This window comes from Triticum urartu, chromosome 4, assembly GCF_003073215.2.
Source record: "Triticum urartu cultivar G1812 chromosome 4, Tu2.1, whole genome shotgun sequence".
In the NCBI taxonomy this organism is placed as follows: Eukaryota; Viridiplantae; Streptophyta; class Magnoliopsida; order Poales; family Poaceae; genus Triticum; species Triticum urartu.
The window spans coordinates 201,514,576-201,586,664 of NC_053025.1; positions in this window are offsets into that span (position 1 = coordinate 201,514,576).

The following is a 72,089-nucleotide window of genomic DNA, read 5'->3' on the forward strand; positions in this document are numbered from 1 at the left end:
CCATGCAAACTAAACAAGCAGTCACTCTGAACTCTGGTATTGCAAAAATATCGGACAGAGACAATGATCGAGCCGAGAACGATGGCCACACCATGTTGGGTGATGAGGAGGCACTAGTGGTGGTATCAGCCAGGACAGGGAGGAGCGGCATGGATCCGTCTGGGCAGCGACGCGTCGGGTGGTGAGTGGCGGGGGTCGGCGGAGGTAGTGCAGACCCAAGGGGATGGCTGCGGGGTGGCCGTGGGGACCCTCTGGGGATGGCGGCTGCTCGATCCATGGCATAGAATGGCGATTGCGCGAGGCCGACTGCAAGTCGTGGCCTCCTCCATCTGAAGTTCGATGTCTCCTCCATTTGCAGCATAGCACCCAATCCACGCGTGGGCTGGTGGCCATCGGAGTCTCAGAGAGTGGAGGGTGGTGACGGATCTTCGTCTGATTAGGCAACCTCGAGATTCTCTAGGAGGTGGTGCAGCACATCGTCGGTTGGGGGCGGGGCTCCGGCGGTGTCGCTGGCTTGGGGCGGGATGGTGGCAGCATCGCCAGCTAGGTGCGGTGCTAGAGGCCATCGGTGACGGGGCGTGGGAAGTTTCCCGCGGCGAAGCTCAAGAGCAGAGGGCCTGGCAGCATGGTGGAAGGACGGGGAGGCCGGCTCCATGGTGGAAGAAGGAGGGGATGGCTAGCGCCATGGTGGAAGAAGGTAGCCGTGGACAATGCGGCGGTGGAAGAAGGTGGAGGTGGTCGGCGCAGTAATCGAGGCCGGAAGGGCTGCGGCAGGAGGCGCGTCGGGGGGCCGCAGGAAGCACACCAGGGCCGTGGGGCTAGCGGCGGGAGGCGCGCCAGAGCCGTGGGGCTAGCGGCAAGAGGCGCACCGGAGCCAGGGGGCGGCGACGGGAGGTTAGGGTGTGTTTGGTTGAAGAACCAAGTGGAATGTAATGTAATGGTTCCATTCCATAAGAATGGAATGGTTCCATCTCTGTGTTTGGTATGAACAGTTAGGTGGAATGGAACGGTTACATCTTCATGTTTAGTTGGTGGAATGGAATGATTTTTTTAAAGTAGTGTTTGCTTTTCCAGTAATATGTGCAACATTAAATTTATTTTGAAAGCATTTTGTTTAAGTACCAAAACAACATTTTTTTCATCACCTACAGTTTGTATTTTGCTTCACAATCATGCCAAATAAAATGACATCAATAATCTATACACAATCTATTTACAAACAAATCTAGAAAGAATTCTCAACAAATGGTGGGGTATGCACAAATTCCAAAGGCGTGAACAAGCACAAATTGCAAGAGGGAGCAGGAGCACGATGGAGCAGAGCCTGATTCACTTTGGCGTAGCCGCCGCATGCCAATTCGTCTGCAGTATAGGATGTGTGTACGCCGCTGCTGCAGGTGAGGCCACCACTCGGCCAGCCACGAGCCACGGCCACAGTGCATGGTCGCTGCGGCTCCTTCCACTGCCGCCGCCCGCCAGAGCTGGTCGCTGCTGCACTCCTCCTTAGCCGCTGCGGCCGCACAGACATGCCTGTGACAGGATGGCCGCTGCTCCACTCCTCCTTAGCCGCTGCCGCCGCACAGCAAGCAGCTTCTACCGCTCAGATGTGCCTGCGACCGGACGGCTGTTCCTCGTTCCTTTGCCTGAATGTATCCGCGGCAAGATGGCCTCTCCTCCTTCTATCGCTGGTAGAGCTAAAGATGTCGATGGCCGGCTGTGTGGGAGAAAGACGAGCAGGAGGCGGGACGACAGGGACAAGACGGACAGCTGACGGCGGAGAGGGAGAGAGGTGGGAGTCGGGGCCGGGGAGTGGCGGCGCTGAGATTTGAAGGGTGTGTGCGAGTTGGGGGAGGAGAAAGAGACGCCCGTTCCGCGTGGTCCGGCCAATTTGGAGGTATCGCTCGGTTCCGGATATACAAGGAATATTCGTTCGTCAGGAACGAGTGGGTTCCGTTCCATTTGTATACCAAACGCTGGAACAAGTCCTAGGGATGGGTCGGACCCATATCTTTCCACTTCGTTCCTGAAACTAAACACATCCTTAGTCGGGGAGGATTGTGGGAGGACGCGGGGGGAGTGGATAAGGTGGGCGTCGAGGGAATTTTTTTCTTTTACGGGAAGTTCAGGTGGCCTGGCTTTTTTAGATCCGGGAAGATCTCCGCGGCCCCTTATAGGCCCGATTCGTGATCTGAATAGTTATTCTCATCCTGGGATTAGAATAGTGTTACTCTCTCTATATATACATACATACATATATATATATATATATATTTCTTATGTGTCCAGTAGCTAGGCAAGATGAGTGATCGTGCGTGGATGTACACCGGTCAGACTAGTCAGAAATACATGACAATTGAATGGTTAACAAAAATCAAGGGGTTTCCAAGAGCCGCATTTGCAAATGGCCAGAGGACAACATGGTGCCCTGTGCCGGGTGCAACAATTGGCACAAGAGGACAGAGGATGAAATGGGGAAACACCTACAGAAGAGGGGTTTTACGCCATATTATATAGTGTGGACATTCCATGACTAGTCTGCCCAACATGCCAGAGTTGAGGTGCTTCGTTGTCGCACCGACGAGCATGGTACCGGGATGCAACACATGGTGCAAGACTTTGATGATGCTCGGGACTCGGGCGATGAGATGGACAAATCTGCAAAGGCCTTTAATGAAATGTTGGAGTGTTCAAAATGTCCTCTCCACAAGCACATTGAGCTTTGTCAGCTGGATGCCATCTCACAAATAATGCCTCTGAAGGCTCAATTCAACTTGGGAAGAGAATGCTACGACGCAATGATGATAGTATTTGGATGTTTTCTACCCAAAGGCCATGTACTACCTGCAAACCTGTACTAGCCAGAAAAAAAATCCTCTGTGCTCTTAAGATGCCCTATGAGAAGATACATGCATGTGAGAAAGGATGTGCCTTATTTAGGCTTCAGTATGCGGACTTGAACTATTGTCCCACTTGCAAGTCACCCAGGTATGTTGTGGTAGACAACGGTATGGTGAGAAGACGCAGACCAAAATCCCTATTAATGTTCTTCGGTATATGCCAATCGTACCAAGACTTCAACGTCTTTTCATGGTCGAAGAGACGGCCAGACAGATGTCATGGCACAAAACGGGCATAAGAACCCAACTAGATGCAGATGGGAAGCTGATGATGGTGCACACATCGGACGGTGAAGCATGGAAGCGCTTCGATGCATTACATGATGACAAAGAGGTAGATCTGAGGCATCGAGTCGGCATCAGCACGGATGGGTTCAGTGTGTTTGGTCTGACGGTATCCCAATACAGTTGTTGGCCCATATTTGTCTTTCCATTCAATCTCCCCCTGGACAGATTATGCAAAGAAAGAACATTTTCCTAACATTGATAATTCTAGGGCCCAACTAGCCAGGGAAGAATATGAATGTGTACATCCAGCCACTGAAGGACGAATTACAAGAAGCCTGGGATAATGGGTTCAAGACATACGACGCCTTTAGCAAACGAAACTTCATAATGCGTGTCTGGTACATGTACTCGATGCATGACTTCCCGACGTATGCGCTATTCGTTGGCTGGTGTGTGCATGGAAGGTTCCCGTGCCCCACATGCAAGGGAGATCTTGAGTTTCGTTGGCTTCAGGAAGGTCGCAAGTTTTCTTGCTTCGACATGCATAGACAGTTCCTAGATCCTCGCCATAAGTTCAGGAAAGACAAGAAGAACTTCAACAAAGGTAGAGTTGTCAAAAACTCTGCACCACCTGCAAAATCTTTGGTGCGACGCAACTGAGAGGATGCAGAAGACGCTACAAGCAAAATGTAAAAATAAACGTAGAATTGAAGCATCGATGGCTGAGGCATTCATTACTGAGGAGGCGGCAAACTTCATGACAACACACTACGAAGCCAAAAATCATCATTTGCATAGTCCAAAGCCTTGGTACAATGCTGACGACCCTAAAAGGGGTGGATCCAACCTCAGCCTATTCAAAGGGGATCTTGCACCCGTCGGTGCTTCTAATTCCTTAACGATGGATTTCGAAGAATGGCAGATTATTTTGTTGACCTATACTTTTCATCACATTTGTTGTGACAAGGGTAAGTTTTATCTAGTGTTTTACTTTACAAATGCAAACTTAGCTTATTTTCCTCCAAAATGGCATAATTACCTAAGTTAGATAAAAAATGAGCTTTACTTACGTAAGTTGGCTCAAAAATTGCATCATCATTAAGGTTACCACAAAACTGACCTATACTTACCTTATTTTTCTCCAAATTGACATAATACACTTAGTTGACCTATACTTTACCTAGGATAGCTATAAAATGACCTATACTTAGCATTTTTCCTCCTAAATGACTTAATATGCTTAGTTAGCTAAAAAATGGCACAACTACCTAGGATAGCTCAATAATGATCTATACTTAGCTTACCTAGTTCATTTAGGACATAATTAGCTTACTTAGGTCAAAAATGGCATAACTACCTAGGTTAGCTCAAAAAGACCTATACTTAGCTTCTTCAGTTCAGTTATGACATACTTAGCATACCCAGGTCAAAAATGGCATGATAATCTTTGTTACCTCCAAAACGACATAGACTTAGCTTATTTTCCACGAATATGACATAATAACCTTACTAAGCTCCAAAATGACCTATTTACCTAGCTTAGCTCTAAAATGACCTACACTTAGCATTTTTTACCTAGCTTAGCTAAAATATGGCATTTTTACCTACCTTAGTTAGAGGAAAAAGATAAAGAAGAGGAGAGGAGAAAAATAAAGAGAAGAATTTTCTTCTTCTTCTTCTAGCTAGTATTCTTCTTCTAGTCTTGTTCTTCCTCTTCTTCTTCTAACTTTGTTCTTTCCCAATTTGCAGATTTTCTTTCGATGAGGAAGCTTGGTTGATGGAGTCTACTCTTCTCCTTGTGCTTCCTTTTTGTTTTGATTTTTTAGGATGAAGAATGTGAAACTTGCTACCTATATATGCATGTATGGATGAAACCATTGTATGCTTGTTGTTGGATATGTTGGCTAGCTATATATGTTGCATATGGACTTTTGATTTGGTATGTATATGTGTTGGATGATCATACCCATATGGCAGGGATATGATTTGGTATATATATGTGTTGTTATGCTTGTTGAAAGTATTCTCAAATGTGTATATACATATCTGTGAAATTGAATGAATTTAAGAAAAAAAAACAGGGGCCGTACAGGCTCTTTGCGGTCTGCCAGCAGACGGCAAAGCTGCCACGTGGTAGCTACCTGTGCAACCTAGGGTGCACTAGGCGGGCCTATTTGGCATGTTTGCCGTCCGCTAGTAGATGGCAAAGACCTTGGCATCTTTGCCGTTTGCCAGGAGACGACATAGCTTGCCATGAGATAGCTACCGGGGGGGGGGGCATCTGGGCTGGCATATTTGTGCACTTTGCCGTTCGCAGGCAGACGTCAAAGATGTGAGCCGTCTAGGCTCTTTGCCATCTGCTGGCTGACAACAAATACCATTTCATCTTTGCCGTCTGCCAGTAGGCGGCAAAGTGCTATTTGCCGTAGCTTATTCCGCAGGACCTATTGTCGTCCGCTGGTTGACGGCAAAGGCCTTTGCCGTTTGCCAGGCATGCCTTTGCCGTCAGCCATGGCAGACGACAAAGTGCCTGATTCCTATAGTGTCTCTCAGAAAATAGATATGAGAAGTGTAAGCTTTGAACTGGTTGCTCTCCCAGAGTTGGTAGATGGGCGGGGGGGGGGGGGTATATATAACCATCACAAAAAATCAAACCGTTACACACCCTTATGCACACTTCGGTGGGACTGGGTGAAAACACTCGGTGAGACCAACCTGTGCAAAAGGTTTGAACTTTAGGCTTTTCAGTGAGACAGGATAAAACCTCTTGGTGGGACCGAGTCAAGCTGATCTAAGCACTTTCCACTTTAGTGTAGATCATTGAAACTGATGAGAAATTCCAAGTTGAATTCAGTTGACAACAGAAGGCTGGCAAGTGCTCTTCGGTGGGACTAAAGAGCCAACTCACTGAGACCGAGTTTCTAGGGTTTAGGCAATAGCTATGTCAAGTGTATCTCGATGGATCCGAATGAATGTGTTTCGGTGGGACCGAGATGAACTTTAGGGTTTTGGACATAGTGGATACGAGAGCATGACTAAGGTTTTTGGAGCAATGTCTCTAAGCATTAGAGCAGTTAGACCGTCATGAAAACGTCATCCCTTAATAGTATTGGCTTTCCTATGGACGCAATGTGACCTTGGATCACTTACCCAAAGATGTAGAGTCTTGAATCTTTGTCAACACATTTCCATACCCGCTTAAGTGGCCCACTTCTCATTCCAAAGGTTTGCCTAAGTTGAACTCTTCTTGAAATATACTTAGGGAAAACATTAGTCCAACACCATGTATGTTGACATGAATTACCAAAATAACCAAGGAGTGAATGTGCTTTCTGTTGGGAAACAAAGTAGAAAACAAAAAATGTGCCTACGCACACCCAAGATCAATATGAAGATGCATAATGAGTTGGGATCACAATCGTTACAACACTGAGTTGCACTCAAGATGAATGTGTCAGTGTAGATCGTACTTGGAGTCCCTCGGACTGTCGATGAATGATCCCGCGAACCGCCCACGAATAGTCCCTCGAACCAAAGACCGAAAGCATGACCTCTCCACTTGGTTGCAAGCATGCATCCTTCATGATCCGGGAGTGCTTTGACTTCCAAAGCTAATCATCGCCAGAGTATTAGAGGGAGGAGATTAGAAACACATGGGGGCTTCTAATTATGAGTACAAGAGGATTAGCCTAGCTCTAATTAGTCAACTAGGACCAGCTAGAACTAGAACTAGAAGAACTAGAGGAGACTCCAAAACTTATGTGTATAAAAGAGCATATATCCTCATGTATATATAGGATAGAGGGGAGAGGGGGAGTTGCCACCAAGGGGAAAAGTTTACCCCTTCATGTGCCGGCTAGGGGGAGGAGGAGTCTGACTCCAACCCCTCCCAATTCGGCCTTGTTGGTGGTAAAACCGGCAGACCTCGGGGTAGGGGGTCCCGAGCTGTGGATCTTGGATTGATAGTAATAGGGACGAAGGAGGCAGTATTTATCCAGGTTCGGGCCCTCTTTAAGAGGTAATAGCCTACGTCCTGCTCTGATTGTATTGATGCTGATGATGATGTATCAACTACAAGTTTGATCTACCTTGAGATCGTAAGGAGAAACCTAACTCTAGGGCTAGGTGAATGTAATTGTGATTCGGTCCCCTCTACGGGCTAAACCCTCTGGCTTATATACATGCTAGGTAGGGCATCTAGGGTTACATGGTTGGTATCCAGGGGTACACATAGAGGTGGCAAGAGATGTCTTGGAGTATACGCCAAGTCTTTGGTGTATGTAGTCTTGATCACGTCTAGGCGTGTAGCTTCCGGAGTCCACCCAAAGGAGAATGAGGGCTCATAGTCCCAGCCCGATGACTATGGGCCTACTAGGTTGGCACCCCCTAGTCCAGGACACCGCCAGTAGCCCCTGAATTGGTCTCTAATGCCGAGGCTGACATTCTTCCACTTTGGTTCCGGAGTCTTTGGCTCAACAGGCGAGTTCCTACATATTGTATCTTAGGCCGAGTTCGAAGTCTTCAGCCCAACTGATAGATTTACTCGGGGTCCGGTCCCACTACATGTGGCGTTCAATCCCGACCTTGATCACCGTGCCTTTTGGGAAACCGAGTTGCTTTATGGTGAGACGTCGAACCGTTGACCCCCTTTTATTTTATTTATAAGCACATAGTCCAAGATTACGAGAAAGCGCATCTCAATCCTCTCTTTGACAATCCATGTGAGCATTCCCCTTCTCTCCCAGGTCCAGCCCCGAGAATTCTAACAATGCCAAGCAATGCGGGTTCCTCGAAGCAGCCCCATGGCCCCATCAAAGGCGACTGGGATCTAGTCGTGAAGGAAATATGCCCTAGAGGCAATAATAAAGTTATTATTTATTTCCTTATTTCCATGATAAATGTTTATTATTCATGCTAGAATTGTATTAACCGGAAACTTAGTACATGTGTGTATACATAGACAAACATAGTGTCACTAGTATGCCTCTACTTGACTAGCTCGTTGAATCAAAGATGGTTAAGTTTCCTAGCCATAGACATGAGTTGTCATTTGATTAATGGGATCACATCATTAGAGAATGATGTGATTGACTTGACACATTCCGTTAGCTTAGCACTTGACCGTTTGCTATATTGCTATTGCTTTCTTCATGACTTATACATATTCCTATGACTATGAGATTATGCAACTCCCGGATACTGGAGGAACACTTTGTGTGCTACCAAACGTCACAACATAACTGGGTGATTATAAAGGTGCTCTACAGGTGTCTCTGATGGTACTTGTTGAGTTGGCATAGATCGAAATTAGGATTTGTCACTCCGATTGTCGGAGATGTATCTCTGGGCCCTCTCCGTAATGCACATCACTATAAGCCTTGCAAGCAATGTGACTAATGAGTTAGTTGTGGGATGATGCATTACGTAACGAGTAAAGAGACTTTCTAGTAACAAGATTTAACTAGATATTGAGATACCGACGATCGAATCTTGGGCAAGTAACATACCGATGACAAAGGGAACAACGTATGTTGTTGTGCGGTTTGACCGATAAAGATCTTAGTAGAATATGTAGGAACCAATATCAGCATCTAGGTTCCGCTATTGGTTATTGACCGGAGATGAGTCTCGGTCATGTCTACATAGTTCTCGAACCTGTAGGGTCCGCACGCTTAACGTTCTGTGACGATTTGTATTATCAGTTATGTGATTTGATGACTGAAGTTTGTTCGGAGTCCCGGATGAGATCGGGGACATGGCGAGGATTCTTGAATTGGTCGAGACATAAAGATCGATATATTGTAAGGCTATATTCGGACATCGGAAAGGTTCCGAGTGATTCGGGTATTTTTCGGAGTACCGGAGAGTTACGGGAATTCGTATTGGGCCTTAATGGGCCATACAGAAAATGAGAGAAAGGCCTCAAGGGTGGCCGCACCTCTTCCCCATGGACTGGTCCGAATTGCACTAGGGAAAAGGGGCGCCCCCTTCCTTCTCCTTCTCCCTTCCCTTTTTCCTATTCCATGTGGGAGGTGGAATCCTACTAGGACTAGGGAGTCCTAGTAGTACTCCACACTTTGGGTGCGCCCTATGAGGGCCGGCCTCCTCCTCCTTCCATCCTGTATATACGTGGCCAGGGGGCACCCCATAGACACACAAGTTGATCATTGATCTTTTAGCCATATGGGTGCCCCCTCCACCACAATCCAGCTCGGTCATATCATTGTAGTGCTTAGGCGAAGCCCTGCGTCGGTAGCTTTATCATCACCGTCATCACGCCGTCGTGCTAACAAAGCTCTCCCTTGACACTCTGCTGGATCGTGAGTTCATGGGACGTCACCGAGGCGAACGTGTGCAGATCGCGGAGGTGCTGTACTTTCGGTGCTAGGATCGGTCGATCGTGAAGACGTACGACTACATCAACCGTGTTGTCATAATGCTTCCGCTTACGGTCTACGAAGGGTACATGGATAACACTCTGCCCTCTCATTGCTGTGCATCACCATGATCTTGCGTGTGCGTAGGAAAATTTTGAAATTGCTACGTTCCCCAACAGTGGCATCCGAGCCAGGTTTATGCATAGATGTTATATGCACGAGTAGAACACAGGTGAGTTGTGGGCGATAATAGTCATACTGCTTACCAGCATGTCATACTTTGATTCGGCGGTATTGTTGGATGAAGCGGCCCGGACCGACATTACGCGTACGCCTACGCGAGACTGATTCTACCGACGTGCTTCGCACACAGGTGGCTGGCGGGTGTCAGTTTCTCCAACTTTAGTTGAATTTAGTGTGGCTACGCCCGGTCCTTGTTGAAGGTTAAAACAACACATACTTGACGAAAAATCTTTGTGGTTTTGATGCGTAGGTAAGAACGGTTCTTGCTCAGCCCGTAGCAGCCACGTAAAACTTGCAACAACAAAGTAGAGGACGTCTAACTTGTTTTTGCAGGGCATGCTGTGATGTGATATGGTCAAGACGTGATGAGATATAAGTTGTTGTATGAGATGATCATGTTTCGTTGAAGTTATCGGCAACTGGTAGAAGCCTTATGGTTGTCTCTTTATTGCATAAGATGCAAGCACCAAATAATTGCTTTACTTTATCGCTATGCGATTGCAATAGTTGCAATAGCAATAGTTAGCGAGACGACCATGTGATGACACGTTGATAGAGATCAAGATGATGGAGATCATGGTGTCATGCCGGTGACGATAGAGATCATGACAGTACTTTGGAGATGGAGATTAAAGGCGCAAGATGATCATGGCCATATCATGTCACATATTTTGATTGCACGTGATGTTTATCCTTTATGCATCCTATTTTGCTTAGTTCCGCGGTAGCATTATAAGATGACCTCTCACTAAATTTCAAGGTATAAGTGTTCTCCCTGAGTATGCACCGTTGCGACAGTTCTTCGTGCTGAGACACCACGTGATGATCGGGTGTGATAAGCTCTACATTCACATACAACGGGTGCAAGCCAGTTTTGCGCATGCGGAATACTCGGGTTAAACTTGACGAGCCTAGCATATGAAGATATGGCCTCGGAACACTGAGACCGAAAGGTCGAGCGTGAATCATATAGTAGATATGATCAACATAGTGATGTTCACCATTGAAAACTACTCCATCTCACGTGATGATCGTACATGGTTTAGTTGATATGGATCACGTGATCACTTAGATGATTAGAGGGATGCCTATCTAAGTGGGAGTTCTTAAGTAATATGATTTATTAAACTTTAAATTTTTCATGAACTTAGTCCTGGTAGTATTAGCATATCTATGTTGTAGATCAATGGCTCGCGTTTAGCTCACTTGTTTTATTTTTGATATGTTCCTAGAGAAAACTAAGTTGAAAGATGTTAGTAGCAATGATGCGGATTGGATCTGTGATCTGAGGATTATCCTCATTGCTGCACAGAATAATTATGTCCTTGGTGCACCGCTAGGTGACAGACCGATTGCAGGAGCAGATGCAGACGTTATGACCGTTTGGCAAGCTCGATATGATGACTACTTGATAGTTTAGTGCACCATGCTTTACAGCTTAGAATCGGGGCTTCAAAGATGTTTTGAACGCCACGGAGCATATGAGATGTTCCAAGAGTTGAAATTAGTATTTCAGACTCATGCCCATGCCGAAAGGTATGAGACCTTTGTCAAGCACTTTGCCTATAAGATGGAGGAGAATAGCTCAGCTAGTGAGCATGTGCTCAGAATGTCTGAGTACTACAATCACTTGAATCAAGTGGGAGTTAATCTTCCAGATAAGATAGTGATTGACAGAGTTCTCTAGTCACTATCACCAAGTTACTAGAACTTCATGATGAACTATAATATGCAAGGGATAACGGAAACGATTCCCAAGCTATTCGTGATGCTGAAATCGACGAAGGTAGAAATCAAGAAAAGCATCAAGTGTTGATGGTTGATGAGGGAGTCCTGGAATAAGGGGTCCTCAGGCATCCGACCTATTAGACATGGGCCGGACTGATGGGCTGTGAAGATAAAAAGGCCGAAGACTCTACCAGTGTCCGGATGGGACTCTCCTTGGCGTGGAATGCAAGCTTGGCGACCAAATATGAAGATTCCTTTATCTGTAACCGGCCTTATGTAACCCTAGATCCCTCTGGTGTCTATATAAACCGAAGGGCTAGGTCCGTAGACATATATCCTCATAATCATAGTCAGACAGGCTAGACTTTTAGGGTTTAGCCATTACGATCTTGTGGTAGATCAACTCTTGCAATACTCATATTCATCAAGATCAATCAAGCAGGAAGTAGGGTATTACCTCCATAGAGAGGGCCCGAACCTGGGTAAACATTGTGTCCCCCGTCTCCTGTTACCATCGACCTTAGACGCACAGTTCAGGACCCCCTACCCGAGATCCGCCGGTTTTGACACCGACATTGGTGCTTTCATTGAGAGTTCCACTGTGCCGCCATCAAAAGGTTTGATGGCTCCTCCAATCATCAACAACGACGCTGTCCAAGGGGAAGTCTTCCTCCCCAGACAGATCTTCGTGTTCGGTGGCTTCGCACTATGGGCCAACTTGCTTTGCCATCTGGAGCAGGTCGAAAGCTATGCCCCTGGCCACCAGGTCTGATTTGGAAGCTTGAACTACGTCACGGATATCCGTGGAGACTTTATGTTCAACGGATTCGAGACCACGACAGCCGCTCCTTGCCACCACGATGAACATGATGTAAATCTGTCATCGGTCCATACGCAGGAGATAGTACCTGTAGCTGCTCTGACCCTAGATCCGGAGTAGCTCACGCCATCCGAAGACAGGAAGCTTATACCCGCCGTGGAAGCCGCAGACTCAGCAACGTTGGAGCCGCTCACAGTCTTAACTTCAAGTGACATCTATGTCACCGGAACCATGGACTTGTCTCCGGCTACAGGTTCCGAACCTTGTGCCCCCGCGTACGTCGAGCTTGATCGGTCATCGATCATCGAATTCAGCTCCGGGGACATCTTCCGACACTCACCCTTGTGTGATGTGTTAAACTCGTTAAGAGCACTATCCTTAGCAGGGGGCTCACAGCCGAATTGTATCCGGTTCAAACCGGAGGCTGATGACAGAGAATTTCGCTTCCCACCCACCGCCTACTTCATAGCCATTGTTGAAGACTTAACTAACATGCTCGATTATGGCTCCTACGACATCGACGGTATGGACGACGATGCCGGAGAAGAAGAGGCCCAGAACCTGCCGTTTACCGGACGTTGGACGTCAACTTCCTTGTATGATGTATACATGGTGGATGCACCAAAAGAGAATAGCAGCGATGACAAAGAAGATCTAGTTGAGGATAAACCTCGCGTGATACAGTTAAAGCGCCGACGTCAGCGGCGCCGCTCTAAGTCACGCCGCAGCAAAGACATCAACACTGGCACAGGACAAGATAACACTCCGGAAGATGCTGAAGACAACGAAGACCCTGTTGATGTAACTGCCGAACAGGATGAACGAGAAGATTGGCAAGTTAGCCCTGGTAAACAGGCCACACACAAAGACTCGGAGGACAGTAATTATCTTCCGCTCTCTGAGGATGAGGCGAGCCTCGGCAAGGAAGATTTCATCATTCCCGAGGAACCTCTTGATCAGGAGCGCTTCAAGCGCCAGTTAATAGCCACTTCAAGGAGCCTGAAAAAGAAGCAGCAGCAGCTTCAAGCTGACCAGGATCTGCTCAACGATAAATGGACTGATGTCCTAGCAGCCGAAGAATATGGCCTCAAGCGCCCAGCCAAAAGCTACCCGAAGCGCAAATTGCTACCTTAGTTTGACGACGAGGCGCCGGAGCACATACCACCATCGCGCAATGCGGTTAACCGTCCACCACGTGGTCGGGATAAAACGACAACTTAAGCCGAGCACCAGCCCGCCCCGCCTCATCGCAAATACAAAGGTAAAACAACTCACGGTCATACATATGACCTTCGGCAGGACCTGAACAATAGAGAAGGACATACCAGATCGATCTAGGGATCGCGAGGATGTGCCTCGGCACGTGACGACGGCTATCTATTCAGACGTGATAAACCTAGTCATACGCGGGCCTAAAGCCGCAGACGCACTCCATCGGAGCTACGTCGCGATGCGGCCCGATATAGAGGCGCTGCACACCCTCTTTGCTTCACTGACAAAGTCATGGAACATGAATTCCCAGAAGGGTTCAAACCCATGCATATCGAATCATACGATGGAACCACATATCCCGCGGTATGGATCGAAGACTTCATTCTCCATATTCATATGGCCCGGGGCGATGACCTTCATGCCATTAAATACCTCCCCCTAAAACTCAAAGGACCATCCCGGCACTGGCTGAACAGCCTGCCCGAAAATTCCATCGGCAGCCGGGAGGACTTGGAAGAAGCCTTCCTTGATAACTTCCAAGGTACATATGTTCGACCTCTGGATGCTGATGACTTAAGCCATATAGGTCAATAGCCCAGAGAGTCAGCTAGGAATTTCTGGACTAGGTTCCTAACTAAAAAGAACCAGATCATCGACTGTCCGGATGCCGAAGCCCTAGCGGCCTTTAAACACAACATTCTCGACGAATGGCTCGCCCGCCACCTCGGCCAAGAAAAGCCGAAGTCCATGTCAGCCCTCACGGCACTCATGACCCGCTTTTGTGTGGGTGAGGATAGTTGGCTGGCCCGTAGCAAAAATAGTGCAAGCGACGTCGGCACCCCTGAAGCCAAAAATAGCAACAACAAATCCCGACGCAACAGATACAAGCGTCGAAAAAACAATGACAACACCGATGATACGGCGGTCAATGCCGGATTCAGTGGCTCTAAGTCCAGTCAGCGGAAGAAGCCGTTCAAAAAGAACAATTTGAGCTCATATAACTTGGACCACATACTCGATTGTCCGTGCCAAATTCATGGCACCCCTGACAAACCACCTAATCATAACAACAGAGGTTGTTGGGTTTTTAAATAGGCCGGCAAGTTAAATGCCGAAATCAAGGAAAAGGGATCGCAAAGCGAAGACGACGACGAGGAGCCACGGCCACCGAACATAGGGGGACAGAAGAAGTTTCCCCCTCAGGTCAAAACGGTGAACATGATATATGCTACCCACATCCCCAAGAGGGAGCGCAAGCGTGCGCTCAGAGACGTCTACACGATAGAGCAGTTGCCCCAGAATTTAATCCATGGTCGTCATGCCTGATTAATTTTGATCGGTGGGATCATCCGACCAGTATCTGTCACGGCGGTTCAGCCGCACTGCTCCTAGACCCAATAATTGATGGGTTCCACTTGACGCAAGTCCTGATGGACGGTGGCAGCAGCCTCAACTTGCTCTATCACGATACAATGCACAAAATGGGCATTAATCCATCACGGATCAAGCCCACCAAGACTATCTTTAAAGGAGTCATACCAAGTGTAGAGGCCCGCTGTACGAGCTCAATCACACTAGAGGTTGTCTTCGGATCTCCGGACAACTTCCGGAGCGAGGAGTTAATCTTCGATATCGTCCCCTTACGCAGCGGCTATCACGCACTGCTTGGATGAACCGCATTTGCTCAATTCAACGCGGTGCCACATTATGCTTATCTCAAGCTGAAGATGCCCGGACCACGCGACATCGTAACAGTTAATGGAAACACAAAATTCTCCCTCCGCACCGAGGAGCACACCGCTGCCTTAGCAGCAGAAGTACAGAGCAGCCTTTTCAAACAGAACCTTAATTCGGCGGCCGAGCTCCTGGACACTGTCAAGAGAGTCCGGACTATTCCGCAGCAAGGCAGCTCGGCTCGTCAAGAGCTCGACTAGCAATTCGGCCTCTGTCCCAGTCCCGACCAAGTGGCGGCAATTGTACCGCGTGTACATAACTACGCACTCAAAATACCATGGGCATGGATGGAGGCATAACTAGCTTGTGATCCACAATACGGCTCGACCGCCCCCCTAGACACACGCATACTTTCACTGTTTCCTTTTCCCTCCTTTTCAGGTCCGTTTTTCATAGGCCTTCCGTGACGGCTTGACCATCGGTTCTTTTTTGAAGGATAAATAAACCAAGACGACAAGAAGCATGGACGTACTGGGGAAATTTTAGGTAGTTTCTTTAACGATCCCTTTACCTATTTTCAGGACCCACACATAGCTCTCCCTTGGTTAAGGCATATCAAATAGCTTTCTGCTTATTGCACTACTTGTATAAATGCGCTCTAACGCCCAAATTTTACGGCTTTTAGCTTACTACTCTTTCTGCTTTTTTGATAACTTTATCAAATAGCATGTAACACCCTCGATGCGACTATATCTCCCACGTGTCGAGGCACGACTTAGAGGCATAATCGCATTGAAGGCATATGTCGCAAGTAAGGTAATATTCACAACATCCCATGTAATATAAATAATAAAGGGGAGATAACATAGTTGGCTTACACTCGCCACGTCAACCAAGGTACATAAATAACATTACATCAACCAAACACTCATGGCCCGACTACGGTGCCAAAATAAAAGATAACCCAACATGCGACACGGTCCCGATCACCCCCAATAGGGCACCACTACTGATCATCAGGAAAAGAAACATAGTATCGCTGAGAGTCCTCGTCGAACTCCCACTTGAGCTCGAGCGCGTCACCTGGAGCGGAATCATCAGGCCCTGCATCTGGTGTAATAGTAATCTGTGAGCCACAGGGACTCAGCAATCTCGCACCCTCGCGATCAAGACTATTTAAGCTTATAGGTAAGGCAAGTTAAAAATAAGTGGAGCTGCAGCAAGCGACTAGCATATATGGTGGCTATACAGTTCGCAAAAGAGAGCGAGAAGAGGAGGCAAAGCGCGAGCGAGAAACTAGAGAGCAACCTGCGCAAACATTACTCCAACACCGTGTCCACTTCCCGGACTCCGCCGAGAAGAGGCCATCACGGTAACACACTCAATTGATTCATTTTAATTAAGTTAAGGTTCAAGTTATCTACAACCGGACATTAACAAAATTCCCATCTACCCATAACTGCGGGCATGGCTTTCGAAAGTTCAAATCCCTGCAGGGGATTCCCAACTTAGCCCATGACAAGCTCTCACGGTCAACGAAGGAATAGACCTCCTCCCGAGACGTTCCGATCAGACTCGGTACCTCGGTTCTTCAAGACACTTCGACAGGTTAAAACAAGACCAGCAACACCGCCCGAATGTGCCGACAAATCCCGATGGGAGCTGCACATATCTCGTTCTCAGGGCACACTTAGATGAGACTAGCTACGAGTAAAACCAACCCTCAAGTTTCCCCAAGGTGGCCCCGCAGGCAGCTCAGTCGGACCAACACTCAGAGGAGCACTGGCCCGGGGGGGGGGGTTTAAAATAAGATGACCCTCGGGCTCCGGAAACCCAAGGGAAAAAGAGGCTAGGTGGCAAATGGTAAAACCAATGTTGGGCATTGCTGGAAAAGCTTTAATCAAGGCGAACTATCAAGGGGTTCCCATTATAACCCAACCGCGTAAGGAACGCAAAATCCGGGAACATAACACCGATATGACGGAAACTAGGGCGGCAAGAGTGGAACAAAACACTAGGCGAGAGGCCGAGCCTTCCACCCTTTACCAAGTATATAGATGCATTAAGATAACAAGATAATATAATGGTATCCCAACAAGTAAATAAATGTTCCAACAAGGAACGGCCTCCAATATTCACCTGCAACTAGTAACGCTATAAGAGGGGCCGAGCAAAGCGGTAACATAGCCAATCAACGGTTTGCTAGGACATGGTGCGTTAGAGGTTTGACATGGAAATTTGGGAGGCTTTAAATCAATTGGTAGGCATCGTAGCATAGGCATAGCAAAAGAGCGAGCAATCTAGCATAGCAAAGATAGTAGTGATTTCGAGGGTATGATCATCTTGCCTGCACAGTTGTCAGAGTTGACTGGATCCTTAAAAGCCAACTCAACGGGCTCCTCGTTAGCGGACTCGTCTCCTGGCTCTACCCAAACAAGACAAACAAGCAACAAGGACACAATTAACCACGTGCAAGGATCAAACAATATGATACAAGGATGGTATGCTATGCGGGATGCGATGCGGGATGCATATGCAAGATTTGACAAGGAATGCATGAACCTGGCCTCAACTTGGGAATCCAAGTGTGCCACTGGAAAGATGAGATGAAATCTCTTGAAAACGATATAAAGAACGCCGGAATCGGAGTTACGGTTTGGAAATGGCAAGCAAATCAAATATGACACCGGTCTGCGATTTACAGCAAGTAGCCATCTAAATGCAAAGAGATGAACACGCTACAACACTCAAACATGGTATCAAAATACATGGCAGGGATGAATTCAAGATGCTTAACAAAAGTCTATCACTGAGCTACGGCCAAATCATCCACTAACAGGTTCAAACAAGCATGGCAAAAATGCATATGGTAAACAGATCTCAGACTTAGTGAAATTAACACTTGTTTGGAATTTCAGATCAGGTAGCACACTTTGGAGCAACAAAACTATATGCTACAGGACCTGAACATGGCAAAGTAAAGCATGGCATGGAGCTACTCAAAGAGCTTAACAAAAGTCCCTTAGTGACCTTGAGCCAAAAGGGATCAGAAAATACAATTGCAAGCATGTGAACATGGCAAAAACATAATCAGTTCTCAGACTTAATGAAAACTGGCACATGCTGAAAACAGATATCAAGTAGGCATGTTTACGAGCTCGATGCACTCACTACGGAGCAAGTCATGACAAGCTAAGCATACACCCATCAATAATACACAAAATGAAAGCTAGACATGGCAAGAACAATAGCATAGCATGCACGGATCAACTACAACATCATCGGCAAAATCGCTAACAAGTAGACAATCTGCCCAGATTCACGAAGTAGCAAAAGTAGAGCTCGATTGACTCAAGATAGGGTGCTCCATAATTACAAACAAAGACATGGGTGGATATAGCACTACAATATTAACAAAACATCCTTAATGGTCATCCTCAAAAGAGGCACGGATCACTAGGAAACAACATGAACATATGGCCATATGAGATAAACAGGTCAAGGACTTAGTGGAATTGCTAAGTCCCTGAAATCAGCATTACCAAGTGCCTCACTTTGCAAGCTTGTACCAGTCACCACACACATCACAAGAATACATGGGTTGCACCTCTGGAAAGATGGCAAAACCCTTAGCAAAACATATATAGAGCTCATGGGCATATCATGCACACAATAATAATGGCAAAAATGACAAATATCTAAATGGAGCAGCAGATCTGACAATTATCTCAAGTAGCACTCTTCTAACAGCATTTCTGGCATCAAGATGAACTCCAATGAAAATGATGCAATGGAATGAAATGATGTACTCTCTGAGGCGAACATTTTGACATGCTATATTCCCAAAACGGAGTTACGGATGCAAAGATACGACATGATGAAGTTTGCAAAAAAAATAAGTTGGAGGAGGCAAAAGTTAGGTCAACCTCCCAGATCTAAATCGGGCACGCGGATCGAGGTCAGATCCGAGCTCGCCGGAGTTCGTGCCGGCGTCGACGGAGGGTGGCGGCCGGAGTGCGCCGCGGGGAGGAGGAAGAGGAGGCCGGAGTGCGCCGGCGACGAGGAGGCGGCGCGGGCACGGTCGCCGGAGCTCGGCCGGCGCGGCAGACCACGGCGGCGAGGTGGCGGGGGAGACGTCTTGGCGGCGGCTGCCGGAGATCTGGCGGGCGGCGGAGGTGCGCTGGCGGCCGACGAGGGAGAGGACGAAGGCGGCGCGGGCGGCGCCTCTGGCCCGTGCGCGGGCGCGGGCGGGCCGGCCACGGGCCGCGGCGGGCTTCGGCGGCGGAGGAGATCGGCGGCCACTCAGGCAGTGCCACGTGGCGGCGGCGGGAGACTTCCGGACATGTCCGTCGGCGGAACTTTGTCCGGCGCACGAGGAGAGGAAAAGATCTAGGGTTAGGGGGGAAGAGACCCGGGAATTTCGGGAGAGGATCTATATATAGGCATAGAGGGAGCTAGGAGATTTCAAATGAGGTGCGGTTTTCGGCCACGCGATCATGATCGAACGATCTAGAAGATGGAGAGGGTTTAGGTGGGTTTTTGGGCCAAAATGGAGGGGTGTTGGGCTGCAACACACACGAGGCCTCTTCGGTCCCTCGGTTAACCGTTGGAGTATCAAACGAAGTCCAAATGGTACGAAACTTGACAGGTGGTCTACCGGTAGTAAACCAAGTCCGCTTGGCAAGTCTCGGTCCAATCCGGAAATGTTTAATCCCCACACACGAAAGAAAGGTAGAAATGACCACCGGAGGAGAACGAAGCGCCGGAATGCAAAACGGATAACGGGGAAAATGCTCGAATGCATGAGATGAACACGTATGCAAATGCAATGCACATGATGACATGATATGAGATGCATGACAACGACAGCAACACACGGAGACAAAAACCCGAACCCGAGAAAATAAAATAACTTAACGCCAGAAACGGCAAGAGTTGGAGTACAAATTGGGAAAGTTACATCCGGGGTGTTACAACACTCCACCACTAGGAAAGGATCTCGTCCCGAGATCTAGGACTGAAAGAATTCCGGGTACTCAGAACAGAGGTGGTCCTCGCGTTCCCTGGTAGCTTCACGGTCGGAATGGTGTGACCATTTGACTTTGAGGAATTTGATTGACTTGTTGCGAGTCTTGCGTTCAGCTTCTTCAAGAATAGCAACTGGGTGCTCACGATATGAGAGATCTTCTTGGAGCTCAATGTCCTCGAAGTTGACGGTGCGGTCAGGAGTCTTGAAGCACTTTTGGAGCTGAGAGACATGGAACACATCATGAACATTTGCAAAGTTTGAAGGAAGCTCGAGTTGATAGGCGAATGCATGAGATGAACACGTATGCAAATGCAATGCACATGATGACATGATATGAGATGCATGACAACGACAACAACACATGGAGACAAAAACCCGAACCCGAGAAAATAAAATAACTTAACGCTAGAAACGTCAAGAGTTGGAGTACAAATTGGGAAAGTTACATCCGGGGTGTTACATAGCACCCGTACACTCTGGTACGTTTCAATTTGCCAGGGGCTCCATAGAGCCCCACAACACGGCAGCAAAGTCTGAACACTTTTTACAGTATAGTTCGGCACCCCAAATTTAGCACTATATGCATTGGCTCCGAATCATGTCTTTGGTCAATAGTTGGGTTGCCCGGATCCTGTGCTTACTAGCTTACACTCCCCTGTATCGGCTAGGGTAGTAAAGGGAGAACTACTGTGATTGTGCCCTGGTTTACCCAGATGAGCACCTCAGTAGAGAAAGCCAAAAACGGACTCTCATGATGCGGCGAGAGCCGGTCAGCTCTTCGGAGGTCTCAAATCCTTAGAGATTTTTTTCCGCATTACGCGTGGGATTGGTACTTACCCGATCAAGTGTTTTCAGCATCCTAGTTCGGATACTAGGGGCTGCGCCTATATTTCTATTGTCAAACTCCTATGGCTAAGTGAGGGTGCTAAAGCCGCATAGTCTGATTGCCTGGTTCGTCGTGCTAAACACCTCCTTCAAGGACCAAACAATTGGATCCAGAGTGTTTAGATTACACCCCGAACACCCCCATATTGCCTACGTGGGGGCAGAAGCCGACGACTGGCCAACTTTCAGATTTCACACAATACGGCCGCACAGGAGGAGAAATTCTTTAAATAACAAACATTATATAACATAATGACTTTGTTTCATCACACAAGGCAGAGACAACATGAAGGTATTCATTCGAAAATAATGTCTTGTGCACATTGCGTCACCACAATGCGGGACCCCTTGAGGACATCTTCAAAATACCGCTCCGGCATGCGGTAATCCTTGCCTTCACATGCCCCCTCGGTCACAAGCTTGACGGCATCCATCTTCACCCACCACACCTTGACGCGGGTGTAACGCCCTCGATGCGGCTATATCTCCCATGTGTTGAAGCACGACTTAGATGCATAACCGCATTGAAAGCAATGTCGCAAGTGAGGTAATCTTCACAACAACCCATGTAAATAAATAAAGGGAAAGGTACATAGTTGGCTTACACTCACCACGCCACACAAATACATAAGTAAGTCTTTACATTCCTCCAATACACTCAAGGTCCGACTATGAAACCAAAAATAAAGATCAACCCCCAAATGCGACAAAGTCCCCGATCGCCCCAACTGGGCACCACTACTGATCATCTGGGAAAGACACGTAGTAACGACGGGATTCTTCATTGAACTCCCACTTGAGCTCAGTCGCATCACCTGGAGCGGTCTCATCGATCCCTGCATCTGGTTTTGGAAGTAATCTGTGAGTCACGGGGACTCAACAATCTCACACCCTCGCGATCAAAACTATTTAAGCTTATAGGTAAGGTAAAGGTATGATGTGGAGCTGCAGAAAGCGACTAGCATATTTGGTGGCTAACATGTGCGCAAAAGAAAGCGAGAAGAGAGGGCAAAGGCACGGTCGAACAACTATGATCTAGAAGTGATCCTAGAACAACCTACTTCAAGCATTACTCCAACACCGTGTTCACTTCTTGAACTCCGCCGAGAAGAGACCATCACGGTTACCCACGCGGTTGGTGCATTTTAATTAAGTTAAGTTTCAGGTTATCTACAACCAGACATTAACAAATTCCCATCTTCCCAAAACCGCGGGCACGACTTTCAAAAGTTCAAATCCCTGCTGGGGAGCCCCAACTTAGCACATCACAAGCTCTCATGGTTAACGAAGGATATTCCTTCTCCCAAGACAATCCGATCAGACTCGGCATCCCGGTTACAAGACATCTCGACAATGGTAAAACAAGTCCAGCAATACCACCCGAATGTGCCGACAAATCCCGATAGGAGCTGCACATATCTCGTTCTCAGGGCACACCGGATTGTCCAAACTTCCGGTAGGCCAGCCCAGAGTTGCCCCTGGTGGATACCGGCGGCTGACAAGGTGGACCAACACTCAGAGGAGCACTAGCCCGGGGGTTTAAAATAAAGATGACCCTTGAGTCCGCGGAACCCAAGGGAAAAAGAGGCTAGGTGGCGAATGGTAAAACCAATGTTGATCATGGCTGGAGGAGTTTTATTCAAGGCGAACTATCAAGGGGTTCCCATTATAACCCAACCATGTAAGGAACGCAAAATCCGGGAACATAACACCGATATGACGGAAACTAGGGCGGCAAGAGTGGAACAAAACACCAGGCATAAGGCCGAGCCTTCCACCCTTTACCAAGTATATAGGTGCATTAAGATAAACAAGATAATATGGTGATATCCCAACAATAAACATGTTCCAACAAGGAACGATCTCGAATCTTCACCTGCAACTAGCAACGCTATAAGAGGGGCTGAGCAAAGCGGTAATATAGCCAAACAACGGTTTGCTAGGACATGGTGGGTTAGAGGTTTGAAATGGCAATCGGGGAGGCATGATAAGCAAGTGGTAGGTACCATAGCATAGGCATAGCAAAAGAGCGAGCATCTAGCAAGCAAAGATAGATGTGATTTCAAGGGTATGGTCATCTTGCCTGCAAAGTTTTCAGAGTCGACTTGATCCTCGTAAGCGTAACCGATAGACTCCTCGATCACGTACTCGTCTCCCGGCTCTACCCAAGCAAGAACAACAAGCAAAAGGGAACACAGTCAACCACATGCAATGCTCAAGCAACATGATGCAAACATGGTATGATATGCGGGATGCGATATGTGATGCATATGCATGATTTGGAAATGAATGATTGAACCTGGCCTCAACTTGGGAATCCAAGAGTGCCACTGGAAAGGGGAGTTTATTTCGGTCACAATCGATATAAAGATCACCGGAATTGGAAGCACGGTTTGGAAAAGGCAAGCAAAACAAATATGGCACTGGTCTGCGATAAACAACAAGTAGCCTTCTAAATGCATGAAGAAAAATAAGCTACTGCACTCAAACATGGCAACAAAATACATGGCAGGGATCCACTCATGATGCTTGACAAAAGATGAACACTGAGCTATGGCTAATTCACTCAATACTAAGCTCAAACAAGCATGGCAAAAGTGCAAAAGATAACATGTTTCAGACTTAGTGAAATTAACAGCAAGTCAGGAATTTATCATCAGGAAGCAATATTTAGAGCATGAAAACTACATGCTACAGGAACATATCATGGCAAAGAAAGGCATGGCATGAAGATACTCAAAGCATACAACAAAAGTCCCTTAGTGACCATTAGCCAAAAGGGATCAGAAAATACAATTGCAAGCATGTGAACATAGCAAAAACATAAACAGATTCAGACTTAGTGAAAAACTGGAGCATGGCAAAACAGATAACGAGTAGGCATGTTTACGAGCTCGATGCCCTCACTACGAGGCATTTCCTGACAAACTAAGCATACACCCAGCAAATAGACATGGCAAGAACAACAACATAGCATGCACGGATCAACAACAACAAGCTCGGCAAAATTGCTAAACATGTTAACAATCTGCCAGGAACATTTAATAGCAAAAGTAGAGCTCGATTGACTCAAGCTAGGTTGCTCCATAATTGAAAACAAAGACATGGATGGATAGAGCACAACAATATCTACAAAACATCCTTACTGATCATGCTCAAAAGAGGGACGGATCACTAGGAAACAACATGAACATATGGGATAAAAATAATGACAGAGCAAGGACTTAGTGAAATTCTAAGTCCCTGAAATCAACATCATTGAGTAAGCTACTTTGCATGCTTGTGCTAGTCACCACAAAGATCAAAAAATACATGGCATACACCCCTGTAAAGATAACATGGCATTCTTCAAGATCATAGCATGCACACATTAATCATGGCAAAAATGACAAAAGTGCATTTGCTGAAACAGATCTGAAACTATCATCACATAGCCCTCTTCCAACAGCATTTCGGGCATCAAGATGAGCTCAAATGAAAATGATTCAATGAGATGAAATGATGTACTCATCGAGACTAACATTTTGATATGCTACACGCAGGAATCGGAGCCATGATGAGGAAGTTATGATGCGTCAAAGTATGCAAAATATCTAGGGTTTGGGGGGAAAAGGTCAACCGAAACTTCTCAGATCCAGATCTGGCGCGGATTACGAGGTTTGTCGGCGCCGGAGCTACTGTTCACCGGCGACAGGGACGCGGTGGCCGGAGCTACTGTTCACCGGCGATGGGGACGCGGTGGCCGGAGCTGTTGCGGGGCATCGGAGTAGAGGGGCTGGCCGAAAGGTTTGCCAGAGTGGGGGAGAAGGAGCTCACCAGTGCGGGCGCGCAGCGTCAGGCGCGGGGCACCGCGGGCGAGGTTCCCCGGAGTCGGCGGCCGGAGTTGGCGCTGGTGGCGGAGCTGCACGGCGAAGGGGAGACGGCGGGTGGCGGAGGCGCGGCCTCGGGCGGCGCCTGCTCCCAGGCGACGGGGCACGGGCGATGGGCCTCGGGGGCCCGGAGCGGGCTTCCCGGGCCGGCGGCGGAAGGAGTTCGATGGCGCCACGTGGCGGAAGCCTATAGGGCGCGGGCGGTGGCGGCGGCTTGTCCGGCCGGATTCGGACACGTCCGACGCGGCAAGACGGAAATTTTAGGGTTAGGGGGAGAGGAGACCCGTGATTTTCATGGAGGGATCTACTTATAGAGGTAGAGGGATCTAGGAAGCTCCAAATGAGGTGCGGTTTGCGGCCACGTGATCGTGATCGAATGGCCTAGGTGATGGAGAAGGTTTGGGTGGGTTTTGGGCCACGTTGGAGGGGTGTTGGGCTGCAACACACACGAGGCCTTTTCGGTCCCTCGGTTAATCGTTGGAGTATCAAACGAAGTCCAAATGGCATGAAACTTGACAGGCGGTCTACCGGTAGTAAACCAAGGACGCATGACAAGTCTCGGTCCAATCCGAAAACGTTCAACACCAGCACACGAAAAGAGGTAGAAAGGGACACCGGAGGACATAAGAGCGCTGGAATGCAAAACGGACAACGGGGAAAAAGCTCAGATGCATGAGACGAACACGTATGCAAATGCAATGCACATGATGACATGCCATGATATGCATGAAAAAGACAAAAGCACACGAAGGCAAAAACCCAACAACGAGGAAATATCATAACTTAGAGCCGGAAACGGCAAGAGTTGGAATACAAATAAGGTAGGTTACATCCGGGGTGTTACAACACTCCACCATTACGAAAGGATCTCGTCCCAAGATCTAGGACTGGAAAAACTCCGGGTACTCAGAACAGAGGTGATCCTCGCGTTCCCAGGTGGCTTCACGGTTAGAATGATGTGACCACTTGACTTTGAGGAATTTGATAGACTTGTTGCGAGTCTTGCGCTCAGTTTCTTCAAGAATAGCAACTGGGTGCTCACGATAAGAAAGGTCTTCTTGGAGATCAATGTCTTCGAAGTTGACGGTGCGGTGTGGAGTCTTGAAGCACTTGCGGAGTTGAGAGACATGAAACACGTCGTGCACGTTTGCAAAGTTGGATGGAAGCTCAAGTTGATAGGTGAGATCGCCTCTCTTGCTGATGATCTTGAAAGGACCCACGTATCTAGGGGCAAGCTTCCCTTTGATACCGAAGCGACGAGTACCTTTCATTGGAGAGACACGGAGGTAGACATGGTCTCCGATCTCGAAAGCCAAGTCACGATGCTTACTATCATATTAACTCTTCTGGAGCGATTGCGCGACTTTGAGATTATCACGAATGACTTTGCACATTTCTTCTACCTCTATGATCAAGTCATTTCCAAGAAGTTGACGTTCACCAGCCTCTGACAAGTTAAGAGGAGTACGACACTTCCTGCCATAGAGTATCTCGAACGGGGCCTTGCCCGAACTCGCTTGGAAGATGTTGTTGTGGGAGAACTAGGCATATGGAAGACAATCTTCCCACTTCATACTGAAAGAGATGACACAAGTCCTGAGCATATCTTCAAGAATCTGATTTACTCGCTTGACTTGGCCACTAGTTTGAGGATGAAAAGCTGTGCTGAAACGGATGTTGGTGCCCATGGCCTTCTAAAAAGATTCCCAGAACTTAGAGGTGAAGATGCTGCCATGATCTGAAGATATCAACTGCGGAATGCCATGTAGAGAGACAATCCGGGAGGTATATAGCTCTGCCAATTGAGCTGATGTGATAGATTCTTTGATAGGAAGAAAAATGAGCCACTTTAGTGAGTTTGTCGATGACAATGAAGATAGCATCATTGCCACGCTTGGACTTTGGAATGGAAAGAGGTTGGAGGAGACCAGCTGGTCGTTGGTGTTCTACCTTCACTCTTCTGCAGACATCACATTCATTCACGAACTGAGCAATTTCGCGCTTCATTCGAGTCCACCAATACGACTGCTTGAGGTCATGGTACATCTTTGTACTTCCAAGGTGGATAGAGAGGAGTGAATTGTGAGCCTCGTTCATAATGACTTTACGAAGGTCACCTTTAGGCACAACAATGCGATCCTCGAAGAATAGAGTATCCTTGTCATCAAGGCGATAGCACTTGTAGTTAGGTTGACTCTTAGCAATCCCAATCTTCACCTTCTTCACCATAGCATCAAGAAGTTGAGCCTCACGAATCTGATCTTCCAAAGTAGGAGAGACTTGGAGGTTTGCCAGAAATCCTTGAGGAACAACTTGAAGGTTGAATTTGCGGAAAGCTTCACAAAGCTCGGGTTGGTAAGGTTTGAGAATCAGACTATTGCAGTAAGCCTTCCTGCTCAATCCATCAGCAATTACATTGGCCTCGCATGGAGTATATTCGATACTTGGATTATACTCTTGAATCATTTCGACCTAACGAGTCTGCCTGAGGTTGAGGTTAGGCTGAGTGAAGATGAATTCCCACCTATGAAACTCCCAAACCTTTCCGGTTATGCAATCAGGTGTTGGGGATATAGGGGAAGCATAATATCTCACCCAAAGCTAGCAAATCCTACATCGAGCTGTATCCATCCTTCAACACATAACCAAGAAACTTTCGGAAATCATTTACCTCAACCTTCGAAAAGCATCCGTTATACGAGTTATGGAAATACTCCCGAACTCCCGCCCCAGTACTGGGTGGCGTCGAGGTTATGTCACCAACAACTCCATAAAAAGAGATTTTTGATGTCGGCGAAACTCAGGTATTCCAGAACTGCAGCGAGAAAATTGTGACGACAATACCTCGGAGCTCAACTCCCCGGGACACTGCCACAACCCCTAAATGTCAGGAGGCACCAAGAACAATGTTCTCGTCACAAAACCATTGGAACGATTCCAAGTTACCCGCGTGATCCTAAAACAAAATTTAGTGAAATTTGAGAAGAGAAGAGTCAAAACTCTATGTCAGGATGCCTCACCAGAGCGATGAAGGGACTGAGGAGTAAAAAGAAGTCCTACTCTCCGATATATATAATCCTAAATGACTCAAAACATTTTTTTTTCTAGACTCAACAACGCTAGAAATTCGATCAAGCAGGGGGCTCCTAAGGTCGGGGAAGGCTCTGATTACCAACTTGTAACGCCCTCGATGCGGCTATATCTCCCACGTGTCGAAGCACGACTTAGAGGCATAACCGCATTGCAAGCAATGTTGCAAGTGAGGTAATCTTCACAACAACCCATGTAAATAAATAAAGGGAAAGGTACATAGTTGGCTTACACTCGCCATGTCACACAAATACATAAATAAGTCATTACATTCCTCCAATACACTCAAGGTCCGACTACGGAACCAAAAATAAAGATCAACCCCCAAATGCGACAAAGTCCCCGATCGCCCCAACTGGGCACCACTACTGATCATCTGGGAAGGACACGTAGTAACGACGGGATTCTTCATCAAACTCCCACTTGAGCTCAGTCGCATCACCTGGAGCGGTCTCATCGATCCCTGCATCTGGTTTTGGAAGTAATCTGTGAGTCATGGGGACTCAACAATCTCACACCCTCGCGATCAAGACTATTTAAGCTTATAGGTAAGGTAAAGGTATGATGTGGAGCTGCAGCAAGCGACTAGCATATTTGGTGGCTAACATGTGCGCAAAAGAAAGCGAGAAGAGAGGGCAAAGGCACGGTCGAACAACTATGATCTAGAAGTGATCCTAGAACAACCTACTTCAAGCATTACTCCAACACCGTGTTCACTTCCCGGACTCCGCCGAGAAGAGACCATCACGGTTACCCACGCGGTTGGTGCATTTTAATTAAGTTAAGTTTCAGGTTATCTACAACCGGACAATAACAAATTCCCATCTGCCCATAACCGCAGGCACGACTTTCGAAAGTTCAAATCCCTGCAGGGGAGTCCCAACTTAGCCCATCACAAGCTTTCATGGTCAACGAAGGATATTCCTTCTCCCAAGATAATCCGATCGGACTTGGCATCCCGGTTACAAGACATCTCGACAATGGTAAAACAAGTTCAGCAACACCACCCGAATGTGCCGACAAATCCCGATAGGAGCTGCACATATCTCGTTCTCAGGGCACACCGGATTGTCCAAACTTCCGGTAGGCCAGCTCAGAGTTGCCCCTAGTGGCCACCGGCGGCTGACAAGGTGGACCAACACTCAGAGGAGCACTGGCCCGGGGGTTTAAAATAAAGATGACCCTTGAGTCCGCGGAACCCAAGGGAAAAAGAGGCTAGGTGGCGAATGGTAAAACCAATGTTGGGCATGGCTGGAGGAGTTTTATTCAAGGCGAACTGTCAAGGGGTTCCCATTATAACCCAACCGTGTAAGGAACGCAAAATCCGGGAACATAACACCGATATGATGGAAACTAGGGCGGCAAGAGTGGAACAAAACACCAGGCATAAGGACGAGCCTTCCACCCTTTACCAAGTATATAGGTGCATTAAGATAAACAAGATAATATGGTGATATCCCAACAATAAACATGTTCCAACAAGGAACGATCTCCAATCTTCACCTGCAACTAGCAACGCTATAAGAGGGGCTGAGCAAAGCGGTAACATAGCCAAACAACGGTTTGCTAGGACATGGTGGGTTAGAGGTTTGACATGGCAATTGGGGAGGCATGATAAGCAATTGGTAGGTATCGTAGCATATGCATAGCAAAAGAGCGAGCATCTAGCAAGCAAAGATAGATGTGATTTCGAGGGTATGGTCATCTTGCCTGCAAAGTTCTGAGAGTCGACTTGATCCTCGTAAGCGTAACCAACGGGCTCCTCGATCACGTACTCGTCTCCCGGCTCTACCCAAGCAAGAACAACAAGCAAAAGGGAACACAATCAACCACGTGCAATGCTCATGCAATATGATGCAAACATGGTTTGATATGCGGGATGCGATATGTGATGCATATGCATGATTTGGAAAGGAATGATTGAACCTGGCCTCAACTTGGGAATCCAAGAGTTCCACTGGAAAGGGGAGTTTATTTCGGTCGAAATCGATATAAAGATCACCGGAATCGGAAGCACGGTTTGGAAAAAGCAAGCAAAACAAATATGGCACCGGTCTGCGATAAACAGCAAGTAGCCTTCTAAATGCATCAAGATAAATAAGCTACTGCACTCAAACATGGCAACAAAATACATGGCAGGGATCCACTCATGATTCTTGACAAAAGATGAACACTGAGCTACGGCTAATGCACTCAATAGTAAGATCAAACAAGCATGGCAAAAGTGCAAAAGATAACAGGTTTCAGACTTAGTGAAATTAACAGCAAGTCAGGAATTTATCATCAGGAAGCAATATTTAGAGCATGAAAACTACAAGCTACAGGACAAATCATGGCAAAGCAAGGCATGGCATGAAGATACTCAAAGCATACAACAAAAGTCCCTTAGTGACCATGAGCCAAAAGGGATCAGAAAATACAATTGCAAGCATGTGAACATAGCAAAAATATAAACAGATTCAGACTTAGTGAAAATCTGGAGCATGGCAAAACAGATAACGAGTAGGCATGTTTATGAGCTCGATGCCCTCACTACGAGGCATTTCCTGACAAACTAAGCATACACCCAGCAAATAGACATGGCATATAATCTAGATATGGCAAGAACAACAACATAGCATGCACAGATCAACAACAAGAAGCTCGACAAAATTGCTAAACATGTTAACAATCTGCCAAGAACATTTTATAGCAAAAGTAGAGCTCGATTAACTCAAGCTAGGGTGCTCCATAATTGCAAACAAAGACATGGATGGATAGAGCACAACAATATCTACAAAACATCCTTACTGATCATGCTCAAAAGAGGCACGGATCACTAGGAAACAACATGAACATATGGCATAAAAATAACGACAGAGCAACGACTTGGTGAAATTCTAAGTCCCTGAAATCAGCATCATTGAGTAAGCTACTTTGCATGCTTGTGCTAGTCACCACAAAGATCAAAAAAATACATAGCATACACCCATGTAAAGATAACATGGCATTCTTCAAAACACATGTAGGGCTCAGGATCATAGGATGCCCACATTAATCATGGCAAAAATGACAAAAGTGCATTTGCTGAAACAGATCTGAAACTATCATCATATAGCCCTCTTCCAACAACATTTCGGGCATCAACATGAGCTCAAATGAAAATGATGCAGTGAGATGAAATGATGTACTCATCGAGACGAACATTCTTATATGCTACACGCACGAATCGGAACCACGATGAGGAAGTTATGATGCGTCAAAGTATGCAAAATATCTAGGGTTTGGGGAAAAAAAGTCAACCGAAACTTCTCAGATCCAGATCTGGCGCGGATTACGAGGTTCGTCGGCACCGAAGTTACTGTTCACCGGCAATCGGGACGCGGTTGCCGGAGCTGTCGCGGGGCATCGGAGTAGAGGGACTGGCCGGAAGGTTCGCCGGAGTGGGGGAGGAGGAGGTCGCCGGTGCGGGCGCGCGGCGTCGGGCGCCGGGAACTGCGGGCGAGGTTCGCCGGCGTCGGCGGCCGGAGTTGGCGCCTGTGGCGGAGCTGGGCGGCGAAGGGGAGACGGCGGGTGGCGGAGGCGCGGCCTCGGGCGGCGCCTGCTCCCAGGTGGCGGGGCGCGGGCGATGGGCCTCGGGAGCCTGGAGCGGGCTTCCTGGGCCGGCGGCGGGAGGAGTTCAGTGGCGCCATGTGGCGGAAGCCAATAGGGCCCAGGCGGCGGCGGCGGCTTGTCCGGCCGGATTCGTACATGTCTGGCGCGACCCGAGGGAAATTTTAGGGGTAGGGGGAGAGGAGACCCGGGATTTTCGTGGAGGGATCTATTTATAGAGGTAGAGGGAGCTAGGAAGCTCCAAATGAGGTGAGGTTTGCGGCCGTGTGATCGTGATCGAACGGCCTAGGTGATGGAGAAGGTTTAGGTGGGTTTTGGGCCACTTTGGAGGGGTGTTGGGCTGCAACACACATGAGGCCTTTTCGGTCCCTCGGTTAACCGTTGGAGTATCAAACGAAGTCCAAATGGCACGAAACTTGACAGGCGGTCTACCGGTAGTAAACCAAGGCCGCATGACAAGTCTCGGTCCAATCCAAAAACTTTTAACACCTCCACACGAAAAGGGGTAGAAAGGGACACCGGAGGACATAGGAGCGCCGGAATGCAAAATGGACAACGGGGAAAAAGCTCGGATGCATGAGACGAACATGTATGCAAATGCAATGCACATGATGACATGACATGAGATGCATGAGAAAGACAAAATCACATGAAGGAAAAAACCCAACAACAAGGAAATATCATAACTTAGAGCCGGAAATGGCAAGAGTTGGAATACAAATAAGGTAGGTTACATCCGGGGTGTTACAGCGGGCGAAGGCCATGCGCGTGCCCTCGATGCAGGCCGACCTCTTGACGATGTCTAGCCGAGGGCAGGCACCTACCAGCCGCTTCACGAGTCCGAAGTAGCTGATGGGTATAACTTTGGCAGCCCACAACCGGATTATTAAATCCTTCATGGCCAGTTCGGCCACCCTATGCAGCTTGGCTAGCTGTCTTAGCTGCTCGGTGAAGGGCACTGGATGCTCTGGCGCAAGGTATTGCAACCAGAACAACTTCTCCGTTGAGCTCCCTTCTTCGGCTCGGAAGAACTCCACAACATCAGACACACTGCGCGGCAGATCTGCAAATGCCCCCGGAGAACTCCGAATCCGGGTTAGCAGGAAATACTTCTTCTTCACATACTTGCTTTGCATACTAAACACCTTACCCGACGCGATCTTCTTGGCCTCTCGGATCTCCTGGAGGGCACCCTGGGCTTCAACCCGGGCTGCATCCGTGCTTTGGCAAGCCTTGGCAAGTTCGGTCTCTCGAGTCGAAACATCGCACTCCAAGGTCTCACACTTCTTCACAGCATCCTAGAGCTCTTGCTGGACCTCGTTAAGCCTGGGCTTAAGCTTCTAACGAGTGGCCTGCTCCTTGACAGCTCTCCCCTCGGCTTCGGCCAGGGCCTTTTTAAGGGCCTCGACCTCGGTCGTTTCTCCTACACATATAATGACACTACGGTCAATATACATCATCTATTCTTTCCGAATATATAGCGAGTGATTACATACCTTGCTGGTCTTCTAGCTGCTTCCTCGCTTGGCCGAGGTCCTTGTCGGCCCGCTCCAGTCTCTGCATTAGTCCGGAGACTTCAGCAGTGTGTGAGGTCGCGGCCAGCAACGACGCCTACTTATTCACATAAGACACATTTAGTTTGTTTCCTGTGAAATTTAATTGATCCTCTGTCTGGCTTTTCTTTCCGAACACCGGACAGTGTCTCAGGGGCTACTGTCTATATTGGGATTTTCCCTTTTGCGCCGCTTACCTCAAAACCTCTTAGCAGGCCGCTGCAGGCTTCGGTCAGTCCATCCTTGATGGACCGAACCTTCTCAATCACCATACCCATAAGGATACGGTGTTCTTCCACAATGGAAGCGCCTCGTAGCGCTTCCAGTAGATTATCCGACGCCTCTGGTTGGACAGAGGTCACCAGTGGGAAGGGCACACCTCTGGTTGGACAGAGGTCACCGACAGGACCGACACACCTCCTTCACTTGAAGGAGGCTGTTTGTCGGATTTCGGAGCCGTATGGGTCTCCGGATCCATGCTCGGATGGGGGCCGAATTGAGCATGGCCCCCATCGCCAGTCTCCATGGGGGTCTGTTCCCCCATGTGTCTGGCGGCCGAGGTTTCACCCTCTGGCGCCACCATGACGGCCTCATGAAACTCTCCCTGGCCTGGGAAAGTCCTTTGGGACAGCACCTCGTCGTCTCCCTTGGCCTTGGGAGAGTAAGCGGCCAGCGGTGACTCGCTGGCCATCACCTTTGAATCCAACGAGCCTTTTGACGAGGATCGCTGGGAGCTGTCATGGGCCGGATTGCAATAACATGATTAACCATATTAATACCATAAAGTGGAGGGGTCGGATAAATGGACGCGTGCGGGTTCTTAGTACTCATAATGCGGCCAGGGGCTTATTCCGGGGGCATCGCTCCGGACTGCTGTCGGTGTCCCACGCGGAGTTATCTGCGAGAGGGCCTTTCCCCCTCATTGGCGCCTCCGCCTCCAGATTTGTGGAGGCCGCCCTCTTCTTCCTCCCCCCATCAGGGGGAGAGTTGCTCTCCTCCTCCTCCTCCTCCTCATCTTCAGCGGCAGAGGAGTGGGTCCTGTCTTCGGACGTCACGTCCGAAGCGCCCTTGCGGCGGGGTCCACTCTGGACCCCCTTGGCCTTCTTCTTGGCTTTCTTCTCCGACGCCTTATAGGGCGCCAGTACCAGCATCTTCACCAGGCACGAGATGATTGGTTCCTCGGGCAGGGGAGCCGGACACCGAATCCGCTCCGCTCTCTTCGTCCATAACTGAAATAATAAAGTTTAGATATCCTCCTTGAAACAAGCAAGTAGAGGATGCGTAAAAGGCTTACCTCGTTGGCGGAATGGGTAATGTCGTGCCCGCGGTCCGAGTCCATGGCTGGTGGAGTCTCGTTGCCTTTAAGGAGCAACTTCTTGGCATCTTCGTGAGTGGTTCCAAAGAGCCTTTCCAGAGTTTGGTGCTTCTTCGGATTGAATTCCCATAAAGGGCGGCTTCGGCTTTGGCATGGGAGATTCCGGCCAACTAGCATCACCTGGATTACATCGACGAGCTTAACGTTTTTATCCACCATGCTTTGAATGCATGTTTGCAGCGCTATCAGCTCGTCTGATGAAGACCAATTTTGACCTTTCTCAATCTAGGAGGTGAGCCGCATTGGAGCTCCGGAGTTGAATTCGGCGGCCACGGCCCAGGCGGCGCCACGGGGCTCTGTGATGCAGAACCACAGTTTCTGCCACTCCTTGACAATCTCCACAAAAGTACCCTTGGGCCATATGACATTGGGCAGCTTGCTCACCATGGCACCTCCGCACTCCACGTGCTGGCCATCCACTCCCTTTGGGTTCACATTGAAAATCTTGAGCCATAGTCCGAAGTGGGGTTGGATGCGGAAGAAGGCCTCACACACAACAATGAATGCCAAGATGTCGAGGAAAGAGTTTGGGGCTAGGTCATGGAAATCTAGCCTATAATAGAACATAAGCCCACGGACGAAAGGGTGGAGAGGAAACCCTAACCCATAGACGAAATGAGGGATGAACACCACCCTCTCGTTGGGATTCGTGTTGGGGACGATTTGCCCCTTTGCTGGAAGCCGGTGGGCGATTTCTTTCGCCAGATACCCGGCCTCCCGAAGCTTCATGATGTCCTTCTCCCTGAAGGAGGAGGCCATCCACTTTCCTTGACCTCTGGATCTGGACATGGCTGAGTGCTTCCTTGAGATGGAAAGAATGAGGACTTGGGTGCTGGAGCTTGAGAATGAAAGGACAGAGAAAGAGAGGAGGCGTGAGTGAAGAAAGGGAATCCTTATCTCCTTATAAAGGCAGTGAATATCGAACGCCTCCCCACTCACCCTAAAACCCTCCTATTCCCAAGGGATGTGCAAACGACACGATTGGATTACCCACGCCCGTATTGATGAGAATCCCGCAATAAGGGGACATGATCTCTGCTTTGACAAGATGTGCCAATGGAAACCGCATCTCGAAACATGGAACGACAGACAAAAACGGTTCGATATAATGACTGGACAGACGTGATGTCATCTTGCAAAAAGTTGTCAGCAGTTGGGACTTGTGAAATATTATACTCTGTACGGCTGTGTGTGTGGTACTTGTATTGCAGATCCGGACACGTTCATTATGTCCAAAGACTATCTTAGAGTATTCGGAAAAGGGAACCCGCCTTGCAATGTCGAAGACAATCTGCGCGCCGGACACCTCGGCATTGAAGCCTAGTTCAGGGGCTACTGAGGGAGTCCTTGACTAAGGGGTCCTCGGGCGTCCGACCTATTAGACATGGGCCGGACTAATGGGCTGTGAAGATACAAAGGCCGAAGACTCTACCCGTGTCCGGATGGGACTCTCCTGGGCGTGGAAGGCAAGCTTGGTGACCAAATATGAAGATTCCTTTCTCTGTAACGGACCTTATGTAACCCTAGATCCCTCCGGTGTCTATATAAACCGAAGGGCTAGCTCCGTGGACATATATCCTCATAATCATAGCAAGACAGGCTAGACTTTTAGGGTTTAGCCATTACGATCTCGTGGTAGATCAACTCTTTTAATACTCATATTCATCAAGATCAATCAAGCAGGAAGTAGGGTATTACCTCCATAGAGAGGGCCCGAACCTGGGTAAACATTGTGTCCCCCGTCTCCTGTTACCATTGACCTTAGACGCATAGTTCGGGACCCCCTACCTGAGATCCGTCGGTTTTGACACCGACAATTGACAAGACCACTAGTTTCAAGAAAAGGGCAAAGAGAAGAAGGGGAACTTCAAGAAGAATGGCAAGCAAGTTGCTGCTCAAGTGAAGAAGCCCAAGTCTGGACCTAAGCCTGAGACTAAGTGCTTCTACTGCAAAGGGACTGGTCACTAGAAGCAGAACTGCCCCAAGTATTTGGCGGATAAGAAGGATGACAAAGTGAACAAAGGTATATTTGATATACATGTTATTGATGTGTACTTTACTAGTCTTTATAGCAACCCCTCAGTATTTGATACTAGTTCAATTTCTAAGATTAGTAACTCGAAACGGGAGTTGCAGAGTGAACAGAGACTAGTTAAGGGTGAAGTTATGATGTGTGTTGGAAGTGGTTCCAAGATTGATATGATCATCATCGCACACTCCCTATACTTTCGGGATTAGTGTTGAACCTAAATAAATGTTATTTGGTGTTTGCGTTAAGCATGAATATGATTTGATCATGTTTATTGCAATACGGTTATTCATTTAAAGTCAGAGAATAATTGTTGTTCTGTTTACATGAATAAAGCCTTCAATGGTCATATACCCAAGGTGAATGGTTTATTGAATCTCGATCATAGTGATACACATATTCATAATATTGAAGCCAATAGATGCAAAGTAAATAATGATAGTGCAACTTATTTGTGGCACTGCCATTTAGGACATATTGGTGTAAAGCGCATGAAGAAAATCCATGCCGATGGGATTTTGAAATCACTTGATTATGTATGAGTTGATGCTTGCGAACCATGCCTCATGGGCAAGATGACTAAGACTCCGTTCTCCGGAACAGTGGAGCGAGCAACAGACTTGTTGGAAATAATACATATTGATGTATGTAGTCCGATGAGTGTTGAGGCTCGCGGCAGGTATCGTTATTTTCTGACCTTCATAGATGATTTGAGCAGATATGGGTATATCTACTTGATGAAACATAAATCTGAAACATTTAAAAAGTTCAAATAATTTCAGAGTGAAGTGGAAAATCATCATAACAAGAAAATAAAGTTTCTATGATTTGATGGTGGAGGTGAATATTTGCATTACGAGTTTGGTCTTCATTTGAAACAATGCAGAATAGTTTCGCAACTCATGCCACCTGGAACACCACAGCGTAATGGTGTGTCCGAACATCGTAACCGTACTTTATTAGATATGGTGCAATCTATGATGTCTCTTACCGATTTACCACTATCATTTTGGGGTTATGCATTAGAGATAGCTGCATCCATGTTAAAAAGGCACCATCTAAATCAATTGAGACGACACCATATGAACTGTGGTTTGGCAAGAAACCAAAGTTGTCGTTTCTTAAAGTTTGAGGTTGCGATGCTTATGTGAAAAAGTTCCATCCTGATAAACTCAAACCCAAAGCGGAGAAATGTGTCTTCATAGCCAAAGGAGACAGTTGGGGACACCTTCTATGACAGATCCGAGGGCAAGACTTTCGTTGCTAAGAATGGATCCTTTCTAGAGAAGGAGTTTCTCTCAAAAGAAGTGAGTGGGAGGAAAGTAGAACTTGATGAGGTAACTGTTCCTGCTCCCTTATTGGAAAGTAGTTCATCACAAAAATCTATTCCTATGACTCCTACACCAATTAGTGAGGAAGCTAATGATGATGATCATGTAACTTCAGATCAAGTTACTACTGAACCTCTTAGGTCAACCAGAGTGAGATCCGCACCAGATTGGTACAATAATCCTGTTTTGGAGGTCATGTTACTTGACCATGACGAACCTATGAACTACGAGGAAGTGATGATGAGCCTAGATTCCACGAAATTGCTTGATGCCATGAAATCTGAGATGGGATCCATGTATGAGAACAAAGTGTGGACTTTGGTTGACTTGCCCGATGATCGGCAAACCATAGAAAATAAATGGATCTTCAAGAGGAAGGCAGACGGTGATAGTAGTGTTACTATCTACAAAGCTAGACTTGTCGAATTTTTTTTGACAAAGTTCAAGGTGTTGACTACGATGAGATTTTCTTACAAGTAGCGATGCTTAAGTCTATCCGAATAATGTTAGCAAATTGCCACATTTTATGAAATCTGGCAAATGAATGTGAAAACTACATTCCTGAATGGATTTGTTAAATAAGAGTTATATATGATGCAACCAGAAGGTTTTGTCGATCCTAAAGGTGCTAACAAAATATGCAAGCTCCAGCGATCCATCTATGGACTGGTGCAAGCCTCTCGGAGTTGGAATATACGCTTTGATGAGTTGATTAAAGCATATAGTTTTATATAGACTTCCGGTGAAGCCTGTATTTACAAGAAACTGAGTGGGAGCACTACAACATTTTTGATAAGTGTATGTGAATGACATATTGTTGATCGGAAATAATGTAGAATTTTCTGGAAAGCATAAAGGAGTATTTGAAAGGAGTTTTTCAAAGAAAGACCTCGGTGAAGCTTCTTACATATTGAGCATTAAGATCTATTGAGATAGATCAAGACGCTTGATAAGTTTTTTTCATGAAGTACATACCTTGACAAGATTTTGAAGTAGTTCAAAATGGAACAATCAAAGAAAGAGTTCTTTCTTGTGTTACAAGGTGTGAAATTGAGTAAGACTCAAAGCCCGACCATGACAGAAGATAGAAAGGCAATGAAAGTCATTCCCTATGCCTCAGCCCTAGGTTCTATAAATTATGCATGTTGTGTATCAGATCTATTGTATACCCTACACTGAGTTTGGCAAGGGAGTACAATAGTGATCTAGGAGTAGATCACTGGACAGCGGTCAAAATTATCCTTAGTGGAATAAGGATATGTTTCTCGATTATGGAGGTGACAAAAGGTTCATCGTAAAGGGTTACGTCGATGCAAGTTTTGACACTGATCCAGATGACTCTAAGTCTCAATTCGGATACATATTGAAAGTGGGAGCAATTAGCTAGAGTAGCTCCATGCAGAGCATTGTTCACATAGAAATTTGCAAAATACATACAGATCTGAATATGTCAGACCCGTTGACTAAACTTCTCTCACAAGCAAAACATGATCACACCTTAGTACTCTTTGGGTGTTAATCATATGGCGATGTGAACTAAGATTACTGACTCTAGTAAACCCTTTGAGTGTTGGTCAAATGGCGATGTGAACTATGGGTGTTAATCACATGGTTATGTGAACTATTGGTGTTAAATCACATGGCGATGTTAACTAGATTACTAACTCTAGTGCAAGTGGGAGACTGAAGGAAATATGCCCTAGAGGCAATAATAAAGTTATTATTTATTTACTTATTTCATGATAAATGCTTATTATTCATTCTAGAATTGTATTAACCGGAAACTTAGTACATGTGTGGATACATAAACAAACAGAGTGTCACCAGTATGCCTCTACTTGACTAGCTCGTTGAATCAAAGATGGTTAAGTTTCCTAGCCATAGACATGAGTTGTCATTTGATTAACGGGATCACATCATTAGAGAATGATGTGATTGACTTGACCCATTCCGTTAGCTTAGTACTTGATCGTTTACTATATTGCTATTGCTTTCTTCATGACTTATACATGTTCCTATGACTATGAGATTATGCAACTCCCGGATATCGGAGGAACACTTTGTGTGCTACCAAACGTCACAACGTAATTGGGTGATTATAAAGGTCCTCTACAGGTGTCTCCGATGGTACTTGTTGAGTTGGCATAGATCGAGACTAGGAATTGTCACTCCGATTGTCGGAGAGGTATCTCTGGGCCCTCTCGGTAATGGACATCACTATAAGACTTGCAATCAATGTGACTAATTAGTTAGTTGCGGGATGATGCATTACGGAACAAGTAAAGAGACATGCTGGTAACGAGATTAAACTAGGTATTGAGATACCGACGATCGAATCTCGGGCAAGTAACATACCGATGACAAAGGGAACGACGTATGTTGTTATGCGGTTTGACCGATAAAGATCTTCGTATAATATGTAGGAACCAATATGACCATACATGTTCCGCTAGTGGTTATTGACCAGAAATGATTCTCGGTCATGTCTACATAGTTCCCGAACCCATAGGGTCCGCACGCTTAACGTTCTGTGACGATTTGTATTATGAGTTTTGTGATTTGATGACCGAAGTTTGTTCGGAGTCTCGTATGAGATCGGGGACATGACGAGGAGTCTCGAAATGGTTGAGACGTAAAGATCAATATATTGGAAGGCTATATTCGGACATCAGAAACGTTTCGAGTGATTCAGGTATTTTTCGGAGTACCGGGGAGTTACGGGAATTCGTATTGAGCCTTAATGGGCCATACGGGAAAGGAGAGAAATCCCTCAAGGGTGGCTGTGCCCCTTCCCCATGGAATGTTCCAAATTGGACTAGGGAAAGGGGGCGCTGCCTTCCTTCCTTCTCCTTCCTCCTTCCCTTTTCCCTATTCCATGTGGGAGGTGGAATCCTACTAGGACTAGGGAGTCCTAGTAGGAGTCCACACTTTGGGCGCGCCCTATGAGGGCCGGCCACTTCCTCCATCCAACCTTTATATATGTGGCCAAGGGGCACCCCATAGACACACAAGTTGATCATTGATCTTTTAGCCGTGTGAGGTGCCCCCCTGCACTACAATCCACCCCGGTTATATCTTCGTAGTGCTTAGGCGAAGCCCTGCGCCGGTAGCTTTATCATCACCGTCATCACGCTGTTGTGCTGACGAAGCTCTCCCTCGACACTCTGCTGGATCGTGAGTTCGTGGGACGTCACCGAGCCGAACGTGTGTAGATCGCGGAGGTGTCGTACTTTCGGTGCTAGGATCGGTCTATCGTGAAGATGTACGACTACATCAACCGCATTGTCATAATGCTTTCGCTTACGGTCTATGAAGGGTACGTGGACAACATTATCCCCTCTCGTTGCTGTGCATCACCATGATCTTGCGTGTGCATAGGAAAATTTTGAAATTACTACGTTCCCCAACAAGTCGGTCACACATATCCAACTAGAGCACCTAGCCACGTAGGGATATTTTCCAGATACAGATATAACCTCCACTCGCCTGACATTAACATCCATGAACGGGAAAGCATGTGCTGAGAGTTACCCTACCCCATGCGAGGCCGAATGGGTATGCTTCGTTTCTTTCATCCTCCATGGCCTCGGATTCCCCATTCATCCCTTTCTTTGGGGTTTGGTTGAATTCTATGGGCTACAACTCCACCACCTCACCCCAACTCAATCATATATATCGTTGGGTTTGTTCCCTTTACGAAATGCACCTGGATGCGAGGCACACTTCGGGCTATGGCAGAGGTACTTCTGCAAAATGCCATACTACCCAACCGGGAAGTTATACGAAGTGGCCGAGGCTGAGGTTTGCCGAATTGAGGGGACTGACTACCCACTAGATACCCCTAGAGAGGATACTAACTTCTGGCCATCTGAGTGGTTTTATATAGACGATGTTACTATATGACCTAGTTCGGCCCGGGCTCCTAGCATTCTCTTCAGAACCCCTGAAGAAGCGCTACAGCTGGAGACTGCGGAGTGCTGCAAGGGAGGACACTGCTAATGTAGTCAGCCTGTCTGCTGATTGCTTGTATCTGCGTTGGTATTTCCCCAAAGAGGATAGAATGATGCAGCACAACAATGGTAAGTATTTCCCTCAGTTATGAAACCACAGTTATCAATCCAGCAGGAGAACCAAGCAAAACTATGTAAATGGTACCTGCACACAAATAACAAATACTTGCAACCCAACACATAAGAGGGGTTGTCAATCCCTCCTTGGTATTGAGATAGATAAAATTGTAGTAGATTGGATAAATGGATCTTGCAAAACACACAAAAAAAATAAAGAAAAAGTGCAGCAAGGTATTTTTTCGAATAATAGATCTAAAAACAATACGATAATAACATTTTATTGATCTCCAAGGACATCGAGGAGAACATTTTATTGAGAATAAAAGAGAGAGAAGAAGTCATGTTGCTACTACCTACGGAAGAAGGAGACGAATGAAGGAGCACACATCCCTATTTAGGGTGAGAAGTTGGCTGTCCAAGGTTGATGGGTGAACCCCGATTGCGCTTTGAAGATCTAGGTGTACCCTTCCCAAGAAAAGTGCGGGTTCGCTCCTTGCTTGCCTGAACCTCGACTGCGAAAGTCACTGTCTACTCCTCTGTTCTGAGAGAGCATTTGGTGTTACCATTGACTATAATAACACCGATTGGCCTCGGCATCTTTAGCTTTAAATATGTGTAGTGTAGGATCTCATTGAAACGAGCAAATGCTGTTCACCCGAGCAGTGCATGGTAGCTGCTGCAGAAGGGGATGATATCGGAGATTAAGTCTTCGCTTCGCAAGTTTTTGGGTGATCCGAAGACTACCTCCAAAGTGATCATTCCTATGCAGCATCCTACGATGCCAGTTATGACACCCTTGAAAGTGGTGGTGTTGGGCTTGATCCTCGATGGATCAATGCCCATTTTCCTGATTGTATCCGCATAGATTAGGTTGAGGCTTGATGCGGCTTGAAAGTGCGTCGGTATTTCCCCAAAGAGGAAGGGATGATGCAGTAAATCTACTGTAGGTATTTCCCTTAGTTATGAAACCAACGTTATAAATCCAGTAGGAGAACAAGGCAACACTATGTAAACAGTACTTGCACACAAAGAACAAATACTTGCAACCCGACCCGTAAGAGGGGTTGTCAATCCCTCCATGGTAAAAAGATAAATTGTTTTGTATAAGATTGGACAAATAGATCTAGCAAGAACACAAAATAAAACAAGTAAAGAAAAAGCGCAGCAAGGTATTTTTGGGTTTTTGAAAATATAGATCTGAAAACAATATGATAAAAGATAGACCCGTGGGCCGTAGATTTCACTAGGGGCTTCCCTCAAGAAAATAGCATATGATGGGTAAACAAATTACTATTGGGAAATTGATAGAAGATCAAGTAATTATGACGATATCCAAGGCAATGATTAGGAATATAGGCATCACATCCAAGATTAGTAGACCGAAATGATTATGCATCTACTATTATTACTCCACACATCGACCACTATCTAGCATGCATCTAGTGTATTAAGTTCATGGAGAAACGGAGTAATGCACTAAGAACGATGACATGATGCAGACAAGATCTATTCATGTAGGAATAGACCCTATCTTTTTGTCCTTAATAACAACGATAAATACATGCCTCGCCACCCCTTCTGTCACTAGGTGAGGACACCACGAGATCGAACCCATCACAAAGCACCTCTCCCCATTGCAAGAAAAATCGATCTAGTTGGCCTAACTAAACCAAAAAATCAAAGAAGAAATATGTGGCTATAAATAATCATGCATCTAAGAGATCAAAGAAAGCTCAAATAATATTCATGGATATAGATCTGATCATAAACTCAAACTTCATCGGATCCTAACAAACAGATCGCAAAAAGTTATTACATCAAATAGATCTCTAAGAACAACAAGGAGAACATTGTATTGATAAAAAAGGACAGGAGAAGCCATCTAGCTACTGCCTATTGACCCGTAGGTCTATGGTACTACTCACGCATCATAAGAGGAGCTCCAATGAGGGTGATGAACCCCTCTGTGATCGTGTTCCTCTCTGGCGAAGTGCCAGAATATGGCTCTAGAAAGGATCTCGTCATTCTGGAACTTTTGGCAGCTGGAATTGTGTTTTGTCGACTCCCCTAGGGTTTCTAGAATATTTTGGTATTTATAGAGCTGAGAGGCGATGGAGGAGACCTGATACATCTCCAACGTATCAATAATTTTTGATTGTTCCATGCTATATTATATCCTGTTTTGGACATTATTGGGCTTTATTATACACTTTTATATTATTTTCGGGACTAACCTATTAACCGGAGGCCCAGCCCAGAATTGCTATTTTTTTTTGCCTATTTTAGGGTTTCGCAGAAAAAGAATATCAAACGAAATCCAAACGGAATGAAACCTTCGGGAACATGATTTTCGGAATGAACATGATCCAGAGGACTTGGACCCCGCGTCAAGCAATCAACCAGGAATGCACAAGGTAGGGGGGCGCGCCTACCCCCCCAGGCGCGCCCTCCACCCTCGTGGGGCCCACGTTGCTCCACCGACGTACTCCTTCCTCCTATATATACCTACATACCCCAAACTACCAGATACGGAGCCAAAACCCTAATTCCACCGCTGTAACTTTATGTATCCACGAGATCCCATCTTGGGGCCTTCTCCGGAGCTCCGCCGGAGGGGGTATCGATCATGGAGGGCTTCTATATCAACACCATAGCCCCTCCGATGAAGTGTGAGTAGTTTACTTTAGACCTACGGGTCCATAGTTATTAGCTAGATGGCTTCTTCTCTCTTTTTGGATCTCAATACAATGTTCACCCCCTCTCTTGTGGAGATCTATTCGATGTAATCTTCTTTTGCGGTGTGTTTGTTGAGACCAACGAATTGTGGGTTTATGATCAAGTTTATCTATGAACAATATTTGAATCTTCTCCGAATTATTTTATGTATGATTGGTTATCTTTGCAAGTCTCTTCGAATTATCAGCTTGGTTTGGCCTACTAGATTGATCTTTCTTGCAATGGGAGAAGTGCTTAGTTTTGGGTTCAATGTTGCGGTGTCCTTTCCCAGTGACAGTAAGGGCAGCAATGCACGTATTGTATTGTTTCCATCGAGGATAACAAGATGGGGTTTATATCATATTGCATGAGTTTATCCCTCTACATCATGTCATCTTGCTTAAAGCGTTACTCTATTCTCTTGAACTTAATACTCTAGATGCATGCTGGATAGCGGTCGATGTGTGGAGTAATAGTAGTAGATGCAGGCAGGAGTCGGTCTACTTGTTTAGGACGTGATGCCTATATACATGATCATACCTAGATATTCTCATAACTATGCTCAATTCTGTCAATTGCTCAACAGTAATTTGTTTACCCACTGTAATACTTATGCTCTCGAGAGAAGCCTCTAGTGAAACTTATGGCCCCCGGGTCTATTTTGCATCATATTAATCTACCAACACTTAGTTTTTTCCTTTGCCGTTTATTTTACTTGCATCTTTATTTCTCTTTATCATAAAAATACCAAAAATATTATCTTATCATATCTATCAGATCTCACTCTCGTAGGTGACCGTGAAGGGATTGACAACCCCTTTGTCGCGTTGGTTGCGAGGAGTTTATTTGTTTGTGTAGGTGTGAGGGACTCGTGTGTGGCCTCCTACTGGATTGATACCTTGGTTCTCAAAAACTGAGGGAAATACTTACACTGCTCTGCTGCATTAACCTTTCCTCTTCAAGGGAAAACCAACGCAGTGCTCAAAAGGTAGCAAGAAGGATTTCTGGTGTCGTTGCCGGGGAGTCTACGCAAAATTCAACATACCAAGTACCCATCACAAACCCTTATCTCCCGCATCACATTATTTTCCATTTGCCTCTCGTTTTCCTCCCCCTCCCCACTTCACCCTTGCCGTTTTATTCGCGCTCTCTCTCCATCCTCCCTCTCTTTCTCTATTTTCCTATTCTTTTGTTTGCCTTCTTCCCGTATGTATCCTTGTTTGTGTTTCCGTGTGCCTTCTATTTGCTTGCATCTTTGCTTGCTAAAAATCTATTGATATGGATCCACTTAAAGTGTTCTACTTAGATCATCTTCGATCCTTATGCGCTTGTGCTGATACCCCAACTAGCCTAGTTGATGGGAAATTTTTAGATGGGCATGCTCATTTTGTGCGTCACCGTTTGTCTGAAAAAGGGAGACTCTTATGGAATCAAATAAACAAATTGCTGTGTTATGCTTGGAATCTTTGTGAAATTTGTGATTTTACTTGTTGCTCTAAGAACCCTAAAAAACACCTCCCCTACCTATGTGAGTTTAATGATATTGAAATCTTATCTTCTTATGCAAGGGGTGTTTATAGTTACTACAATATCGAACAAATTGAAGAATTTGTTGCTTTTAAGGGTGCTTATGAAGTTGCTTCTTTGATTGAAAAATGTGATATTACTCTCTACGAATGTGAAATTTTTGACATACTTAAATATTGCTATGAAAACTATGCTCATAATGTCTATGTCAAACAATTTATTGAAAGAATGACCATTTCTTTGGAAGAAAATAATGATATGCATCAATCTATAGATAATTATGATTCCAATGATTTGATTGAAATATCCCTTGATGAACATGATGCTTGCTATTCTTGTGGCCATGATGCCAATATTTATGAAGATGAATTTGTTATAGTTCCTTATGTTAAACATGAGATTGTTGCTATTGCACCCATACTTAATAGTTCCTTCGATGAAAAACATGATTGCAATGATGTTATTATAAATTATATTAATGTCAATTGTGTTAATGATATGCAAAACCCTAAGCTTGGGGATGCTAGTTTTGTTATGACTACTATTTGTTGCAATGATCATGATTGGGGTGATTCTTCTTTTGATCTTGAAAATTTATTTAAGACCCATGATGAATATGAGATTTATAATAGTGTTTGCAATATTATTGAAAGTGGGTCTGGAAGAGTGTCAACTTTAGATTTCCATATTTGATAAAAGTGGGTTTGGAGAGGTCATGACTTTAATTAATATTAATCCCACTATTTTGGATGAGTGTCAACTTTGCATACATGTGGATCTTGTTAAGAATATGTTTTGTGATAGCTATAATGTTGAATTTGCTTATGATCCTACATGTAATTATTATGAGAGAGGAAAATATGGTTGTAAAATTTTCATGTTACTAGATTACCTCTTATTATGTTGAGATTGCTATTGTTTCTTTCCGCTTTTCTTGCATATGCTAGTTTTTGCTTTCCGTGATAATTTGTTTGCCTATAAGATGCCTATGCAAAGGAAGTACGTTAGACTTAGATGTGTTTGTCACGTGTTCTATGATGCTCTCTTTGTGCTTCAATTCTTGTCTTTCATGTGAGCATCGTTGAAATCTTATGCCTGGCTAGGGGCGTTAAACAATAGCGCTTGTTGGGAGGCAACCCAATTTTATTTTTATTCCTTGCTTTTTCCTCCTGTTTAGTAATAAATACTTTATCTATCCTATGTTTTGGTTGTGTTTTTGTGTTTAATTAGTGTTTGTGCCAAGTAGAACCGTTGGGAAGACTTGGGGACAGTCTTTTTAATCTTGCTATAAAAAACAGAAACTTTAGCGCTCACGAGAACTGCTGCCTTTTTTATTTAGAAAGTGCTATTTAGTTAATTCTTTTTGAATAAGATTAATAGATAAATTCCTCACGTCCAGCAATTTATTTTAGAATTTTTGTGGTTCCAGATCTTGCGTTAGCTGCAGATTCCTACTGACTGTTCTGTTTTTGACAGATTCTGTTTCTGTGTGTTGTTTGCTTATTTTGATGAATCTATGGCTAGTAAAATAGTTTATAAACCATAGAGAAGTTGGAATATAGTAGGTTTATGCTGCCTCTTGAGCACCGCGTTGGATTTCCTTGATGAGGAAACGATGATGCAGCAAAGTAGCGTAAGTATTTCCCTCAGTTTTTGAGAACCAAGGTATCAATCCAGTAGGAGGCTACGCGCGAGTCCCTCGTACCTGCACAAAGCAAATAACTCCTCGCAACCAACGCGATAAGGGGTTGTCAATCCCTTCACGGTCAATTAAGAGAGTGAGATCTGAGAGATATGATAAGATAGTATTTTTGGTAATTTTATGATAAAGATGCAAAGTAAAATAAAAGTAAAGTAAAAAGAAAAGGAAATAACTAAGTATTGGAAGTTTAATATGATGAAGATAGACTCGGGGGGCCATAGGTTTCAGTAGTGGCTTCTCTCAAGAGCATAAGTATTTTACGGTGGGTGAACAAATTACTATTGAGCAATTGACGGAATTGAGCATAGTTATGAGAATATCTAGGTATGATCATGTATATAGGTATCACGTCCGAGACAAGTAGACCGACTCCTCCCTGCATCTACTACTATTACTCCACTCATCGACCGCTATCCAGCATGCATCTAGAGTATTAAGTTCATGAAAAACAAAGTAACACCTTAAGCAAGATGACTTGATGTAGAGGGATAAACTCATGCAATATGATGAAAACCCCATCTTGTTATCCTCGATGGCAACAATACAATACGTGCCTTGCTGCCCCTACTGTCACTGGGAAAGGACACCGCAAGATTGAACCCAAAGCTAAGCACTTCTCCCATTGCAAGAAAGATCAATCTAGTAGGCAAACCAAACTGATAATTCAAAGAGACTTTAAAAGATAACCAATCAAACATAAAAGAATTCAGAGAAGATTCAAATATTGTTCGTAGATAATCTTGATCATAAACCTACAATTCATCGATCTCAACAAACACACCGCAAAAGAAGATTACATCGAATAGATCTCCACAAGAGAGGGGGAGAACATTGTATTGAGATCCAAAAAGAGAGAAGACGCCATCTAGTTAATAACTATAGACCCGAAGGTCTGAGGTAAACTACTCACACATCATCGGAGAGGCTATGGTGTTGATGTAGAAGCCCTACGTGATAGATGCCCCCTCCGGCGGAGCTCCGGAACAGGCCCCAAGATGGGATCGTGTGGATACAGAAAGTTACGGCAGTGGAATTAGGGTTTTGGCTCTATATCTGATCGTTTGGGGGTACGTAGGTATATATAGCAGGAAGAAGTACGCCGGTGGAGCGACAGGGGGCCCAAGAGGGGGGGGGGGGCGCCGGGGGGGGGGGGGGTTGGCGCGCCCCCTACCTCGTGGCCTCCTCCTTTAATTCTTGACGTAGGGTCAAAGTCTCCTGGATCATGTTCGGTTAAAAAATCACGTTCCCGAAGGTTTCATTCCGTTTGGACTCCGTTTGATATTCCTTTTCTTCGAAACCCTAAAATAGGCAAAAATAGCAATTCTGGGCTAGGCCTCTGGTTAATAGGTTAGTCCTAAAAATAATATAAAAGTGGATAACAAAGCCCAATAATGTCCAAAACAGTAGATAATATAGCATGGAGCAATCACAAATTATAGATAAGTTGGAGACGTATCAAGCATCCCCAAGCTTAATTCCTGCTCGTCCTTGAGTAGGTAAATGATAAAAACAGAATTTTTGATGCGGAGTGCTACTTGGCATAATTTTAATGTAATTCTTATTAAATGTGGTATGAATATTTTGATCCGAAAGATTCAAGATAAAAGTTTAATATTGACATAAAAATAATAATACTTCACGCATACTAACAAAGCAATCATGTCTTCTCAAAATAATATGGCCAAAGAAAGTTATCCCTACAAAATCATATAGTCTGGCTATGCTCTATCTTCATCACACAAAGTATTTAAATCATGCACAACCCCGATGACAAGCCACGCAATTGTTTCATACTTTTTACATTCTCAAACTTTTTCAATCTTCACACAATACCTGAGCGTGAGCCATGGATATAGCACTATATGTGGAATAGAATGGTGGTTATGGAGAAGACAAAAAGGGAGAAGATAGTCTCACATCAACTAGGCGTATCAACAGGCTATGGAGATGCCCATCAATAGTTATCAATGTCAGTGAGTAGGGATTGCCATGCAACGGATGCACTAGAGCTATAAGTATATGAAAGCTCAACAAAAGAAACTAAGTGGGTGTGCATCCAACTTGCTTGCTTATGAAGACCTAGGGCATTTTGAGGAAGCCCATCATTGGAATATACAAGCCAAGTTCTATAATGAAAAATTCCCACTAGTATATGAAAGTGACGAAATGAGAGACTCTCTATCATGAATATCATGGTCCTACTTTGAAGCACAAGTGTTGTAAAAGGATAGTAACATTGTCCCTTCTCTCTTTTTCTCCCATATTTTTGGGGCTTTTCTCTTTTTATGGCCTTTTTTCTTTCTTCTTTTTTTTCGTCCGGAGTGTCATCCCGACTTGTGGGGGAATCATAGTCTCCATCATCCTTTCCTCACTAGGATAATGCTCTAATAATGATGATCATCACACTTTTATTTTATTACAACTCAACAATTACAACTCGATACTTAGAAAAAAATATGACTCTATATGAATGCCTCCGGCGGTGTACCGGGATATGCAATGAATCAAGAGTGACATGTATGAAAGAATTATGAATGGTGGCTTTGCCACAAATACGATGTCAACTACATGATCATGCTAAGCAATATGACAATGATGGAGTGTGTCATAATAAACGGAACGGTGGAAAGTTGCATGGCAATATATCTCGGAATGGCTATGGAAATGCCATAATAGGTAGGTATGGTGGCTGTTTTTAGGAAGGTATATGGTGGGTGTATGATACCGGCGAAAGGTGCGCGGTATTAGAGAGGCTAGCAATGGTGGAAGGAAGAAAAGTGCGTATAATCCATGGACTTAACATTAGTCATAAAGAACTCATATAATTATTGCAAAAATCTATACTTATTGCAAAAATCTACAAGCTATCAAAGCAAAGTATTATGCGCATGCTCCTAGGGGATAGATTGGTAGGAAAAGACCATCGCTCGTCCCCGACCGCCACTCATAAGGAAGACAATCAAAGAATAAATCATGCTCCGACTTCATCACATAATGGTTCACCATACGTGCATGCTACGGGAATCACAAACTTTAACACAAGTATTTCTCAAATTCACAACTACTCAACTAGCACAACTTTAATATCACCATCTTCATATCTCAAAACAATTATCAAGCATCAAACTTCTCATAGCATTCAACACACTCATAAGAAAGTTTTTTTACTATTCTTGAATACCAAGCATATTAGATTATTTAATAAAATTACCATGATATTTAAGACTCTAAAAATAATCTAAGTGAAGCATGAGAGATCAATAGTTTCTATAAAACAAATCCACCACCGTGCTCTAAAAGATATAAGTGAAGTACTAGAGCAAAACTATATAACTCAAAAGATATAAGTGAAGCACATAGAGTATTCTATCAAATTCCAAATCATGTATGGCTCTCTCAAAAGGTGTGTCAAGGATGATTTTGGTAAACTAACAAATAAAGACTCAAATCATACAAGACGCTCCAAGAAAAACACATATCATGTGGTGAATAAAAATATAGCTCCAAGTAAAGTTACCGATAGAAGTAGACGAAAGAGGGGATGCCTTCCGGGGCATCCCCAAGATTTGGCTTTTAGATGTCCTTAGATTATCTTGGGGGTTCCATGAGCATCCCAAAGCTTAGGATCTCGCCACTCCTTGTTCCCTAATCCATCAAATCTTTACCCAAAACTTGAAAACTTCACAACACAAAACTTAAAGTAGAAAATATCGTGAGCTCCGTTAGCGAAAAAAACAAAAGACCACATCAAGGTACTGTAATGAACTCATTCTTTATTTATATTGGTGTTAAACCTACTGTATTCCAACTTCTCTATGGTTTATAAACTATTTTACTAGCCATAGATTCATCAAAATAAGCAAACAACATACGAAAAACAGAATCTGTCAAAAACAGAACAGTCTGTAGTAATCTGTAGCTAGCGCAAGATGTGGAACCCCAAAAATTCTAAAATAAAATGCTGGACGTGAGAAATTTATCTATTGATCATCTGCAAAAATAATTAACTAAATAGCACTTTCCAAATAAAAATGGCAGCAGTTCTCGTGAGCGCTAAAGTTTCTGTTTTTTACAGCAAGATATCAAGACTTTCCCCAAGTCTTCCCAACGGTTCTACTTGGCACAAACACTAACTAAACACAAAAAACACAACCAAAACAGAGGCTAGGTAAATTATTTATTACTAAACAGGAGAAAAAAAAGCAAGGAATAAAAATAAAATTGGGTTGCCACCCAATAAGCGCTATCATTTAACGCTCCTAGCTAGGCATAAAAAGCAAGGGTAGATCTAGGTATTGCCATCTTTGGTTGGTAGTTCTTCAATGAGGCATCTACCATCGTTAGGAATTTATTTATTTTTATTGATTAGCAAACTTTTAGGCACAAGATCAAGAAATTCATTTGTAACAAATGGTTCCTTAATGACAGTAAGAAGATTAGGATGGATACTTATAGATTTGAGATCCGCGGTTTCTTTGCTAGAGGATTCAACTTTATTTTTAGGAACATACATGAGCTTGGCAATTTTAGTTGGAGGTCTTGGGGTATTCTTTATGGAAGAAAAAGCGGTTCCCAAGTTGGTAATGATACCCTCAAGTTTATCAATTCTAGTGGAATCATGATTTAATCTTTCATTAGCTATAGGTTCCTTCTCTTTAATATTTTTCAAAGTTACTCCTACTTTAGATCCATATTGGGTAATTTGGTTGTGGATCTTTTTATCGAAATTTTCAATCAACTCAATGTTAGCAAATTTATTTTCAATAATTTCAAGCTTTTGCATTACATGCTCCAAAGATAACATAGTTCCATTAACCAAGAGAGGTGGTGAGCCAAATAAATCTATCATAGCATTATAAGAATCAAAAGTGTGGCTACCCAAGAAATTCCCTCCAGTAATGGTATCAAGGACATGTATGTACCAAGGAGCAACGCCAACATAAAAATGCGAAGAATAAGGGAAGTATATTGCTTCCTGGTAGATCTATTTTGAGCATTGCAAATTCTATACCAAGCGTCTTTTAGATTTTCTCCTTCCATTTGCTTAAAATTTAGAACTTCATTCTCGGGAGATAACAAAGAAGATAGAGGACTCGCCATAACGACAACCAACCGGAAAAGAGGCAAACGTAAAAGAAAGGGAGGATAGAGAGAGAGGGTGAATAAAATGGCAAGGGTGAAGTGGGGGAGAGGAAAACGAGAGGCAAATGGCAAATAATGTAATGCGGGAGATAAGGGTTGGGATGGGTACTTGGTATGTTGACTTTTGTGTAGACTCCCCGGCAACGGCGCCAGAAATCTTCTTGCTACCTCTTCAGCACTACGTTGGATTTCCTTGAAGAGGAAAGGATGATGCAGCAAAGTAGCGAAAGTATTTCCCTCAGTTTTTGAGAACCAAGGTATCAATCCAGTAGGAGGCTACGCGCGAGTCCCTCATATCTGCACAAAGCAAATAAATCCTCGCAACCAACGCGATTAGGGGTTGTCAATCCCTTCACGGTGACTTACGAGAGTGAGATCTGATAGATATGATAAGATAATATTTTTGGTATTTTTATGATAAAGATGCAAAGTAAAAAAGCAAAGGAAATAACTAAGTATTGGAAGTTTAATATGATGAAGTTAGACCCGGGGGCCATAGGTTTCACTAGTGGCTTTTCTCAAGAGCATAAGTATTTTACGGTGGGTGAACGAATTACTGTTGAGCAATTGACAGAATTGAGCATAGTTATGAGAATATCTAGGTATGATCATGTATATAGGCATCACGTCTGAGACAAGTAGACCGACTCCTGCCTGCATGTACTACTTTTACTCCACTCATCGACCGCTATCCAGCATGCATCTAGAGTATTAACTTCATGAAAACAGAGTAATGCCTTAAGCAAGATGACATGATGTAGAGGGATAAACTCATGCAATATGATGAGAACCCCATCTTGTTATCCTCGATGGAAACAATACAATACGTGCCTTGCTGCACCTACTATCACTGGGAAAGGACACCGCAAGATTGAACCCAAAGCTAAGCACTTCTCCCATTGGAAGAAAGATCAATCTAGTAGGCCAACCCAAACTGATAATTCGAAGAGACTTGCAAAAATAACCAATCATACATAAAAGAATTCAGAGAAGATTCAAATATTATTCGTAGATAATCTTGATCATAAACCCACAATTCATCGGTCTCAACAAACACACCGCAAAAAAAAGATTACATCGAATAGATCTCCACAAGAGAGGGGGAGCACATTGTATTGAGATCCAAAAAGAGAGAAGAAGCCATCTAGCTAATAACTATAGACCCGAAGGTCTGAGGTAAACTATTCACACTTCATCAGAGAGGCTATGGTGTTGATGTAGAAGCCCTACGTGATAGATGCCCCCTCCGGCGGAGCTCCGGAACAGGACCCAAGATAGCATCTGGTGGATACAGAAACTTACGGCGGGGGAATTAGGGTTTTGGCTCCGTATCTGATCGTTTGGGGATACGTAGGTATATATAGGAGGAAGGAGTATGTTGGTGGAGCAACAGGGGGCCCACGAGGGTGGAGGGCGCGCCCCCTACCTCGTGGCCTCCTCCTTTATTTCTTAACGTAGGGTCCAAGTCTCCTGGATCATGTTCGGTGAGAAAATCACGTTCCCGAAGGTTTCATTCTGTTTGGACTCCGTTTGATATTCCTTTTCTTCAAAACACTAAAATAGGCAAAAACAGCAATTCTGGGCTGGGCCTCCGGTTAGTAGGTTAGTCGCAAAAATAATATAAAAGTGGATAATAAAGCCCAATAATGTCCAAAACAGTAGATAATATAGCATGGAGCAATCAAAAATTATAGATACATTGGAGACGTATCAGTTTAACACCAATATAAATAAAGAATGAGTTCATTACAGTACCTTGAATTGGTGTTTTGTTTTCTTTCGCTAACGGAGCTCACGAGATTTTCTACTTTAAGTTTTGCGTTGTGTAGTTTTCAAGTTTTGGGTAAAAGATTTGATGGATTATGGAACAAGGAGTGGAAAGAGCCTAAGCTTAGGGATGCCCATGTCACCCCCAAGATAATCTAAGGACACCTAAAAGCCAAAGCTTGGGGATGCCCCGGAAGGCATCCCCTCTTTCGTCTACTTCTATCGGTAACTTTACTTGGTGCTATATTTTTATTTACCAAATGATATGTGTTTTGCTTGGAGTGTCTTGTATTATTTGAGTCTTTATTTGTTAGTTTTCCACAATCATCCTTGCTGCGCACACCTTTTTGAGAGAGACACACATGATTCGGAAATTGTTAGAATACTTTATGTACTTCACTTATATCTTTTGAGTTATATAGTTTTTGCTCTAGTGCTTCACTTATATCTTTTAGAGCACGATGGTGGATTTGTTTTATAGAAGCTTTTGTTCTCTCATGTTTCACTTAGATTATTTTGTGAGTCCTACAAAACAGCATGGTAATTTGCTTTAATTATTTTAGGCATTCAAGATTAATTTTTTTCTTATGAGTGTGTTGAATACTATGAGAAGTTTGAAACTTGAAAATTGTTTTGAGATATGGTGATGGTGATATTCGAGTCATGCTAGTTGACTAGTTGTGAATTTGAGAAATTCTTGTGTTGAAGTTTGTGTTTCCCGTAGCATGCACGTATGGTGAACCGTTATGTTAAGAAGTCAGAGCATGATGTATTTATTGATTGTCCTCATGAGTGGCGGTCGGGGACGAGCGATGGTCTTTTCCTACCAATCTATCCCCCTAGGAGCATGCGCGTAGTACTTTGCTTCGATAGCTAATAGATTTTTGCAATAAGTATGTGAGTTCTTTATGACTAATGTTGAGTCCATGGATTATACGCACTCTCACCCTTCCACCATTGCTAGCCTCTCTAATACTGTGAACCTTTCACCAGTATCATACACCCACCATATACCTTCCTCAAAACAGCCACCATACCTACCTATCATGGCATTTCCATAGCCATTCCAAGATATATTGCCATGCAACTTTCCACCGTTCCGTTTACTATGACACGATCCATCATTGTCATATTGCTTCGCATGATCATGTAGTTGACATTTTAGTTGTGGCAAAGCCACCGCTCATAATTCTTTCATAAAGTCACTCATGCATCATTGCTATCCCGGTATACTTCTGGAGGCATTCATATAGAGTCGTACTTTGTTCTAGCATCGAGTTGTAATCATTGAGTTGTAAATAAATAGAAGTGTGATGATCATCATTCATAGAGTATTGTCCCAATAAGAAAAGAGAAAGGCCAAAAAAGGCCAAAAAATAATAATAAATAAATAAATAAAAAGGGGCAATACTACTATCCTTTTTTCCACACTTGTGCTTCAAAGTAGCACCATGATCTTCATGATAGAGAGTCTCCTATGCTATCACTTTCATATACTAGTGGGGATTTTTCATTATAGAACTTGGCTTGTATATTCCAACGATGGGCTTCCTCAAAATGCCCTAGGTCTTCATGAGAAAGCAAGTTGGATGCACACCCACTTAGTTCTTTTTGTTGAGCTTTCATATACTTATAGCTCTAGTGCATCCGTTGCATGGCAATCCCTACTCACTCACATTGATATCTATTAATGGGCATCTCCATAGCCCGTTGATACGCCTAGTTGATGTGAGACTATCTTCTCCTTTTTTGTCTTCTCCACAACCACCATTCTATTCCACATATAGTGCTATGTCCATGGCTCATGCTCATGTATTGCGTGAAGATTGAAAAAGTTTGAGAACAACAAAAGTATGAAACAATTGCTTGGCTTTTCATCTGGGTTGTGCTTGATTTAAATACTTTGTGTGGTGAAGATGGAGCATAGCTAGACTATATGATTTTGTAGGGATAACTTTATTTGGCCATGTTATTTTGAAGAGACACAATTGCTTAGTTAGTATGCTCGAAGTATTATTATTTCTATGTCAATATTGAACTTTTGTACTGAATCTTTCGGATCTGAATATTCATACCACAATTAAGAAAATTACATTAAAATTATGCCAAGTAGCATTCCACATCAAAAATTCTGTTTTTATCATTTACCTACTCGAGGACGAGCAGGAATTAAGCTTGGGGATGCTTGATACGTCTCCAACGTATCTATAATTTTTGATTGTTCTGTGCTATATTATATGCTGTTTTTGACATTATTGGGCTTTATTATACACTTTTATATTATTTTTGGGACTAACCTGTTAACCGGAGGCCCAGCCCAGAATTGCAGTTTTGTTGCCTATTTTAGGGTTTCACAGAAAAAGAATATCAGACGGAGTCCAAACGGAATGAAACCTTTGGGAACGTGATTTTCGGAACGAACATGATCCAGAGGACTTGGACCCTACGTCAAGCAATCAACCAGGAAGGCACGAGGTAGGGGCGCACGCCTACCCCCAGGAGCGCCTTCCACCCTCGTGGGGCCCACATTACTCCATCGACGTACTCCTTCCTCCTATATACACCCATGTACCCCCAAACTACCAGATACGGAGCCAAAAACGTAATTCCACTGCCGTAACTTTCTGTATCCACGAGATCCCATCTTTGGGCCTTTTCCAAAGCTTCGCTGGAGGGGGTATCGATCACGGAGGGCTTCTACATCAACACCATAGACCCTTCGATGAAGTGTGACTAGTTTACTTCAGACCTACGGGTCCATAGTTATTAGTTAGATGGCTTCTTCTCTCTTTTTGGATCTCAATACAAAGTTCTCCCCCTCTCTTGTGGAGATCTATTCGATGTAATCTTCTTTTGCGGTGTGTTTGTTGAGACCGATGAATTGTGGGTTTATGATCAAGTTTATCTATGAACAATATTTGAATCTTCTCTGAATTCTTTTACGTATGATTGGTTATCTTTGCTAGTCTCTTCGAATTATTAGTTTGGTTTGGCCTACTAGATTGATCTTTCTTGCAATGGGAGAAGTGCTTAGCTTTGGGTTCAATGTTGCGGTGTCCTTTCCCAGTGACAGTAAGGTCAGCAAGGCACGTATTGTATTGTTGCCATCGAGGATAACAAAATGGGGTTTATATCATATTGCATGAGTTTATCCCTCTACATCATGTCATCTTGCTTAAAGCGTTACTCTGTTCTCTTGAACTTAATACTCTAGAAGCATGCTGGATAGCGATCGATGTGTATCGGAGTAATGGACCATTGGTAGCCTAACCCGAGTCCCTGAACCTTTCAAGACAACGGGGCTGGCTGCGCCCCTCAAGGTGTCAAGATAGATGTCTGCCTTTTGGCGGCCGGTTGGCTCAGCGGCCGACTGGCCGAAGGCGGCCGAGTTCCAGAAGACGACATCACGACAGGCCGACTCCTAGTGATCGGCCTCCAGAGAGGCCGGCCCCTAGCAGTCGACCCGTGGCGCCCTCAAAGTCTACGCCCTCATCAAGGAGACAAGACCGGGCATGGCTACAGCATAGCCCATCCCTTCGAATCCAGGGCCGGGCATGGCCACCGTGCCCCGTATAGGTGGAGATCTCCGCACGACACGACACTGTTACCTCTCCCCCCAAACGTCACCCCTGACAGGCGGAGCCCTGTTCCTATGATGGCTTGTCGGTACGGCTTGCCGGCGGCGGGCCCTAATAGGCAGTGAGAGCCCCGAAGGCGGAAGAAGCCAAGGCAGGCGGACCTAGGGGAAGCCGGCTTCTGGCAGGCGGCTTATCCCTCCCTCGGGCCCCGTGCGCCATCAACCAAATGGGACGCGGTGTGGCTACAGTAATCACCCACCAGGCGGCGGGACTGTATCCACGCTCCCCCGACCAAGCCTGCGTCATTAGCATCACGACTACAGTGATCAGCAGCCGACAAGACCGCGAGTGGCGGGAGCGGCCTGTCGGCTCCGTACCAGACCAGTTGGCGGGGCCCACCCGACGGCGGGCCCCAGCAGCCGGCGAAGAAGCCGGCAACCGGAGCCACTGACAGCCGGGTCCTACACCCGGCAGACTACCAATGTACCCCTGGGTGGGGTAGGCCTATATAAACCCCCCAGGGCACCCATGCAAAGGGTTCCAACCTATTAGAACTAGACCCACACCAAGAGGAGGAGAGAGCGTGCCTGCCTTCTTCCACCTCTAGCAAACAGCTCAAGGAGCACCATTGTACCACTTGTGCCTGAGTGACCATGCAGAGACCCCACAGAGCAGGACTAGGGGTGTTATCTCCTAGGAGAGCCCCGAACATGGGTAAAGTACGCCGACGTTTGTGTCTATGCCTCATCCCACTTCCAGGCACTGGCGACGTTCTACTCGCTCCCACCATGATAAGCCTTCCTTTGGCATATGTCATACCCAACCCCCGACATTTGGCGCCCACCATGGGGTGAGGTGCACCGTCTCCCGGAGACCTGCTCTGGACGGGAGCCTTGTTCCTTCCTGGCGAGCGCAGCCAGCCCGGCACGCCAGACGGCGTCTGCACCGACGTGCTGCACAGCGCGGAGGCTGCCTGTGCGGCGAGCTGCCTCGCCGACCTTGTTAGCGAGATTCGCCTTTCTGACGAGCCCGGGTCTGATGCGGGCACCGATGGCCTTGAGAGCCGCCTCATGAGCCTCCTCGATCAGGTCCACGTCGCCAGCGAGCCTATTGCTGACTTGGAGTCGGTTGGCTCCACCGACCCGATGTTGGTCGACTCTGACACGGCGTCACTCGAGGCATTCCCCTCTAACATGGTGGTCTACGATGAGCCGCTTCCTCGCACGGATAGCGGCGGCATCACCATCACGGAGGTGCTCGTCATCAGCCACGGCGAGCACTCTGGCGGAGGTGGCCAGGACCCGTTGCAAACGGCAATGCAAGACCTGGTTGCGCCTATCCCGGAAGACGACGACGCTGAGACGCTGGAAGCGCGCTGCGTCCAGCTCGTCGAGAGCGCCAATTGGTTGGCCAGCATGAGACGCCTTTCGGAGGCCTACTAGCGGGAGATGGATCGTGCCGTCGGCGGCACGCCGGCTCCTGGCGGGCCTAGCCACATTGGCTTGGTTCGGCAGCGTGGCACGACCATCGCCAGCATGTTCGGGACAGATCGTCCCGTCAAAGCCATGCCTGCGGAGAACATACGAGCTGGCCAGGCGGCATCGGACGAGTTAGACAAGCTCGAGGGCGACGAGCGTCGCCACATGACGAAGCGAGTTCAGCAGCTCCTCGATGCGACTGCTGAGCTGCAAGATGCCGGGTGCCGGACTGAAGCGCCCAACCGGTGACACGACGATCCGCCTCCTCGACGAGACCAAGGTGCGACATCCCGGACGCTGACTGGTGGCGTCCGCGACAGAAGAAACAAGGAGCCGGCTGCCAGCCGCAGCCGGACTGACATCACCAGCGAGCGCGACCAAGACGGTCGCCCAAGAGCAGTACGGCGGCAAGACGACTGTCCGCCTCCTCCTCCCCGCAGGGAGAGATGCATTTCTCCGCCGCCTATTGATCAACCATCACTCGGCGACCGCCTTAGCCGCCGAGAAGGAATCGGAGAAAACAATGCCCGCCACCGGATCGATTGTCTCAACTGATCCCTGGCGCTAGAAGAGGAAGATGAGCTGGGTCCGCCTTGTTTTGGCCCCGACATCCGAGATGAGCCCTTCCCCAAAGGATTCACTCTCCCAAGAGACACACTCAAGTACACCGGCTCCGTGAAGCCGGCGGACTGGCTCATCGACTACTCCACAGCCGTTAGCATCGCCAACGCCAACAAGCGCGTTGGCGTGAAGTACGTCCCGCTCATGCACCAGGGCACGACCTGGACATGGTTGAATAGCCTGAAGCCCCGCAGTGTCAACAGCTGGGTTGATTTCACCGAAGCATTCATCCGCAACTTCAACAACACGTACAAGCGGCCGCCCAAGCCCCGCCAACTTTCCTTATGCGTCCAAGGCCCCAACAAGTCGACTCGTGTCTATCTTACGCGCTGGGCCGAGTTGCGCAACTCGTGCGAGGGTGTGCACGAGGTGCAGGCCATCGAGTACTTCACTATCGGGTGCCGAGAGGGTACCCTCCTCAAGCACAAGCTCCTCTGCGACGAGCCGATGACCCTGGACGAACTGCTAATCATAGTAGACAAGTACGCCACGGCCGACTCCTCCATGAAGGCGGTGATTCAAGTCGGCAGGTGGCAACAGTTGAAGGTCAGCAGCCAGAAGGGCCGCCTCCTCCCAAGCATCAGAAGGGCGGCAAGCCCAACTGGCTGCCCACCTTCTCGTATGAGCAGACTCTTGATGCACCTTCCAAGTTCCATAGCGGTGCGAAGCCGTCCAATCACACTACTAGGAAGTGTCACTGGCTCACCAGGATCGCCAAGGGCGACGGACTCCACCCTCCTCCGCCAGCTGGCCCGCCGCCTCCTCCTCCTCAACAGTCGGCGGCCCGGCCAGTAGGCGCCATACAAGATGATTATCCCGAGGAGCATGGGGCCTACGTCGTGTTCTCCAGCGTGGCCAACAGCAGGCACAGCAGACGGCAGCAATAGCAAGAAGTGAATGCAGTAGCATCAGACACCCCCAAGTTCATGCATTGGTCGGAGAAGCCCATCAGCTGGAGCAGAGCTGACCACCCAAAGGTGATGCCATACCCCGACTCTTATGCCTTGGTGTTGGATGCCACGTTTTCCATCAAGAGGCGAGCTGCTCGCTTCTCCCGAGTCCTGATAGATGGCGGCAGCAACATCAACATTCTATACAAGGATACCATGGAGAAGTTGGGGATCAAGAAGAGACATCTTTAGCCCAGCCGGACTGTTTTTCATGGCATAGTTCCTGGCCTTTCCTGCTCACCAATCGACAAGACTCAGATAGATGTCCTGTTCGGGGACAAAAGTCATTTCCACCGAGAGCTAGTCTGGTTTGAAGTGGTGGACCTTGAGAGCGCTTATCATGCATTACTTGGCCGGCCTGCCCTAGCTAAATTCATGGCGATTCCCCACTATGCTTACCTAAAGATGAAGATGCCGAGCTCCAAGGGGATTCTGACCATAGCAGGAGACTACAAGAAGTCGTCTGCCTGCGCTGCAGAGAGCAGCCGGTTGGCTGAGTCCCTCGTGATCGCAGCGGAGAAGAGGCTCCTTGACCGGGTTGTGGCAATGGCAGGCAAGCAGCCGAAAATGTCACCCAACCCCAAGGAGTCGGAAGCCGAGGGCTCGTTCAAGCTGGCCAAAGAAACAAAGAAGATACCCTTGGACCCGGAGCACCCGGAGAGGTACGCTGTCATAGGTGCAAATCATGACAGTAAATAGGAAGGCGAGCTCGTCGATTTCCTCTATGAGAATCGGGACATCTTCGCATGGTCCCCCAAGGACATGCTGTGTGTTCCGACGGATTTCGCCGAGCACAAGCTACGCGTCCGACCTGATGCCAAGCCAGTCCGGCAGCCCTTGCGCCGCCTATCAGAAGACAAAAGAAGAGTTGTTGGAGAAGAGACTGCCCGGCTTCTGGCAGCCCGCTTCATCATGGAGGTGTTCTTTCCAGAGTGCTTAGCCAACCTGGTCCTAGTGCTGAAGAAGAACAAGCAGTGGCGCATGTGTATTGATTATACCAGCCTCAACAAAGCATGCCCCAAAGACCCATTCGCTCTGCCAAGAATCGACCAAGTGATTGACTCTACAGCCGGATGCGAGCTGTTGAGTTTTTTTGGATGCATACTCTGGGTATCACCAGATCAAGCTGAACCCGGCCGACAGGCTGAAGACCGACTTCATCACGCCATTCGGAGCATTTTGTTACCTGACCATGACGTCTGGCTTGAGAAACACCGGCGCCATGTTTCAACGATGCATGTAGAAGTGTCTCCTCAAGCAACTCGGCAGAAACGCTCATGTCTATGTGGACGATGTGGTGGTGAAGACGAAGAAGTGTGGGACGCTACTAGAAGATCTCAAGGAGACCTTTGAGAATCTGCGCCGATTCCAGATCAAGCTCAACCCGGAGAAATGCGTCTTTGGAGTACCAGCCGGCCAGCTTCTTGGCTTCTTGGTCTCAGAGCGCGGCATATAGTGCAACCCTGTGAAGATTAAGGCCATCAAGAGGGTGGAGGCGCCCACTCGACTACTGGATGTACAAAAATTCACCGACTGCTTGGCATCCATCAGTCGCTGGGCGAGAAGGCTCTTCCCCTGTATCAGCTCATGAAGAAGACCACTTTTTTCGAGTGGAATGACAAGGCAGACGAAGCTTTTCTCCTGCTCAAGAAAATGTTGACCACTCCGCCTGTCCTGGCGGCCCCGACTCCTAAGGAGCCCATGCTCCTCTACATCGCCACTACCAGCCGGGTGTCCAACACAGTCATAGTGGTGGAATGCAAGGAGGAAGGCAGAGCTCTACCGGTCCAGAGACCGGTGTACTACCTGAGCGAAGTACTATCCACCTCCAAGCAGAACTACCCCCACTACCAGAAGATGTGCTATGGCGTGCATTTTGCTGCCAAGAAATTGAAGCCATATTTCCAAGAGCACTCATCACTGTGGTCTGCACAACCCCACTTGCCGAGATCATTGGAAGCCGGGATGCCTCAGGCCGAGTGGCCAAATGGGCCATAGACTTGGCCCCCTACACCATCTACTACCAGCCTCGCACTCCCATCAAGTCGCAAGGGCTGGCCTACTTCCTCGTCGACTGGGCCGAGACCCAGTTCCTTCCGCCAGCGGCAAATTCCACCCATTGGCGGATGCATTTTGATGGTTCAAAAATGCGCACCGGTCTAGGAGCCGGCATCATCCTCACCTCTCCCAAAGGCGACAAGCTCAGATATGTGCTGCAAATTCAGTTTGCCGCCTCCAACAATGTAGCTGAATACAAAGCGCTCATACACGGGCTCCGGCTTGCCAAGGAACTCGGCATTCGTCGGATCATGTGCTATGGAGACTCCGACTTGGAGGTCCAACAGTCATCGGGCGACTGGGATGCCAAGGATGCAAATATGGCCAGCTACCGCTTCCTCATACAACAACTCAGTGGATACTTTGAAGGGTGCGAGTTCCTCCACGTGCCAAGAAATGACAATGAGCAAGCCGACGCCTTGGCACGAATCGGCTCCACCCGGCGAGCAATACCAGCCGGCGTCGCCCTGCAATGCCTCCTCATGCCGTCTGTTAAACCATCACCAGAGTCGGATTCCATCTTTGTGCCGGCTCCTCCTGAAGAAGTCGGATCCGACTTAAGAGCCCCAGCAGCCGGCACGGGAACTTCGACAGGCGGTCCGGGGACTGCAGCAGTTGCACCTGGCCCTGGAACCTCAGAGCCCGACCCAGGGACTGCGGCAGTCGGCTCGGGGACTTCATCAATTCAGCAAGCGGCGGTCGACTCCAACCCACCGCCTCCCAGCCCAACCACCCTCGTGCAAGTGGCAGTCCTGGCAATTGAAGAAATTGTAGCACCTTCATGGGCCCACCCATCCTCAACTTCCCGGTGAACAAAAAACTGCCGATTGATGAGATCTCGGCTCGGCAGGTGCAACGCCGGGTAGCAGCGTACACAATCGTCAACAGAGAACTTGTGAGGCACATCATCACTGGTGTTTACCAGCGCTGCGTGGAGCCAGATCAAGGCCAAGCAATCCTCAAAGATATCCATCAAGGCGAGTGTGGTCACCACATGGCTTCAAGGTCACTTGTTGCCAAAGCTTTTCACCATGGTTTTTTCTGGACGGCTACTCTAGAAGACGCCAAAGACTTGGTCCAGAAATGCAAAGGGTGCCAGAAGTTCCACTGCAAGCATCATCAGCTGGCTTCTGCACTCAAGACTATCCCCATTGCTTGGCCCTTTGCTGTCTGGGATCTGGACATGGTGGGACCATTCAAAACAGCACGAGGTGGCATGACTCATATGCTTGTCGCGGTGGACAAGTTCACCAAGTGGATATGATAGAGGCAAAGGTGTCCCGATGTTTCGATGAGATGGTGGCTATCATTTTCTGTGGGAGTCGACCTTGACGATCCGACTACGAACGTGCGAGACGTCGCGCCTTAGCAATCGCTAAACCAACTTCCGAGGGGTTATTGACCACGCCGGAGCACGATCAACCTGACCACGAGGGCCTGTTTCCTGCGAGCAAACGAAGAACAAGCAAGAAACTGAGATTGCAATCTGGATATTGCGAATATAAGATGAAAGCTTTATTGATCAAGGTGGGGTTCTGTGACGTCTTGGTCTGGTCGTTGGACACAAACGAAGTACGAGAAGTTGCAGCTATGGCGAACTTTTAATCTAAACAAAACCCAAAGTCTAAACGACGCCCTAAGGGCTGTATATATGGAGGAAGAGAGGGAATTTCGTGGCCCTTGAGGGTGGGGTCTGAAACCAACCCTAACTCTGGTTTCCCCACACATACGGACTCTAAAAATAGCCTATACTTAAGTATTTTGAAATTACATGGGCCTGGCCCATTAATAAGGTGACGCAGCACCTAGAATAGCCTATGGACGAATATTATGAAGTGGCATCTTGTATATTTCGTCCATGGCTTCATGCACTCCTTATGGCGGCTTCAAAGTCCTGAAATCATCACTTGTAACTCCGTTCTTGATCCCCTTGCGCATGCCATCAACTCCATGCGTGTTCTTGCTCCAATGTTCATCCTTCTCCAAGCTAGGCCCTTCATTTGAAAGCAAAACAAATGTATCCAATTTAGGCAGCATCATAATCTCATGAACATTAGAATCATTACCAAGAAGTGAAAGTACCTGGTAATTTAATTGGCGTGCGCGAGCTCTAGTAATTGGTCTAGTATATGTAATAGTAGGGGCTGTGGGTGTAACAATGGTATTGATGTCCTCATCAGGATAGAAGCAAAACCAATCAAGAAATTGAATGGTTCGACTGCTGTGACTTTCATCCCCGACATCACCATCCGGTATGACATACCACACATCATCATCACCGACAATGGCACGAACTTTTCCAAAGGCGCCTTGGCCTGTTTCTGCGTGACGCAGGGCATCCGACTGGACTTAGCATCTGTATCACATCCGCAGTCAAACGGCCAAGTGGAGAGAGCAAATGGCCTTATTTTGTCCGGCATGAAGCCTCGACTGGTCGAGCCTCTGGAGCGTTCGGCCAGCTACTGGCTCGACGAGCTGCCGACCGTCCTCTGGAGTCTGCGCACAACCCCGAACAAATCAATCGGCTTCACTCCTTTCTTCCTCGTCTACGGTGCCGAAGCCGTCATCCCGACGGACATAGAATTCGACTCCCCTCGAGTCACCATGTACACCAAAGAGGAGGCAGAAGAAGCACGACAAGATGGCGTCAATCTACTGGAAGAGGGCCGACTGTTGGCACTAAGCCGGTCCACCATCTACCAGCAGAGTCTACGCCGATACTACAACCAAAAGGTCAAGCCAATATCCTTACAAGAAGGAGACCCTGTGCTTCGGCTGATCCAGCGAATAGCCGGCCAGCACAAGCTCTCGGCACCTTGGGAAGGCCCCTTCATCATCAGCAAGGTGTTGGGAAATGACTCCTACTACCTCATCGACACTCAGAAGCCTCAAGCACGCAAAAGAGATGATTCCGGCAAGGACACGGAGCGACCATGGAATGTGAATCTCCTTCGAAGGTTTAAAGTTAAAAGTAGTATGTATCACTCCAACTTCTGCATTAAGTACGAAGACTCCGGGTCCCCCGAGAAGAGCTCGGGGACTGCCCTCTTTTATCTATATGATAAGTATTACGCCTGTCATTCGTGTTATCCCATTAAACCGTCAGGCACCTGGTTTGACCAGTCGACCCGGGGACTTGCCGCTTTGTACTATGAAATGCTTCCTACAGCCGGACAAGTAGTGTGTTGGCACCTTAGCTTTCTCCTACCAGAGGCCACAACTCGCAGAGTGACTGTTCGGTCGGCAGGAGCTAAGGCGAAAACGGTGACTACATGAAAAATGGCTAAGGACCTAAAGCATACACATAGTCCAAGCCGGCTTCTCGCCTCACCGATTTGCTGCCGAGCAGCCGGCCGACTGGCTTCTACTTAACTTGCCAGAAAACTCTAGCTGGCTAAGTACTTGTCTTCCCAAAATTGGCTAAGTACTTGACCCAGCCACAGTCTGCAGAGCGGCTATTCGGCTGGCAAGACGGCAACCAAGGGAAGGCGGCAAAGGAAAAAAGCCAAAAGAGCAGAAGGCAAGGAAAGATGGTACTCGGATAAGATATTTACACATCAAAAGGCCCTTGGCCGATATCCAACATGAGTTTGAAATACACCCCGCGAGTAGAATTTTGAAAAGTTAACAAAGTTTGTTGAGACTAATAAGCAGGAAGAAATAAAGGAAAAAATGCAGCTTAGGAAGCAGCAGGAGGGTTCGGCGGAATGGTGGAGTCGGTGGTGCCGTCTGGTCGGGCTGCCGACTGGTCGGTCTCCGCTCGGTCACCTTCAGCAGCAGCTGGCTCGCTTGGGCGTGGCTCATTGCAGGAGGCGCGGTCGAGTTGATGTTGGCCCTCCGCTCCGAGCTCTGGCGCCTCCTCTTCGGTTTCCTACTCCTCGTCGTCTTCTCCTTCGTCGCTGGAGTCAATCACCTCGACCGAGTCCTCTCCATCCTCCGGGTTCAGCCCGAACCATTCTGGTGGCGCCTCGACACCGTTCTCGGCCAGCTCCGGGATGAAGACGCCGGTATCGGTGTACTCGGCGATTGCTGACGCCCGCCTGACAAGCTCACCCTCCGCCACCGCCAGCTCCTCCTGGGCTTCCTAGCGAACATGGTGAACTAGGCTAGATCTAGCCCAGGGTACCATGCCTTGCTAAATTCCAAGGCCCGGCGCACTCCGGCCCGGGCCGAGGAGCCCTTCCACACCTCAAGGCAGCCGACCACCACCTCCAGCCAGTCGGCAGTCCGGCTGGGGGTGCGCGGAGTCGGCATGTTGGGACACAGGGCGGCGATTGCCTGGGCGCTGACACGCTGAAGGCGGCACAGCATCTGATGAGTCGGTCGAAGACGAGCCTGGATGCTAAGAAGCTGCTCGCGGAGAGTGCGAGGGACATTGGCGGCGATCTCCTCGCCCTCTGCCCTTCGTCCTTCGCGGTCGGCCTCAATAGCCTTGTTGGCGGCACCAGAGTGACCGGGGAAGAAGTCTGCCAGGACAAAAAAAGCAAAGAGTTAGAATAGAAATGAGAAGTCGGCTTGATCAGAACTTGGCGGTTTGAAGAAAGAGTAAAGAAGGCGGCTTACCGTCGACAATGTCCTCGGTCTCACCAATGCCGGCCGTCGGCATCGCCTCCTTGTCGGTCCAGGAAGAGCGTTTGATCTCGAACTCAGCAAGGAGACCCGTCTCCTTGTCCTCCGCCTCCTTCTGAGCCTTCTTGAGAAGCTCCGCCTGCTCTGCCAGTTGCGCGGCCAGCCGGTCGCGCTCTTCGGCCAACTTGCTGCAGTCCACCTCCTTTCCATGCAGCGCGGTGTTGGCTTCGCCCAGCTGCCGTTGAAGGGTGGCATTGGCTTCTGCAAAAGAAGAAAAAGAAAGGACGTCAACAATCAGCGAAGAAAGATGAAGTTGCCAGGAAGATCTGGCCTGACTACTCAGCAGTCGGCCCGAATCTCGGGGACTACAGCCCACGGGTGCAACAGCGCGCCCCCGCAGAGAAAGAAGGAGACTTACTCCGGCTCTCCGACAAGTCGACGGCATGTTGATCCAGCTCCTGAACTCTGGAGTTGAAGGAGGCCGTACAGTGGTTATGATAGTCCTGCAGCAAAGATATTAGTACTCGGAGCTTCCTAATTAAAGTTCCGGGCCGAAACTCAGGGACTACACCCAGTGGTTGCGCTGGCGCGCCCCCACAAAGCAATACAAGAATTAAAAACGAAGAAGCAAGAAGCATACCCGGATGGCCTCTCGCGAGTCCAAGAACGCCTTGTTGGAGAGCTTGAGAGCATCAGCCTCGGCGCGGAGTTTGGGTTGAATGTCTAGGATCGCCTTGTTTAGAGGGCCCGTCTCGCCTACCCGCACCCACCCAGTGGGCACGGCGCTGGTCACCTCGGTGTCCGGGATCGAGGAGCTTGCGGTGCCGGGCTCCAGCGGGTGTGGCGCCGAGGCCGCCTTCGCGAGACGGCGGCGTAAAGGTGTGCGAACCTCAGGAGTCAGGCCCTTCACCATCTCGATTCCGGCTGGTGGCGCCGGCTGGTCGGCCGGCCGCCTTTTTCGCACCTCCTCAGAAGGAGGTGGCGGGGGCACAATGACGTCCAGCATGGCGACATCGCCGCCGTCCCTCCCCATGGTAGGGTGCTCGCCGCCGATTTCCCTAGTCTGCGCCACGAACTCCGCTGGTGGCAACGCAGAGTTCAGGGGGGTAATGAACACCGCTGACTGACGGCGCGCGGCTTCCTCAGCCTGCTTCTTTAGCACAATGGCGGCTTCGGCCTCCACCAGCTTCTTCAAGGCGGCGGCTTCTGCCCTGTCTGCTTCCGCCTTGTCCAGGCGGGCGGCTTCCCTCTCTTCACCTGCCTCCCGCGCATTCCGCTCCGTCGCCTCCCGGAGGTCGACGGCCGGATCAATCCGCCGAGTGGTGGTGGAAGTCTCCGCCGACCCCACGATGGAGGCGGCAGCCGACTTCTCAAGATAGAGCGGGGCTCTAGATCAAGGAAAACAAGGTGAAGAAACTCAGACAAGATCAGCAAGAAAGGAGAAAGTACGAGAAGAAGGCAGTACTTACGCGGAAACCAGCTGTTGCTCCTTCACCGACTTGCGGAAGCGATTGGCTTTTGCGTCCGCTTCATCCCGCTTGGCCGCGGCCGAGCCCCTAGGCTTCTTCGGCCGGCTGCCGAACAAGCTCGGCGCGGCCCTACGCTTATGCGCACCACCTCAGGTTGCCGGCGCGGCAAACGTGCTCGCGCCCTGCTGGTCGGACCTCGGCTGGCAGCGCGGGACGACTTCCCCCGCGTCATTGTCTGGCCAGTCCTCGAGGCTGGCTCCATGCCCCGAGCCACCCACTGCGCCGCCCCTCCCTCGGCATCGTCCTCTAAGGCCGCCGCCCCCAAGTCGGGGTCATCCACGTCGCTCTTTGCTCGGTTGGGGAGAAATTGACGCTCCGGACCCGCGTCGCCGACTGCCGGCTGGAGGAGGGCGCTCTGTTCGGAGAGCCAGTTGGTCAGGTTAGACAAATGGAACTCGGCAAAAAGAAAGAGAGAGAGAGAGAGAGAGAAGGAAAGGAAATTTACCATAGGCAGGGGGTTGGTGCGAGAATACGGCTCCTTGCCGAACCGCTACTCTTCCATGAGCTTGCAGTTCGCAAGGTAGTTCGCCCTATGAGCTACCTCTGCGTGAGGCATCTCCTTGGTGCACAGCCGACTTGGGTCCCGATGCCCGCTCATCTGACAGATCATGTGAGGGCGGCCCTGGAGCGGGAGCACCCGGCGCGCCACGAAGGCGGACAGCATGTCGGGCCCGGTCAGGCCCTCTGACTGTACCAACACCCGGAGCCGCGCGATGGCGACGGCTCCAGAAGGAGATAGTGTCTTGCCCCGGTACGACTAGTTAGGCCGCCTCCCGGCTGGCGGGCCAGCAACGTAAGCCGGCAGGTTGACCCAGTCACCTTCCACGAAGATGCTCTTCACGTAGAAGTACGACTGCTGCCACATCTTCACCGATTGGATCAGCGTGATGGGAGGAAATGGATTGTCGCCTCCCGGCCTCCGCACCGCGATGAAGGCGCTGCATTGAGCCGGCATGCCCGCGACCACGGTGCCGAGCTTGGTGTAGAAAAACTCCCTCTAGAGCTTGATGGTCGGGAGGACGCTGAGGAAGCCTTCGCACAGAGTGACGAAGGCGAACAGCAGCACCACCGTGTTCAGGGTGAGGTGGTGTGGCTGGAGGTTCTAGAATTCGAGGAAGGCCCAGAAGAAGCCGCTCTCCGGCAAGACAAGGCCGCGCAGGCATTGCGAGCAGAAGACGACCCGCTCGCCCTCTTCCGGCGCCGGCGAGATCACCCCCTCTGGCGTGAGGCGAACCCTCACGTAGTCCTGGCTGGGCAGTTGCCACGTCTGGCGGAGGAAGTTGATGTGGTCTTCATGAACTGTGGAGCCGTCCCAGGCTCTAGCGCACACCATGGGTACGAGAGGTTGACGGATGAGCTTGACTGAGACGAACTGTGGCAGTGCTTCGGTGGGGCTCGGGGCACTGCGGCGAGAAGAAGAGGAGGGAGGGAGAGTAGGGTGGAGGGGCGCGCGTGCTTTGCCGCTCCCTCTCCTCCCCCTACTTATAGCCTATGGGCTACGAAGCCGAGGGGGTGGGCGTGGGTTCGTGGGATTTACTGTGCCCACGACCCCACGCTCCCGCCTTTACCGTGTGGGTACTGCGCACAGTAACTCTACAGGGAAACCTAACCGCCCCGCCTCGGTCATAGCGGATCTGCTCGCGGCCCGAGGCCCGGTATTGGCGGGCCTGGCCTGCGGCCGCGTACCGTCATGCGCGTGGGCTGGCACGCTGACCCGGCTGGCCGGCGCCATGTGGCGCTCCCACAACGGGTGGTGGCAGAGAAGCTTAGCAAGCACGCCACCTAATTCCCGCCAATGCATTCGAGATCCCTGAAGGATCCAACTGGACCTATCCGACTCCTGCCAACCGGCTCCCCAGAAGTCGGATGGAGCTTCCTTCAGAGCACCCGAAGGAGGAAATTGTTGAGCCCCCCCGGTTCGGCGAACCGTGGTCCCTCACCAGCTTCGGGGACTACTGTCGGAGTAATGGGCCATGGGTAGCCTAACCCGAGCCCCTGAACCTTTTAAGACAATGGGGCTGGCTGCGCCCCTCAAGACGTCAAGATAGATCTCCGCCTTCTGGCGGCCGGTTGGCTGAGCGGCCATCTGGCCGAAGGCGGCCGAGTTCCAAAAGACGGCATCACGACAGGCCGACTCCTAGTGAGCGGCCTCCAGAGAGGACGGCCCCTACCAGTCGCCCCGTGGCACCCTCAAAGTCTGCGCCCTCATCAAGGAGACAAGACCGGGCATGGCTACAACGTAGCCCACCCCCCGAATCCAGGGCCGCGCATGGCCAGAGAGCCCCATACAGGCGAAGATCTCCGCACGACACCGCACTGTTACCTCTCCCCCCAAACGTCACCCCTGACAGGCGGAGCCCTGTTCCCACGACGGCCTATCGGTACGGCTTGCAGGCGGCAGGCCCTACCAGGCAGTGAGAGCCCTGTAGGCGGAAGAAGCCTAGGCAGCCGG